General features: G+C 38.5%; 2 protein-coding genes and 1 non-coding gene across 15 annotated transcripts; 2 read left to right on the top strand and 1 right to left on the bottom strand.

The window, feature by feature from the left end:
- The first annotated feature begins 15703 nt into the window (after positions 1-15703).
- LOC133834715 (uncharacterized) lies at positions 15704-18533 on the top strand. 11 transcript variants are annotated; one of them, XR_009893419.1, is made up of 6 exons: positions 15705-15912; positions 15997-16115; positions 16601-16674; positions 16816-16898; positions 17692-17848; positions 18162-18533. XR_009893419.1 is itself a non-coding variant. In XM_062264420.1 (4 exons), the coding sequence occupies exons 1-4, from the start codon at positions 15897-15899 to the stop codon at positions 18280-18282; spliced, it is 432 nt and encodes a 143-aa protein (XP_062120404.1). In that variant the 5' UTR covers positions 15715-15896; the 3' UTR covers positions 18283-18533. The 11 variants fall into 11 exon arrangements, 1 of the variants encoding a protein (XP_062120404.1); XR_009893418.1 differs by having other exon boundaries at positions 15706-15912; positions 16601-16661; XR_009893415.1 differs by having other exon boundaries at positions 15704-15912; positions 16601-16898.
- An 8203-nt stretch (positions 18534-26736) lies between these two features.
- LOC133781110 (small nucleolar RNA R71) lies at positions 26737-26843 on the bottom strand. Its single transcript, XR_009869906.1, has one exon. It is a non-coding gene; the product is annotated as a small nucleolar RNA R71 (small nucleolar RNA).
- Positions 26844-43934: 17091 nt separating this feature from the next.
- On the top strand, positions 43935-48676 carry LOC133834714 (uncharacterized). 3 transcript variants are annotated; one of them, XM_062264419.1, is made up of 11 exons: positions 43938-44417; positions 44524-44610; positions 44787-44924; positions 45720-45808; positions 46036-46124; positions 46207-46310; positions 46450-46549; positions 46865-46940; positions 47042-47156; positions 47245-47776; positions 47918-48676. In XM_062264419.1, the coding sequence occupies exons 1-11, from the start codon at positions 44126-44128 to the stop codon at positions 48408-48410; spliced, it is 2115 nt and encodes a 704-aa protein (XP_062120403.1). In that variant the 5' UTR covers positions 43938-44125; the 3' UTR covers positions 48411-48676. The 3 variants fall into 3 exon arrangements, with proteins under 3 accessions (XP_062120400.1, XP_062120403.1, XP_062120402.1); XM_062264416.1 differs by having other exon boundaries at positions 43935-44417; positions 44787-45808; XM_062264418.1 differs by having other exon boundaries at positions 44279-44417; positions 44512-44610; positions 44787-45808.
- The last annotated feature ends 23413 nt before the right edge of the window (positions 48677-72089 follow it).

The following is a 72089-nucleotide window of genomic DNA, read 5'->3' as shown; positions in this document are numbered from 1 at the left end:
AGAAGCCAAAGGTTTGAATGGACGGCGGAATGTGAAGAGGCCTTCCAGAAGTTGAAGGAACATCTGGCCCAAGCGCCAATCTTGTCAAAGCCAGTGGATGGGGAGTCGTTATACCTATATCTGGTCGTGACAAGCACGCCATCAGCGCCGCACTAGTGCAGGAAGAGAGAAAGGTCCACGTCCCAGTCTATTACGTGAGCAAAAGGTTGTTGGGCGCGGAGTGAAGATACTCGTTAATCGAGAAATTAACATTATGCTTACTGATTGCACCCCAGAAGCTGAGACCTTACTTTCAGGCCCATGTCATAAAGGTATTGACGAACCATCCCCTGCAGCAAGTATTACAGAAACCTGAATCATCGGGAAGACTCCTGAAATGGGCCATGGAGCTTAGTCAGTTCAACATTGCATATGTCCCCAAGATTTCCATCAAGGGGCAAGCCCTGGCCGACTTCATCGTGGAGTGTACCAGGATCACTGAAGATGAAGAACCCATTGACCCTGTCACGTCTCTGTGGAAGGTCTTCATGGACGGAGCCTCAAATGAAAATGGGACCATCTTAATATCCCCCCAAGGACATCAGTTGTAGAGCACCCTACGCTTCCAGTTTAAAGCGTCGAACAACAAGGCCGAGCACGAAGCCATGTTAGCCGGATTACGTCTAGCCCAGGAGGTAGGGGCAGTAAGTATAGAAATCTACAGTGACTCCCAATTGGTGGTCAGGCAGATTTTGGGGGAATACCAAACAAAGGGGGAAAGGATGGCCGCCTACATGACACGAGCCCGAGAATTACTCCAATCCTTCAAGAAATATCTCATCCGCCAAATCCCTAGGGAAAAAAATGTGTTTACAGACACATTGGCAAAGTTGGCCACGGATGTTGAAGCAGAACTCTCAGGGCTTGTCCCGATCAACCATCTTCCTACACCTAGTAATCAGGCCCCCACAATCAATACCATAGATTACTCCACGTCCAGGATAGGCCCTCTCATCCATTACTTAACCATGGGGGGGGGGGGGGGGGGGGGGGGGGGGGTTGCCCGCGTACAAGGTGGCTGCCAGGAAACTTCAGTACCAGGCTCCCAGATATGTCATAATCGATGGCAAACTCTATCGCAGGGGGTTATCCATGCCATATCTCTGATGCGTGTCCAGGATAGAAATGAGTGCAATCGTGCACGAAGGTTTTTGCGGAGATCACACAGCCAGACTCAGTTTGTCCAAGAAAATCCTAAGACAAGGATATTTCTGGCTAACGATGAAGAAGGATTGTGTTGATTACGTCCGCAAGTGTGAACAATACCAAAGGTATGCGAAGATCCCAAGAGCCCCTCCAACGGAAATAACCCTGATGACCAATCCCTAGCCCTTTGTAGTATGGGGAATCGATTTGGTAGGATCACTCTCGACCAGGAAAGGTGGTGTAAAGTATGCCATCGTGGCTGTTGACTATTACACCAAGTGGGTCGAGGCTGAACCAATGAACACCATCACCTCCAAAAAGGCCCTGGACTTCGTCATCAATAACATTGTGTGCCGATAAGGCCTCCCTCACAAAATTGTGTTCGACAACGGGAAGCAATTTGACAGTGTCCACTTCACTGAGTTTTGTGAAAGACATGGCATCATCAAAAGCTTCTCCGCGGTCGCCAGCCCTCAAGAAAACGGGCAAACAGAGGCCGTGAACAAGATTTTGAAGGGGACATTAAAGAAAAAGCTTCAAGCCTGGAAGAGCAAGTGGCTGGAAGAACTGCCCCGCGTCCTATGGGTGTACTGGACCACAGAAAGAACGTCTATCGGACACACTCCCTACTCAATGGTATACGGATGTGAAGCGGTCATCCTAGTGGAAACGGCAATCCCGTCTCACAGATGAGACACGTATGATCCCGTCCAGAACCACGCCTTACTCCAAGAATTCTTAGATCTCATTAAAGAGATCCGTGAAGAATCTCAGGTATTGCTGAAGATGTATCAGGGAAAGATTGCCAGGCACTTTAACTCTAAAGTTAAAAGTCAAAAATTTGAAACCGGTGATCTAGTCCTTAGAAGAGTCTTCCCTGCAACCCAAGATCCGGGAATAGGGGTTCTAGGACCAAACTGGGAAGGACCCTACGAAATCCATAATGAAGTATGTCTTGGAATGTATCGCTTAAGGCGACTAGACGGAATAGAGTTCCCAAGGGCCTAGAATGCAGAACACCTCCACCGGTACTATCAGTAGTCGGGAGGGCCTGATTCTGTTATTAATTTTTCTTGTAAACAATGTACGCCCCAGGGTGATTTCTTATTTAATAAAAATGGTGTGTATAAAACATCATAAATAAATATTGTAAAGAAATCAAAGTTTGCGCCTGTCTTCGTTCTTTTTCTGACAAGTGACCCAAGACTACAGTCTTCAATCACTTGGGGGGTATGACCATGTATACGAAAAAGTCCAGGAATAAAAACAAAACAGGATGCAAAACACAAAGTTTAGTCCTGACCTGGACCGTATAGACTGTGGGTAGAAAAACCCTACAAAACCTAATAGGACGCAAGGCTCAAGCCCAGTCCTAACCCGGGCACACATGGTCCGGGGGGTACAAAACCCAATAGGATGCAAGGCCCATGCCCAGTCCTAATCTGGACATACATGGTCCGGGGGGTGCAAAACCCAACAGGATGCAAAGCTCAACCCCAGTCCTAACCCGGACATACATGGTCCAGGGGTATAAAACCCAATAGGATGTACGACTCAGGTCCAGTCCTAACTCAGACATACACGGTCCAGGAGTACAAAAATACCTAAAAACAGTTGACCCAACATGGTCTCAAGTAACTGAATCCCTGTTCATGTCTCCTCTATTATGGCCCAGAACCATTGGAACGTGAGTCTTAGGTCTAAGTTGTTTAAAATTAGACTTATAAATGGCCCAGGTCATTGGAACCTGACCCCTAGGTTCGAAATAAGCTAATCGACTAATATTTGATGGTCCAGACCGTTGGAACCTGAACATCAGAATCAGGACAAATAAATCTGACAATAGTTAATAACTCCCTAGCGGTCCAGGCCGTTGGAACCTAAACGTCAGGATTAAAGTGAGTTAACTAATTAAGTTGTATCCAAAAGAAATCTCTAACTGTCTAGGTCGTTGGTGCCCGAACTATAAGATCGGAATAAAAAAGCTAAAGTCATATTGATAAGGGAAAATGTTGTGCAAGAAATAAAATCAATATATAAAAAAAAAAACAAGAAAAATTTTCTTGGACGCATCCGCATCCACAAAAGTGATACAAATATAAACAAAAATAAGCCCTAATTACAACTTAAAGGCCTAAGCCTAGGCTTCGCCTTGATCCGGAACATCCAGGACCACCTCGTCTTGCTCGTTCCCAGCCAAAAGCTCTGCATCAACTTTCCCCTTAGCCTCAAATTGAGCTCTCTTCGCGGTCGGATCAGGATAAACACGGAGGTTCAAGTCCTTGTCCTGGAGCCAGGCCATGTAAATGGCCTCGTCGAAAGTGGCCTCCAGCAAAACATCGGCATGCTCCTTCTCTTGGCGAACCTCCTCGTTTCGCTTTACCTCCAGTTGAAGAAGGTTGTCCAGGGCCTGAACCCGGGACTCGAGTGTTGCAACCTTCTCCTGGTCCTGGCGAGATTGGGCCTCAGCTGCTTCCAAGAGGGCCTTGGCTGATGCCTCTGAGCCTTGAACACAAACAAGTTCCGCCTCCAGGCTATCCACCAACTTCTTATGGTCAACGTCCTTCTTGGACAAAGCTTCCTCGTGCTGAACTTGAATCCGAACAGCCTCCTCGTGGTCAGCCCTGATCCAAGCAACTTCCTTGGCCAGGACCTCCTTAGCGACTTCCCACTGGTTCATGGCCCCCTCTAGCTCCATCTGGGTCGTCTCCAGCTTCATCGCCATCTTGGCCACCAGATCCATGTTCCAATGAGCCAACAGGGCATCCTAGAACAAACCAAAGTTAGAAAATATATAAGTAATAAGTATGGTAAAGTAAAATCTCACACGGACCTGTGAATTACCACGGTGGCCTGGTGACGAATGGCCTAGGAGATGAACAGGACATCTTGGCTGGCCAAGGAAGCGTACCGCTTCAACTAGAGGGTAGACATGTTATTTCCCACCTAGGCCAGCAAATCTGCAGCCAACGGAGCCGTGTCCTGGCCCAACTTAGGCCGAAACCCGGTCTCGGCTACCAGTCTGTCCACAATAGGTTGAGGAGCATTGAAAACCTCTGGGAGGTTGGAAAATTCTACCTTCTGCCGGATGGTTAGGGCCCAGTATGCCTCATCTCGTTAGTCTTAGCCTTCATCCCAAGCTCAGGACAGCATCTTCGTTCTCTCTCCTAGAGGACCAGATCCCCTTCCTCAGGGAGAGTTGGATTGACAAGGAGCCTGGGAACATCTGGGAGTTGTTGCGTGATGATCAGGCTCTCCCCTGAGGAGTGCTCCTCAGCCAAGGCAAGATCCTTGGTCCTGGCCCTCTTGGCCCGCTTCGGGGATCCTTCGACGGTGGAGCCTACTGCCATTTTCTCTGCCCTTCCACCCTCAGATGGCTCCTGATCCAAGTTAATAACTTGAAGATGAGCAACTTGGGGCGGGATCATTTCGGCGAGCATTATCGGGGATGAACTCACAATAGGAGCCCTCTCAAAAACATCCGAGACTTGCCTAGAACCCCCGAGCACCAGCTTCATGACCTTTTTCGCGGCCGGGCCCTTGGCGGTTTTCTTCATCGATGCCTTGGCCGCAGCCGCCCTGGCCTCGATCATCTCTTTCATCTTGGCCATGGGGTTAGACATTTCCGAATCACCTGAAATAAATGGAGAAATTAATCAGACATTTCCATATGAAGGGGGGCGGGAGTCAAAAATTAAAGCAAATAGCAATGTCTAAAGTCCTCCAGGATGAACCCTTATCTAAAGAATGAGCATGGCTCAACTCCCCTAGGGCGAAGGAATGAATGTGATCTCTCATGTCATCCAGGTCCAGAAAATTACCGTACCCGGATGAGTACATGAGGGTTAGCGTATCCAGGACAATGGGGCATGGAAGTCCCACTTCTCTGACGGCCCCAATCAAGTTGTCTCGGTTCATTTGCCTATCCCTAACTAAGTCCTCAAAGTGAGGAGCATAAGTTAAAAGCAAAGGTGAATTACCTTGCCCCGAGATGTTGGCTCCAGGATCCCCAGCATTAGGATGAGCCCCCTCGATAAGGGCGTCCAGCTCTTCAGACGCAGCCCTCTCCGCTTGGTGGGCCTGCTCTTCCTTCCTTTTATCTACGTCTACCCTGGTCGCGGCCTCCATAGCCTCGATATGCACAAGGGCCAACTCCTCCCTCAAGGTGGGATCCCTCTCACATTACAGCCCCTCTATTGTCTGGTTGGCGGCAAGCATCCCAACCAGCCGGAGATTGTCTGTGGTCACATAGCCCCCCACATCTAGCTCCTCGGTGGTAAGGGTTGCGTAGAACTTCTTCTGGTCTAGGATCAATTTGGTGAGGAGAGTCTGGGCGTACGGTCCTATTTCCCAAGAATGTGAGTAGGAGACAGACAAAACAAAAGGAAAACCAAAAGAATCAAGGGGGAAGAAAACTTACCCACGCGCTAAAAGTCTGGCACCAACGTTGGGTTCTTCTCCAGGAGGAACCCGGATGTCATGAACCAGTAGTGTCTGACATCCGGGGGATGCTTCCAGGTGTTGTAGGGAGCCGGATAGTTACCGCGTGGCTTCAATCTATAGAAGTCATCCCAGGTCTTGTCTTTGACATTAAGCTGCGGCTCCAACTTATAAAAATACAACACCTCCGCGGGGGTGGGCACCGAGATCTCCTTAGACGCACAAAAGATGCGCCACCCCGCAAGCAGCTTGTAGGCCTGGGGCAGGAGTTGGAACGGCGCCATTCCCACGAATTTTAGGAATCGCGCGAAGTAGTTATGAAGCGGGATCCCGCACTTATATGGCCTACACTCCAGGCCCCAAACTCGCCCACGCTGGTGTGGGCCTTCTCTTCCTTCCTGGCCAGCCGGTTGTAGAAGTTGATTCTACACCCAAATGCTTCTCCAAGGCATCCAGCATATGGTAGTTCCGGAACTCATTTGTCTCCCCTTCCATCTCCCATGTATTGCCCGTGGGAGGCTGGCGCCCTTCCAAGACGATGGGGCCCGATTTCACGAAGTCTTCCGGGTGAAGAGTGACGTCGTGGCTCATGATCAGGGATCTGAAGACAACAAAAGAAACAAAAAACCAAGCAGTCAGCACCAAAACCCAAGAAAATTGGTTAAGGCACGGGGGTTTTCTCCTAAAACTGCTTGGAAAAGTCCCCTCTGGACCCAAATCCGGGATCAATGGAGATTCCAAGAGCCTTGGTTGGGAACTAGGAGTGAAAGGTTTTTCTCTAATGTTCCCAAATCAATCTCAGGAAGTCCGAAGTGATCGGGATGACTCTACCGGAGATATTACCTAGACAGTCTATACTACAGACCTACACCATTCTATTTAGAACCACCCTACACGGTTATTCAGACTCTGACAATCCTATGGTCGTAGAAGCAATACTTAAAAAAAAAAAGAAATAAATAGAGGCAAAAGACTAGAGAACTTACTGTGAGGTACTGGGTTTGAAAGTCGTAGAGTCTCCGACAACAGGACCGGCAAGATCTCAGCCTTGAATCGACGGAGGTGATGCAGGAGGTCGTGTACTGGTTGGACCGGGACCAGATCATCTGATGTGTAACGCCCTACATCCTTAGAGCCGTTACTAAGTGAGTTTAAAATTGTGCTTTCAACTCGTTAATCGAGGTTTTAGGTCAAACCGTGTAACTAAGCCACAATTAAAAAGAAAACATTGAAGAAAGTAGTTTTTCATAGCTAATCATAAAAGTTTTCACCTGGGATCCCAAAACATAGTTTAGAAAATATTTACAACACAAAACTGAACAGAGTTGACTAAACAACAAAATCTAAGTTCATTTACAAGCATCTCCCAAAATCCCCTAGCTGTGGTAGCCAGGCTGGCCGGACATGTACACGCCGCCTCACGCCAACTGCGCTCATGGTTGGTTGATCTTCTCTTTACCCTTACCTGCACCACAGAGCATCTGTGAGCCGAAGCCCAGCAAGAAAACCCATAACAGATAACATATGCAATACACGAATCAAACATATAAACAGGCCACCAATAGCTAAACACATCCGGCCTAGCCGTCCCAGGCGTTTACCAAGCCCTGGGTTCGCGGACCACGCCGTAAGGATATCCCAAGTATCCTGTTAGGGACTCGCCCTGGCAACTCGCACCCCACGTGCTCAACGCCGCTCCCGGCCTCTTGTCGTTCCCGGCCTCACGCCGTTCCCGGTCTTCACCGTTCCCGGCCTCACGCCGTTCCCGGTCTTCACCGTTCCCGGCTCTTGCCGATCACACACATAATATCAAACACGATATAGCAACAAGCACAGAATTCAAGCATAAACAGATAAAGAGCCATGCTCTGCAATTCTAGTATATAGGGCTCGGCCCTGCACACAAGCTCTATGAAAACAGGGGTTTCCTTACCTGAGTTCCGAGCTTCCTGAGCACCGATGCCCCGAGCACAGTCCGTTAATGTGAGCCTCGCCGGAAACCTAGACACAATACATTAACAATATCGTCCATCAAATTCTAACCCAATAAATAACCTCAAACCATAACCCTAACCTCCGAGACCTTGAATTCCATCAATCCGGATGATAAAATTCATCCCGAGCCTTACCCTTTGAGTTCCCAAGTCTAAAATATCATTAAAATCCTCACTGACACTAAGGGTCGCGGCCCCTCCCACTAGAGCCGCGGCTAGCCTCAAAACAGAGGCTAGCTCTCTACTGACCACCATGCGGGCCGCAGCGCGCCCTGCAAGCGCCGCGGCGTGCTTAAATTCCCTCAGCCTCCCATGGCTGCGCGCGCATGCGGGCCGCGCGCAATACAGCGAACCCAGATTTTCCCATCAGTTTTTCATCCTTTCTTCAAGCCAATTCCCACCAAAGCTAAGCCAATAATCCCATATAATAATACCTTCATTTTAGCTCAATATTAACACCAAAATCCAACAGAATTCTACTCCAAAATACAACTAGAACACCCAAAAACAGCCTAAATTCTATCCACATGCAAAGCTTAAAACTTGGCTGAAACTTGAACATAACTTCCATGGAAAACTTACCTCTTGCTGAATTCAAACCCCTGATGTTGAACCTTAATCCACAAGCTTTAAGCTTCTGAGTTAACACAACTGAATCCCCTTGCTTATGCTAGCTTGCACCAAGAATTTCCTATGAGTTTCCTCCTGAGTTTTACCTTAGAGAGTGTAAGAGAAAGGAAAGAAAAAGCTAACTTCAGTTCTAGGAAAGTATGGGTCGGTTTCTCAAGGTTTCTAAACAGTTCCTTTTTTTTTTTTTTTATATAACTTAAGTCTAAAGGTTACCTCAAGGCTCGGGGTGCCAAAACGTCCCCGAGGGCAAAAATGGTAAATTCCCCAAGTATTCCCGCCTAGGTATTCTATCCTCAAATATATCTCCAAATATTTATTTCTATGTCCCGATAATCTCATAACTCAACTAATACCCGAATTACCCCTCGACTCGCCCCAAGTCCAAATCTCAAACCCGTTGTGACTCTCTGGCTAACCGCTCCCCAGGACTGTCTCGGATCGTGCTGTACAGACATATCACACATATACAACATATATTTCATTTATCACATTTATGCCCCCAATATCCAGACGGGGCCCACATGCACATTTAACTCAATTAAACATGCATCATAATCATATATACACATAAATTCACATATAAGCATATTAAACCACTTATTGCCCTCCAGGCACACTAATCAAGGCCCTAAGCCTGATTAGCAAATTCGGGTCGTTACATGATGGTTGTGCAGAAAAAGGCTGGGTCGGAAATAAGCAAGAACGAAGATGAAGCAGTCGTCAGAGAAGTTTGTCGCCAAACTCGAACATAAAAGGCTCTCATTTAGCTCTAATTATTAGAATGTGTAAAGTTATGAATGAAATTATGGGGGTATTTATAGGGCCAAAAACACACTTCTTGATCCGACGGTTCAAAATGATTGTCCTCATCTAACGGTCCCGGATTACGCAGAGGCTTTAATTAGCCCCATCAAGTATCAGATCGTGGATTTGCCACTTCGTGATCCACATCCACTCGATCCAACGATCCACATTAGAAAATTTTCAAAAAATCCTCATCCAATTATCCCAGATGGTGCAGAGATATTAAATAGCCCACTCAAGCACCCTATCAGCATCTCTCGTACAGACGAGATGCCTCAGAAATCACGCTGACACCCGTCTGACAACACGACAATCAACAGATTCTCTCCAGGTCTGTGAGGTGTGAGTGACACAGACGCACCAATTACTGAGGGACACGTATGTAAAATGTGGGTAATTTGAAAGGACGGGGATCACCCAAGTGGCCCCTAAGTAAATGAACCCGCCTTCTAGGAAACAAACTGGGCTATTGGGATTTGATTAAGGACATTGATGCAAGCCTCTTCCATGAAAGGTTAACCGAGTGGTCCCCATGAAAATGAACCCGTCTTCTGGGAAACAAACTGGGATGTCAGGATGTGATCCAGGAGAATGAAGCAAGTCTCCACTGTGCAAGCACAGACGAAGACTTAGGGGGTAAATGTTATCCCTGTTTTGCCCCCGAACGCGTGGCACGACATAATGGGTTTGTGGACTCTCTCGAAGAGATCAAAGACCCAGCCTAAGCCCAATGGATAGGGAAGAAGAAAGTTCTAGTGGTCCAATTGTCACTAACACCAACATTGTATGATGGGCACCACCATAACGAGGGAATCAAGACCAAGATGTAGACCCAACTCAGCTTCCCAGTTCCAACCTAATGGCATCATCCGGGATGCGAGTAAGGGTGGCAGGCTCAACAGTCTGAGAATGGACTGGGACGTTAGTAAATAAACCCAAGCTCTGGTAAACGAACCATGGCCCTGGTAAACAGACCGGGACCTTAGTAAATGAACCCTGTAACGACCCAAAATCGCTAATAAGGCTTAAGGACCTTGATTAGCGTGCCAGGAGGGCATGATGGGATTTATGTGTGACTTTGATGAGTTAAATGCATGATTATGATTTAAAGCATGTTATATGACTAATTGACTAATTGAGATGCATGACTATGCGTATTAGTATGCATGTAGGCCCTGATTGTGTTAGAAGGGCATAATTGTAATTTTGGCCATGTTGGGCATAACTGTATTGATATGTGATGATTGTTGAGACCACATTGTGATGTGGATGTATCTGTGATTTGTGACTCGAGACGATCCCAGTGAGCAGACTAGCGGAAAGTCGAGGCGGAGATTTATACCCGGCTCGGGGCGAGCCTGGGGGGGGTATAAATAGGAAGTTAATGTGTAACGACCCAAAATCACTAATAAGGTTTAAGGGCCTTGATTGGTGTGCCAGGAGGGCATGTCGGGATTTATGTGTGATTTTATTAGTTAAATGCATGGTTATGATTTAAAGCATGTTATTTGACTATTTATTTATCTAAGATGCATGACTATGTGTATTAGTATGCATGTAGGCCCTGATTGTGTTTGAAGGGCATAATTGTAATTTTGGCCATGATTGGGCACAACTGTATTGATATGTGATAAATGTATTCTGTGAATTGTACCACGTGAGTGTGGTGTTATTATTGTGATACACGTGCCGAGACGGTCCGAGAGAGAGAGAGCAAATTAACTTAAGAGTCACAACGGGAAGTTGTACCCGGCTCGGGAGGAGCCTAAGGGTACTTCGGGAATCTTATAAGTTGAGTTGAAAATGAGTGGTTAGTTATTGGTAATTGAGTAACCTGGGTAACCGTTTGTAACTGCTGAGGGTAACAAGTTTTAAGATAGAAAGTGATAGAATTGAAATAGAAGTGTAAAGACTTAAGTGCCCTTGAGGTTTAGTTAGGAAAGGATAGGCAAGGAGGGGTAAAATGGTCATTTGGCTGGGAATTTGATATATGGCAGCTGGGTATTAAGGGGTACACGGTTTGGGGCTTGGTCATTTGATGCTTTGATAAATTGAAGAGAAGAAAAAGGAGAAGGAAAAGCTAGGGCATGAAGAAGAAGAAGATGAGTGGAGGAGCTGAAATTGGAGACTTAGGGGATGAAGGATGCTTAGGGTTGGATTCTCTACTTAAGGTAAGGAATTTATGCATAATTAAGTTTGATTTATGTTTTGATTTGTGAAATTTGAAGCATGGTTTAAGCTTTTCAAGCTTTGGTTTATGGGTTTAGATTTCTTAAGTTGAGATCAAATGGGTGGATTTTGAGTATGATTGTGTTATTGAGTTGGGTTATGATGTTTTGGGGTTGAGATATGTGTTTGGGATGGTTTAAGGTGAGGTTCAGAGAGTAAAATGGTGTTTTTTTTCTAGGTTCGAAGGGTCAGGCCGCGGCATGGTTCTTGGTGAGCCGCGGCCCTTCGAAGAAGTTACATGCTGAAGAAGAAGGGCGGGCCCTTCGAAGAAGTTACATGCTGAAGAAGAAGGGCGGGCCGCGGCATGGCCCAAGCAATGCCGCGGCCCTTACCTATTTTTGAGCCTTTGGGGGTTCTGTTTGGGGGCCATGCCGTGGCATGGGTGGCCTATGCTGCGACGCTTAAGGGATTTTGGGATTTTGAGATTTTAGGCTTGGGAATTTAACCTAGGGTGCTCGGGGTTGAGTCTTTTACCATATTTGGTGAAGTTCAACGTTCCAAGTACTAGAACTTGGCTTGGAAGCTCATTTAAGGTTGTTAACGGTGTCTTTCTTCATGGTTGTGACTAGGTGTTAAGCTAGGGCTCGAGGATCGGATCGCACTCAAGGTGTATCGCCCGTAACTATCTCATTTTAAAGCTAAAGGTAAGAAAACTATAACACCCGTAGGATAGGGCATGGGCCCATAGTATGATTGCGGGGCGCGGCCCTATTTTGCATGTTGCATGATGAGATGATTGCAGGGCACGACCCTATATTGCATCACATGTTAGGATGCAGACTTAAATGAATTAATATTCGTTTGAATGTTGTTGTGTTATACTATATGTGTGATTATAATATTATGAACGGCAAGGGCCGAGAGCGGCGTAGGCCGGGTGCGGCAGCGGGGCCGGAAGTAACACTTAGCACATGGGATGCTATAGTCAGGGCAGGGCCCGGTGAATACATGTGTTATCCTTACGGTGAGAACCGATACCCCAGGCTTCGGTAAGGCTTCTGGGGCGGCATGGCCGTGTTTGCTTAGTCTAATGGTAGACTTGTTTATCTGTGGACTATCTGATATGATTAACTGTATATTTGCATATGTTATGTTCTGCATGAGTTTTCTTGCTGGGCTTCGGCTCACGGGTGCTTCGTGGTGCAGGTAAGGGCAAAGACTGAGTCAACCAACCATGAGTACGGAGAGCGTGAAGCGACGCGTACATGTTTGGCCTGCCCGACTGCTTTGGTTGGGGGTTTATTCGAAAATGGCTGTAATAATCTATGATTTTAGTACTGATCAACTATAAACTTATTTCAAGATGTAAATAGTTTTCAAACCTTATTTTGGGATCCCAAATGTCTATTACTAGAAATTTTTATTGAAACAACGCATTTTCAAAGGTTACAACCTTAACTTTTAATTAGTCACACTTTCGTTTCAAAACCTCGGTTAGCGAGATCATTGCACACTGTTTTGTCTTAAAACTCACTTAGTAACGGCTCTAAGGAAGTAGGGCGTTACATAATGAGTATATTGGGGTTTATTTTGATATCAAGGAATATTATTTGGTGACTTTTCACGTATTGGGAAGCAAGCGGGAAATATTAGAGACACTTGAGGATTAGCGGGAATTGGGTAAAATGACTAAAATGGCCCTACTTGGACAAAAAGGGATTAGAACTAATAGGGAGGGCATTTTGGTCAATTGGCTTTTAAAGATAGATTATTTGAGGCTTTATATAGTAAGTGGGATTGTTAGAGAGTGTGAGAAATCTGAAGGAAAGGAAAGAAAAAGGAAGAAAAGAAAAGAGAGAAAAACATAGGGTTTTTCCAAAGGGGCAGTTTGAGGATTCTAGCACCGTCTCTCATCAAATTTCTTGGGGCAAAGCTCAGTGGAGAGCTAGGATAGGTTGAGCATCAAGGATCTTAAGGTTATACTTGAAGATGTGGTAAGGATTAGCAAGAACACATCAACTTTTGAGGTAAGTTTTTAGAGATTTCAGTTTTAAGGGTTTGGCTGGTTTGAGCTATGTTTTGAGCTGAGTTGATGGGAACTTTAGGGAATTTCTGGGCAAGCTTTGAGGAAGAGCAAGCTAAGGAGGTCTAGGAAATGAATCAAGGTCGAAATTGCATCAACGGTATGATTTCTAAGCCTTTAACTTTGTTGTTTGACTGAATTTCTGAGTTTAGGGTTGATCATGGTGAATTTTGAGATTTTGGTTGAATGTGCTTGGGTTTTGAGGATTTGGGATACTTGGGATGAGTGGAGAGTGTTTATAAGCTTGATTTTGAGTTTGGTAAAGATTTGGGGAAGTTTGGGTTGAGATTGGCTCAAAGAAATCGCAGAAATGGAATTTGGGTTTTGCCTGCCTGCAACTAGCGCTACAGCGCTAGTCTTTGGGCGCTGTAGCGCTAGGCCTTAATTCTGGGGTGGTGCTGATTCTTCTTGTAGCGCTATAGCGCTCTCTTTTGAGCGCTGTAGCGCTACCCTGCGCCCAGAATGGGGTTTTTGGGCTATTTGTGAGGGATTTTGACCTAGGGTTCGGGGTTTGATTCCACCACCTTGTTTTGTGGATCTAGGACTTCCCGGGGGGCTCGAGATTGGTCCCGAGGCTAGGTTTTCGGACTTGGGGTTCAGTGTTGACTTTGACCTATGGCTGTGTTTAGGTGTGCGCTAAGGCTCGAGTGGGATCGTGCTCAAGGAGTCAAGTGTTGAAAGCTATCAATCGACAGGTAAGAAAACTATAGCACCCGTAGGATAGGGCATGGGCCCATAGTGTGATTGCGGGGCACGACCCTATATTGCATTACATGTTAGGGTGCAGACTTGATTGAATTGATATATGTTCAAATGTTATTTGAGTTAGACTATCTGTGATTATAGTTGAATGATACGGCGAGGAGCCGAGAACGGCGAAAGGCCGAGAACGGCAATGGGGTCGGAAGTACCACATAGCACGTGGAGTGCTTGTAGTCAGGGTGGGACCCCATGGATACATGTGATATCCTTACGGTGAGGACCGAGACCCCAGGCTTTGGTAAGGCTTCTGGGGCGGCATGGCCGGGTTGCTTAAGTCTAATGGTTGACCTATTTATCTGTGGACTATCTGATATGATTACCTGTATAATTTGCATATGTTATGAACTGCATGGGTTTTCTTGCTGGGCTTCGGCTCGCGGGTGCTCTGTGTTGCAGGTAAGGGCAAAGACTGAGTCAACCAGCCATGAGTACGGAGAGCGTGAAGCGACGCGTACATGTTTGGCCTGCCCGACTGCTTTGGTTGGGGGTTTATTCGAGAAATGGCTGTAATAATCTATGATTTTTATAACTAATCAACTGTAAACTTATTTCAAGATGTAAATAGTTTTCAAACCTTATTTTGGAATCCCAAATGTTTAATACTAGAAGTTTTTAATGAAACAACGCATTTTCAAAGATTACAGCCTTAACTTTTGATTAGTCACACTTTCGTTTTAAAAACCTCGGTTAGCGAGTTCATTGCACACTGTTTTGTCTTAAAACTCACTTGGTAACGGCTCTAAGGAAGTAGGGCGTTAGAAACCCGGACCTGGGATCCGGGTGGGCAGGATTGAACTTCCCTGACACTGACACATTCCCTAGAAACACGAAGTTTGGTCTCCTCAGGATCCTATCCCCAGGATCTCCTTAGAAGCCCACGCAGACCAGTCTGAGGCTACGTACCGCTGTCAGTTGTAAAGTCTGAGGCTACGTACCGTTGTCAGTTGTAAAGCTTGTTATGTCCAAGTCGGCCCAATGGACCCTGGTTAATGTGTATTATTTAGCAAAGTCCTTTGTATTAAGCCTCCATTAGCGAGTAAACCATGATTATATCCCTATTAGGCCCGGATTAGTCCGACCCAATCTCATTGCATCAAAATGCCTATAAATAGGACTAGTTGTGCACTGTAGAAGGGATCCCTAAATTTTCTCTTGTAAGTAATTACTCTGCTCAGACTTGTAAAAAACTCCATTGTAAAAGCTTTCTAAGCTCTAATACAATAGACTCATGGACTACTCATGGACTAAGGCTCATTAACGCTCCAACTACGTAAAAATTCTATTTGTTTATCTTCAATCATTTCTTTTTAGCTCTTTTATTTCTCATAATTCTAGTTTCCAAAAAACTCGGTAAACACTACCTAAAAGGGAATATTGATGGACGAATCTTTGTTTTTTACACCAATGTATTTATTTATTTATATTCCTTTAAGACTAACGGTTAGTTTATCAAAATATTAAATATTAATTATAGATAGATAGAAAGATAGATATAGGACATTGATGTAGTCCTTTTAGATTACTTTTAGATTACTTTTTAATCTAACTAGAGCTTGAGTAAGTTAATATTATTTATTTTTATAATATATAAATATGTAGGGGTAAAATGCAAGTAAACCAGTTAAGTGTAACCACATACTGTAGTATTGATTTGAAATGATGGTTTCGCAACTTTTTGCCCAACAGTGATAATAAATAACGTTCAATTCACTTCTTCTTCTCCTCGAGGTACTTTGGTTCTCTTTCATTTAGGTTTATATATAGGCAGCACTTCCATTGTTGCAGAAGGTTTTCTCTCTTCTAAACTCAATCTCTCTTTCTCTGTCCATATGCTCCTTGTAAATGGTAAAATCTCTCTATCTCTCTCTCTCTCTCTCTCTTTATCCATCTATATCTCTCTCCTTTTGATTATTTCCCTTTCCAAAATAGATGGTACAATGACCAAGCTTCAGAATTTGGATGCTTATGCCAAAATCAATGAAGATTTCTACCGTCGTACCCTCTCCAGTGGCGTAATCACAATCGCCTCCTCCATTGTCATGCTCTTGGTATTTCTCGCCGAGCTCGGTGCATATTCTTTTCTTTCGTTTTTAATATTTGGGGTTGGGGATCTTGTACTTTTTGGGGTTAATTTTTGTTTGAGATTAGTTAAAGAAGTCATTGAGAATTCATATGTTGCTATAGTTTAGTTTTCTTTAACAGTCAATTTTCTTTCAGAGCTACTTTCATTGGCAAGCAAGGATTGTAATTGCAACATTTATCAATACATAACTTTTACTATTTTAGTTGGGGTTATAATTATTTAGAAATCATGATGTAGTTATATGTTATCCTTATAACCTGATTATTCTGATCCCGTCTTTGTTGATTTCTGTATTGTTTCTTTTCTGATGAGTTGCATTGTTGGGTTTACTATTGAGAAACATGATAATTGATATCCAAATTGGCATATGAAGTTCACAATTTATTCTTTGATCACCATTTTCTCCAAATAAATCTTCGTGGAGCTTAACCTCTTTGACTATTATGACAGAATGCCACAGAAAAGCCAAAAGATTTTTGTTCATGTGCTTTCAGAAATTGCTGCCCATGAGGTTGAGGAAATGTGTATGGCTACAATTATATGAGTAGTTATAACTATTGTTATCTCACACAAATTATTATCGTTGCAAGTTGAATTTTTTTATTAATTATTTCCCTGGTATTGCATAAATAAATTGATTTTGTGTACATGATATCCGATAATAGGATTCGAACATTTACTAAGGGATTTTGATCTTGTTATTGATCAGAAGCTTTCTTTAAGTCATGAGATACTTTACCATTTGCAGGTACTTTTTTCTACTATTTTTGTAACTCCCTCATGACATGTCCTGTTTTACATATTCTTTTTCTTGAAGCATTGCTTCTTCTGCATTTACCATATTTTTTAGCATAAGAGGTTTATTAGGTAGAAATAAATATGTGCAAATTTCAGGACATGTTCAATCTATTACCTAATCTCAATGTTACCATAGTCAAGCCATTTGCATATATTTTACTTTGAAAACTAATGTACTACATTTGTTGTATTATGTGTATGCCTAATTATATGTGAGTCTATTGAAAGTTCTCGGTCTATACAAAAGGGGTTGCTAGTAGTTGCAGTCTTGGATTTGGTACAGTGTTGAATAGATTTTCCTTTTTCCTTTGAAACAAACAATTAAGCTTTTTTATTCTCTGTTGAAGTATAAAATGTCTGCATTTTTGTTAAATATAAGTATAATAACTTGACTCTCAAAATGAGGAAATCTGTTTGCCAAAATTTGTTTGTGGGTAAAATTACAAACATGCTTAATCATATATCTTGCCTGAAAAAGCTGTCATAGGAGCTTAAGCAACGTTTGCAGATTTAGGCCATTTTTATTTGTACAATCCATGCATGTTTGCTTTGAACAATTACATTATATTTGCCTTTGATGCATAAGTTTTTTTCCTGGTGGTGTTTCTCCTCATCTTCTTTTGGCTTAACATGGGTCAAGCAACATATTTGATGAGAAATGAGTCTTTCAAAAACTATTTACCCATTTCCAAAGTTCAACCTGTCTGATGTATAGTTGATTAACTATTATTTTTGTTATCCAGCACTTCAACATTGTCAGCAAGAGGGGAAACTAAGGCTTCTATATCAACATCTTCATAAGATATCTCATCAAGAAGCTCCTGGAAAGCTTATACAAATGGAGAGCTTCCTGATAAGATTGATATGGATTTCTCTCAAGTGTAGTTTGGGGGTTGCAAGGTTGATTGATATCTTTCATTCAAGTGCATAATTTGTGATCTCTTTACTAGCATCAACTGCCACTAAGATAACTTTTTCAATTTCTTAATTTCATTTCTACCTAGTTCTCCAATTTACTAGTTATTGTCATAGCTGAGGTTTGTTAATGGCATTAACTTGAAAATGTTTGTATATATACATGTGTATTCTCATGTATGGATATGTACAAGTTTTCATATAGGTCTCATAGGTTTCAAGCTATCTTTATATGACTTTTATCTTTTCTGTTTTGCATTTTAGGTTCTCAACTTTTTTTTTCTTTTGGAATATGCAGGATTGAACAAATGAGACTAAACACGTTGAGAGGTCTAGCTCGATGTGTTTGGAAGCTTAACACTTTGGGGTTGCTTCTTACACAGCATCAGATTGAGTTTCATCCTTACCTCTACTCATGAGGTTAAGTATTCGGCTAGTGGCCTTTCTCTATGGATACCAATCAATTTTCTTATGTTGTGTTCAAATAGGTTTCAAGAGCCAATGATATCAATGTTATGTGAAATTGTACTCAAGGCTCTATTGCATTAGAGGATGTCGATCCTGCATTAGCATTTAGTTGATTGGATTTTACGTTTTGTAAATCTCTTTTGTACTCACGGTTTTTGCTACTGTAGTGGCTTTTAAAATAAAATTTTGTTTCCATGTTCAATGATACAAAGTGTAAAATGTTTGAGTTGTGCTAAGAAAATCAAGGATTCTTTAGTGTGTTATGATTATCCAAAACTAACACAAGAATGAAAATATGTGAATGAGTTGGGGCCTATTTATTTGATGTCTTTCTCATTGTGCCTTAACATCATTACCAAGTAACTAGTTATCATGAACTTAACAAAGACAAAAGGCTCTTTAAAATACTAAGAACCTGCAAATATTTTAAATAAGTGTCATAAGTAACAAGATGTAACAAATAAACTATAATTGAAATACGCATTGTTGAACATTAAATTTGTTTAGATTTATATTAAACGACATGAAGTTCAATTTAGCACTCAAACTTAACCTTTGGCATTTCTTTTCGTAAGTTGCCACTAATATTGATCAATATTTCATACAATTAAGCTGTCAAATTTAAAGAATGTCTTACTTAGCTTTAAAGACAGTAAGTATAAGTATATATACCACTTGGACATGTTGACCAAAAAGATAAAATACAAAGACATGCACAGAAAGATAGAAGAAATAGAGAACCTAGCAACTCTTTTCAAGTATGGGATAACATCAACTGCCTTTGCAGCAATTAAGACAATAGAGTTCGAAGAAGTAACAAAAAACCTAAGGAAGGAAATATATGTTATAAATGAAAGTTGTCAACAAGATAATAATCTCATTTGTAAAGGTAATGTTACCTTTTACCAAGGACCATGTTACGGTCTACAACACCATCAACAATAACACCAAATTATGGAGGTTCATATGAAGTATCTGAGTTTCCCAAACCCATTCAAGCAGCCAACTCCAATCAAAAGTCAGACCAGAGAAACCTACCCCAAAAAATAGTAATAAGTACAAGAAAAAAGATAAGAAGAGTGATACCATCGCTGTGCTTTTGAAGATGGAGAACTAGGAAGTGAGAGAGAGAGAGAGGGGCATTTATCTTTAGAATTTTGGGATACAGGAGAAAACGCAAGAATGGGTACTAGGGGTTGCAATAGAAGAATGGAGATAAAGAAAGAGAATTGACAGAATATAAATATGGCCTAGAAGTGAGAATATAAATAAATAAAAACAAAGCAATTAGTAAAAGAAAACCTAAGATATGATAAATTCAATTGAGAAAATTGAAATTCCCATTCAAATTAAGAGAGATTAAGACCGATAGAGTTGTAATTTCGTTAGAAGTATGAATGTGTTATTCCTCAGGCCTCTCATTGGATATTCATTTATAGGATCCATCCAAAAGCACCAAAACAAACAATCAAATTTTTCCAAAAAAAAAAAATACCTAGTCTTTTCTGCTTATAATCTCAAAATTAGTTCAAAAGAAATCTAAATGCCTCACCTCAGCTGCTCCAAGAAAGACCCACACGTGAAATATGCCGGAGATGGAGGAACTCAACTGTTCAGATGGAGATGGGAGAGTTGAGGAGAAGAAATGGGAGGAGTATTGTGTAACGCCCTGCTAATTAGGGTTCATTACCAGGTGTGTTTTGAAATCAGTGCTGGACTTGCTAACAAGTCATTAGGACTAAACATGTGATTAAGCCATTAAGGTTTGGGTATTAAAAACTTTTGATCATCTCATAAACATTTCCAATAAGTTAAAAATAAGTTCTTTACATGGGATCCCAAAAACGTTAGTTTAAAAGCTTATTACAAAACTCAGATTACACAATAAGCCGTCCTAAGCGGCAAAAGCTAGGTTTAACCCTAGTTCCTCTGAACATCTCCTAGAGCCCATCATATTCTCAATTAATAAGTTGATCCCCACTTATCATCCTAATAATACCCCAGTTTATAAACTAAGCTTTACAGTCATAACAGACAGTCACATGTTTCATATAGCATACTTATCAAATAGTCACACAATGCATTATAATACATTCACTCAACAGTCATAAGCATAATCATAATTATGCACGTTACAACGTACCTAATCAGACATTCGCAACATAATTATAATCATGTTCATCACTTTAACTAAGCTCCAATCATGCATTTTTATAACAGGTGCATTTTTCTTACCTTTGGTCCGAATGCGGGTTACTAGCGACGACCCTCTGAGTACGATCCCCGATTCAAGCCCTTAACGAAAACCTAGTCACAACCGCGATAAGGAAGTTCCCATCAATAACAAGTAAATAACAACTTCCAGACCAACTCTTAGCCTCCGGGACATCAAATTCCACTTAACAAGGAAGTAGAATCAATCTCGAGCCCAAATGGTTAGGTTCCCAATCTAAAAATCTCATTTAAGCCAAAATTCCCCTTAAGAGCTGCGACCCGCCTCTAATTCCAGAGGCTCAGCCTCCCTGGAAACTAACGCGCGCTGTGGCGCGCCCCTTAGGCGCCGCGGCCCGCCCCTGCCTCTGAGCCCTGCTGGCTCGAAATTCCTCTCGCAGGCCGCGGCTCACCACCACGAACCCAGAAATTTCTGGGTTTTTCTTCAACCGAACTCAGCCAAAACTTAACCAAATCCGACCCACACCTCCAATTCAATTCCCACAACATATATACTCATTCTCACCAATAAAACTCTGCTAATTATCTTAGTAAAACTCATCAAACTTACCAAACCCATCCTCTCAATTATCAAGCATGCATAAACATCTTTTCTCTAATTATTCAGCAAAGCTAAACAAACAATTTCAGTTCAGAACTCTTACCTTAACTGTGATGAAATTCTCTGATTTTCCCCAAGCCTAACACCTTGATTTCCCAAGCTTTCCTCTTCAATTATCCAAGAACTACTCAAGCTTCCATGGAGCACCTAGAGAAAACGAGGGAGAGAGAAAGAGAGCTGCTGAATTTCTTTTTCCTTTAGTTTCCTTAGTATTCTCAGCAATTCCAGCTCACCCAAACACTACACTTAGCCCAAAGATGTCCATTTTGCCCCTTGCCCTTATCCTATTCATCAAGTGTTTACAAGGGCAATTTTGTCCTTTGCTTTAAATCCCGCTATCCACAATTTTGCATCCTATAATTCCCGCTACTTCCGATATTCTCACGTGGTTACCAATAAATTCCCATTACCACTAATTCCCGGTAATGTACTAAATTACTAGAATACCCCTAAGCTCACCTCGAACCAGGTATTAAGACCCTGTTGTGACTTTTCCGCTAACTTGCTCATTGGGACCGCCTCTCGTCGAGTAACCCAAATATATCCACATAATAATGTGGTCTCAATCACACAAGCACATATTCGCATTTATACCCCAAACGGGTCAAATTACTAATATACCATTCTTATAAAAAACGGGCCCACATACACATATTTAATATCCCTAACATACAAGCATGATTATATTATAATATAATTCACATAATAACTCAATTATTGCCTCCCGCCCCCTAATCCAGACACTAAGTCATATTAGGAAATTTGGGATGTTACATATTGTTTTAGATCGTTTGAAGGAGTATTATTTCTCTTTTTCTCTAATTATTTTATTTGGGCAAGGGAAGTGAAAAATAGGTGGGCATCTGAAATATCTTCCTGCCTATTAACTATATGATTTTTTTTTAAGTAATTGTATGGAAAAATTAAAATATAATTTTTAGTTTGTGACATAATTTTTTTTCAAACAAATAAATTTTACAAACTATTTATATACAATACTGTAATTTATTAGAAATTTTTTGTTTATTACCGAAACAATATAATAAATTATAAATACTTATTCTATTTGTGGAAACAAATTTATTACATTTTTTCAACAATTCTTAAAATTTATGCATTTTAAAAATATATATTTATAATATTCTAAACAAATAATTTTATAAAAAATAATAATTATAAATGATGTTGTTTCCTCAAAGGTAGGGCTCCCAAGTAAATAAATGGGATGTTAGGAGATGTTAGTGCAATTAGTGACGCTAGTAACCTAATTAGTGAATGGATACCAATTAATTCTCAAATTGTGAGAGACCAACTTGGAATTTATGATTTGTGAGTGCAAATGACGTGGTTTCCTCATTGCCAGCCTTATACTCCGAGAAGTACATGAGGCCATTTACGTGGACCACGCTAGGGGGCAGAGCCTTGCCAAGAAAATCTTAAGACAAGAGTACTTCTAGCCCACTATGAATAGTGACGCGGTGGACTATGTCAAGAAGTGCGATAAGTGCCAACGCTACGCCAACATACCCCGATCTCCTCCTAATGAGCTCATCCAGATGACAAGTCCTTGACCCTTTGCAGTCGGGGGGATTGACCTTATCGGGCCCTTGTCCACCAGAAAGGGGGGAGTGAAGTACATTATTGTGGTGGTCGACTACTTCAAGAAGTGGGACGAAGCCGAACCTCTCACTACAATCATTTCCAAGAAGGCGCTAGACTTCGTCATTAAGAACATCGTTTGCCTCTACGGGCTCCTGAGAAAGAGAGGTGGAAGTTGTCAACAAGACACTTAAAGCCACCCTAAAGCAGATGCATGGATTTGTGGGCCCTCTACCTAGTGGAGCGTCACGACTCTTTTAGGGGTGCGTTGCGGCTCAAATAGGGAAAATTGAGGAAAATGAGTTTTGGGTTGTGGGAACCCAAACCTAAAGGCTCGGGAATGGTTCAACTACATGGTTTAGTAGAATTCAAGGTCTCGAAGGCTAGGACTTGGTCTTGAATCCTTTATTGGTTCGTTTCTTAATAGTTATTCCTTGATATGGTTGTGACTAGGGTGAACCGTTAGGCTCGGGAAGAATGGATTGTACTCGGGGTCATCATACCTATTCACTCGGGACCTGAGATAAGAAAACTGAACATGGATTGTGGTTAGGGCTCGAGCCTAAGTCATCGAACATGGTTATAGCCATGCTTAGAATATTTTATTAAACATGTTGATTGCGTTGTGCATACTTGTGTTAAGTAATGACTGATTGATTAGTGCTCAAAAATGCATATTCATTGGTTTTAAAGTGTACAATAAATTAAGTTTTAATTAATATTTTCATGAATTTATTGTAATATATTTTATAATTGAAATTATTAATTTTAAATTTAATTTGTGTTTAATTTTCAGGAAATAAATTTCACTTGGACATTAATAAAAAGAGGGAACAAAGAAATAGTTAAAACTGAAAAAGAAAATGAAGGAAATGACATTTTTGAAGAAATTTGGCCCAATCCGAAGCCCTCAAGCCCAGGCCCAACCTCCTCCTTATTTTCTCCCAACACCAAGTGGCGCATCCGCAGCTTGCCACGCGTCCAGGCTCCACCTAGTGACCCGTGAAGGCCCAGCCGAGCTCAGCCTTCCTCAGCATCCCCGAAGGCCTAGCCCACGAGCTTCCAGCCCAAGCCTGCCACGCCTGGTACTCCCCTCAGCCTTCCTCGGCATCCCCGAAGGCCCAGCCCGCGAGCCCATCAGCGTTCCACCCAGTGCCCAGCCCCTTGACCCGCGAGCTCATCAGCGCCCCACCTGGCGACCCGACCCGGTTCGTCCCCCTCTTCCCCAGCCAGCGCCTACGTGGCGCGCTCCCATTAGCTGGGAATGGGTCAAACCCACCAGCTGCCTTAGTGCCACCAAGCCCACTCCCCTATGCATTTTGGGCCTTGCACATTTCCTTTTTTACCTTTAAAGCTCATGTTTTTGTGGTATTTTAGAAAAAGAAAAAATGACCATTCACAAAAATAGCTAGGTTAATATTAATAATAAGATTTGATTTTTTTTTAAATCATATTTTATTATTAATATTTCAGATTTATTGTGTAACCCCCATTTGTTGTTTAATTTCCTTTTAGCCATTTTCTCCCTCTATAAATAGAGAGGGACTCTTTCTTTCACATGGGTAGGCAATTTTTAGAGTAAAGAAACTATAGCAAAATTCTACTCACTTTCTTCTCATATTTTCTTCTTAGAATTTTATGAGAATCATGAACATAATGGCCTAATCTTCCTAGGAAGGTTAGGGATGATTCCATATGCTAGTGATGTTATTTTTCTACTTTGATTTACTATGTTCTTAATGTAATGTATTTGAGTTATTTATGTCCTTTCATCCTCATCTCTATTTACTTGCACTAATAGTATATTGGATTAGTCATGCTCTTTCTATATGCTTCTAATTAGTAAAAGTAATATTGATACATAACTTTATATCCAATCTTCTATTGCATTATTGCCCTTGGGTATTTTGTCATTTTTAGATTTTTCATAAGATTAACATTGTGCTTTTAAAGTAAAGAACTTTATAACTCAAATGGACTTTTGTTTGAAAATAATATGGACTTTAATGTTAGATTTTCCAAGTAAATGTTGGGATGTGAACTATTTACTTGTGCATTTTTGTAAATCAAGTAACTAAGTAACTAAACAAGCATATGGATGATTCTTGAAACCTTTCTATTTCTCAAACTCTTGATTACCCTTACTTTTATTTCACTTATCTCATTTTATCATTTCATCAAAAAGACAATATCAAAATCTCAAATCTCTTTTCATTTCCATTTTTGATTTATTTCATATTACTAACTTTTTGTGTTATTTTTTGCTAATCCTTTGGTTTTAGGTTACCTCCTTGTGGATCGACCGCCCAATCTATACTACAACCACCGCTTAGTGGTTGTCACGATTTGGGCGTTAAATAAATTTTGGCGCCGTTGCCGGGGAAGTAGTTTTCAAAGGTTTAGTGAAATTTTTACAAAAATGTTAGTAACTTTATTTGTATTGTTGTTAGTATAAATATTGTGTTAGTATAGTTTTTTTTTATTTACTAATTTTTAGTTAATTGGATTATTATTATAACAAAAATAAAAAGAAAGAAAAACTAAAAGTCATAAAAAAAATTAGTGATTTATATATATATATTCTTTCTTTCTTTTCTTTTTTTCTCAGTAAAGCAAAGTAATAAAAAAACGTAAAAATATATATATATATATTTTTTTATTTTCTTTTCTTTTGGTTACAAAAAAAATCATATAAATATATATATATATAATTTTTATTCCATTTCTCTTTCTTAATTTATTTTTATTTTTTTAGTTTAATACATATTTGAAAAAAAATGATTAAGTTTGTTATTTTATCTTCACTTTAATTCTCTTTTCTTTATTTTATTTTTGTGTTTTTTTTTTATTTTATTGCTTAGTTTAGGGTTTTTTTTTTTTTTTCCTTTGCCTTAGTTTTTCTAAGAATTTAGGTTTTCAAAAAAAAAAACAGCATAAAATTATTCATAAAATTTCAATCATAAAACGCTAGTATTAGGAACAATTGTGTAATATTACAAATGGTAGAAACCAATATTGTTCTGTCTAGAAAGATTGGTTGTCAAATAAGGTTTGTGATAACATTACCTTCCACACTTACTTGGGAACCTCAGGGAGTTCTGTCTAGGCAAGTGTGTGTCTAAAACGGTACCTTGGCAACCTTCCCAATCAGCCTGGGAACATTTCAAGCATATACATTTGCACTATTACATTGTTGAACTTATTACTATAAGAAAACCAAGCTTGCTCTGTCAAAATAAGCAATTTCACTCTGCTTAAAGGTTGTTTGGTCGAAAAGGTTTAACTTGTGATCCACCATACTTACTCAGCAACATCGGGGAGTTCTAGTAAGGCGTTGGAGATCACCCAAAAACCTCCAAATCTACCTAGGAACAAGTTAAACTCAAAAGAAAAAAAAATCAATTTAAAAAAAAAACTCAAAAAAAATCAAAAAATAAAAACATGAAATAAATCTAATTCTAATTTTCGAGAGTGGATGAATCATCACGAAACTTCGAGTGACACTTCTTCCAATTCATCTACCACTCCTTCCAGATGTCCTTCCACCAATCATGTTTCTCCACAAACTTTAGCTGATAATAATTCATTCGCAATGGCTCACAATGATGAAATACAACCAAGAACTCTCAATGACTACCTCCATCCTACTCGCACTTCCACGCCTTCATGCATTATCTTCCCTCCTAATATGCCCGCATTAGACTTTAAACCTGGCATGATTCAACTCTTGCCCACATTTCATGGAATGGAAAACGAAAGCCCATACGTGCATATTAGAGAATTCGATGAGGTAGTAGCTACGCTCTCTAACCGAGCCAAAAATGTCGATTATGTGCGACTGAAGTTCTTCCCTTTCTCCTTGAAGGACAAAGTCAAAAGCTGGTTATACTCTTTGAGACCTACGTCTATTGGAACATGAAAGGAGATGACCAAATCCTTCTTTCTGAAACACTTCCCTAGCCATAAGACCAACAGTCTAAAACGACAGATTTCCACATTTTCCCAAAAGGACAATGAAACGTTCTATTAAGTCTGGGAAAGATTCAAAGATCTGTTGAATCAGTGCCCGCACCATGGCTATGAGAACTGGTGTTTGGCCAGTTACTTCTATGAAGGCATCACGAGTCGTGAGCGCTAGTTTGTAGAAATGCTATGCAATAGTGAATTCCTCGAAAAAAGAGCCAGACAATGCTCTTGAATATCTCGAAGAAACTGCGAAAAAGTCTCACACCTGGACTGGTCCAAGTGCTACTGATAGCACCAACCGACATAAACCATTTGGGATCTATCAACTTCAAGAATATGATTGTGTTAAAGCCCAACTCGAAGCTTTGAAAAAGCAGTTTGAGGTCTTAATGACGAAAAATGGCCAAAAACCACACATGATCACTCAAGCGGAACCGCAAATACCTTGCTTTGTTTGTGGAGGGACGGAGCATTTAGCTGAGGATTGCTTAGCTTTGAATGAAATGATGGGGGTTTATGAGGAGCAATGAAATGCCTTAGGGGCATATAACAAGCCATTCTCTCATACGTACAACCCTGGTTGGAGACCACCCAAATTTCAGTTGGAGAGATTCCAACCAAGCTCAATCGTTTGGAGGCCAATGGAAAAATGAGCAACAATTTCAACCATCAAAGGTGTATTCTGCACCTCAATACAATGCTCATCCACAACGAAATTCTCTCAAGAATACTCTTTGTGCATTCATAGAGGAACAATCCAAACTAAATCGCCAAATGATGGAAGAAATCAAGGAAATGAAATGTCAATTCTCAAAATTGACTGAATCCTTGGCCATTCCGAAAAAAGGCAAACTTCCTTCCCAACCGAAATTTAATGTGCAAGGCCAACACATGGCCCAATCTTCAAATTCTAATGATCAAAATGTCAAGGAAGTAAATGCCATCGTGACTAGAAGCGGTAAGACTTTGCAAGACCCACCCATAAAATCCAACTCTCCCAGTACTCCAAAAGTTACTCCCAAAAATCCACCACCCAACACCTCCCCACTCAATGCCACTCCAAAAGTACTATTTCCCCAAGCTTTGAAACCCTTTGGGAAACTTCCTGATAATTGAGCTGAAATCCTTGAGCACTTGACATAAGTGAAGATTAATCTTCCTTTGCTTCACATCATAAAACAAGTGTCGGGTTATGTCAAAATCATCAAGGATCTATGCACTGCAAAAAGGAAGCACCATGTCAATAAGACTACTTTCTTGATTGAGCAATTGAGTGCGGTGATTGAACAAAAGGTGCTGTCGAAATACAAAGATCTCGGTTGTCCCACCATTTCTTGCCAAATTGGGACCCATGAAGTCAGCCAAGCCTTACTTGATCTTAGCGCGAGTGTAAATCTCATGCCTTACTCTGTATACTCGCAACTCGTTCTTGGAGAAATGAATCCAACATCTATTGTGCAACAGCTTGCTGACCATTCCACCAAAAAGCCTAGGGGTATTGTTGAGGATGTGTTAGTTCAAATTGAAAAAATTCTATTACCCCGTGAATTTTCTTATTCTTGACACCCAATCTGTGGTAAACATGGAGTCTAAAATTCTTATTATCCTAGAAAGACCATTCCTTGCCACTGCAAATGCTTTGATCAATTGTCGGAATGGTCTAATGAAGATATCGTTTGGAAACATGACTCTTGAAGTCAATATCTTCCACATCGGGAAACAACCCTGAGAAGATGATGAATGCTATCAAACATTCATGATTGACTCTTTAATTCCCGAGGAGGTTCAATTGCAAAGCAACTTTGATAATCTTGATGAACTCCTCCTTCTGTTTGATAACGAAAGTCCCAGTTCTATTGAGTCTACTCTTGCAATATCAGATCGCATAGACTCACGCAATAGAAGGACTTAGTTTTGGCAACCTCGCTTTGAAGAGCTACCTCGTGAGAGGTCACAGCCAAAAACTTCAGTCGAAGAGGTTCCAATTGTTCAACTAACCCAACTTCCCGAGGGTTTGAAACATGTCTTCTTGGGAGACGGTGAAACATTTCCAGTTATCATCTCGTCCAACCTTCAAAATTCTCAAGAATTGCAGTTACTCGAGCTACTGCGAACGCATAAATCTGCGATAGGTTGGACGCTTGCTGATATCAAAGGTATTAGCCCTTTAATTTGTTCCCATCGAACTAATGCATTGAGAAAGGACTTGTGCTCAATTGGGAGAAATGCCACTTCATGGTATCTTCTGGCATAGTCTTAGGCCACATTATTTCTGAAAGAGGAATTGAGGTTGATCAATCCAAAGTCGACCTTATCTCCAACCTGCCTACTCTTAAGACTGTCAAAGACGTTAGGTCATTCCTTGGTCGTGCTGGTTTCTACAGGAGATTCGTACAAAAATTTTCAATTGATTGCTCGTCCACTAAGCAACCTCCTAGCCAAAGATGCCAGTTTTGAATGGACACCTAAGTGTGAGGAATCATTCCAAACGCTTGTCAATTCACTCACTTCCACTCCCATCATTCAGTCACCTAATTGGAGTCTTCCTTTCGAGATCATGTGTGACGCCAGCAACTTTGCTGTGGGAGCTGTGCTAGGACAACAAAAAGAGGGGAAACCCTTTGTTGTATATTATGAAAGTCGAACTCTCAATAGTGCTCAAATGAACTATTCCACTACTGAAAAATAGTTGCTTGTTGTTGTCTCTGCCCTTGACGAATTCCGATCTTATTTGATTGGATCACCTATTACGATCTTCACAGATCACTCCACCCTTAAGTATCTCCTTTCCAAAAAGGATGCTAAGGTGCGATTAATACAGTGGATCCTTCTCTTGCAAGAATTTTATATAACGATCAAAGACAAGAAAGGTGTTGAGAATGTCGTCGCGAACCACTTATCCCGACTTGAATTCAGCGATCCCGCTGATGGTCCACCTATTCATGATGATTTCCTCGATGAACAATTGCTTTCTATTGCTAAGTTATCGTGGTATGCTCACATTGTGAACTACTTAGTAACAGGTGAACTCCCATCTGAATAGAGTTCACAAGACAAACACAAATTTCTGGTCGAGGTGCGCAATTTCTTTTAGGATGACCCATACTTATTCAAGTATTGCCCCGACCAAATCATGCGAAGATGCATCCACGACGATGAGGTGTCTAGTGTGCTGAATTTTTGCCACAATGATGCTTGTGGTGGTCACTTTTTTGTGAAGAAAACCGCTGCAAAAATCTTACAATGCGGTCTTTACTGGCCCACTCTGTTCAAAGACACCAATGATTTCTGTCGTTCTTGCGTAAGGTGCCAAAAGTTAGGTTCCTTATCCCGTCGGCACATGATGCCCTCGAACCCAATTCTTGTTATCGAAATATTTGATTGTTGGGGGATAGACTTTATGGGACCATTTCCACCTTCTTTTGGCTACCTTTACATTCTTGTTGTTGTGGATTATGTTTCCAAATGGGTCTAGGTTGTACCATGTCGAACCAATGATAACGCTACAGTTGTCAAATTCTTGAAAGAAAATGTGTTATCAAGGTTTGGTACTCCTCGCGCTATCATCAGTGATCAAGGCACTCATTTTTGCAACAGATCCTTTGAGGCTCTTATGCGCAAGTACGATGTACTTCATAAAGTTGCAAATTCCTATCATCCATAGACTAATGGTCAAGCTGAGTTAGCCAATAGGGAGATAAAACACATTCTGGAAAAGACGGTAAATCTCGACCGCAAAGATTGGTCTACATGTCTTCTAGGCGCTCTTTGGGCATACCGCACTGCTTTCAAATCCCCTCTTGGGATGTCTCCCTATCGGCTTGTCTTTGGAAAAGCCTATCATTTACCTATTGAGCTCGAGCATAAAGTGTATTGGGCTATCAAAGCCCTAAACTTTGATTTGAATGCCGCAGGTATCAATCGCAAACTTCAATTGTCTGAAATTGAGGAGTTGAGAAAAGATGCATATGACAATTCCAGGATTTATAAAGCGAAATTGAAAATCACTCACGATAAACAAATCCTATGAAAATACTTTGAGCTAAATCAGAAAGTGCATCTGTATGATTCTCGCTTGCACTTGCACCCCGGTAAACTGCGATCGCGATGGACTGGTCCATTTGTAGTGAAGCAAGTATTTCCCAATGGTTCCATCGAGGTCGAGGACCCAACCGATGGGAGAATTTTTTGAGTCAATGGCCAAAGACTTAAGCATTACATTGAGAGTGTGAGTCACGTTGCAGAGGTCCTTCTTAAGGACCCAATTTATACACTTTGAAGTTCTGAATGATTTGTTGTTGTTCTTTTTATTTTTCATTATCTTTATTTTTCTGTCTTTCTTTTATTTTTGGTATGTTTTTCATTTTTGTATTTTGTTTTGGGGTATTGTTACTAGGCTATTTTCGCTCTCGCCTCATGGACATGGTCATCATCCAGGTGTTCTCTTTCCTTACCTTTTTCATTGATTATTCATTTTGACATTGAGGATACTGTCTAATGTTTGGTTGGGGGTGGTGAGCATGCATTAAATTTCATTTGGAAAATCTTATTGTTGTGTCTTTAGCATTCATTTGGAAAACATTATTGTCTAGTTGAATTTGTAAGTCAAATTTTCTCAAAATTATCCAAGCATGAGTATAACTTGTTAGTTTGAGTCAGTTCTTACTATGTTTAGCTATTAAGAAGTGATTTTCAGAGTTCTTTTGTGCACTTTCCAAACATGTGATAAATTGGTTGTTAACACAAATAGTTGAGAGAAATTTTAAGTTTAAAGTTTTTCATTTCTTGGTGAGTTGTGAGAGTTGAGAAAACAACGTTTTGAACTTATATTGATCATTTAAGTTGGTAAAGTCACATATTTGGAATTTAAAACATGACATTTACTAGAGGGATGTTTTTTCATATAAGAATGAATATTTGTAATAAATTTTAAAAGTGTGTTCCATTTAGTGTATTTTTTTATTTTTGTGTTGTCTCTTGTAAAAAAAATGAATGAGAAAAAAAAAGTAAATAAAAAAAAGGGAAAATAATGATGAAAAAAAAAGAAAACAAAAATAAATAAATAAGAGAACAAGAGCAACATTTTCCTCTATTATTGTGTAGTTGTTGAAAAAAAAATTCTATTACTAGTATTTTGTATAATTGTATTAAAAAAAACAATATTATTATCATTATAGTTCATTTTCCTATTTATCATTTCTAGTTAGTTCTCATTTTGTTTCTTTTGAGCTTTCTCATGTAGATCCCAAAGGTTGTTTGTCATTTGAATTTCAATAAGTTGATATGCCTATCTTGTGATCAATATTTGTTCAAATTGCTTGTCCTAAAAAGTTTATATTTTCTCATTTGAGCGTAAGCGGTTACATTTCCAACTCCAAGAGTGTAATTCTTCCCATACAAATACTTTCAAATGCCCGTGAGGAGTTTGGAGTTGAGACATTTATACTTTTGAGATTTTTCGATACTATGTGTGTTATGACTTGCGATAAAAAGAATATGGTTTGGTGCACACACACAACTCTAGAATCGCAACTGAAGTGGCTTAGATAGTAATTTCTGACTTCTTGCTGATACTTTGTAAATGCTTGGATGATTTTGCTTGGTTTGACTTGATTATTCAACTTGATAATTTTATTTTTTGCTTGAATTGCTAAGGACTACTAATAAGTTAGTTGGGGGTTGTGATTAGTGCTCAAAAATGCAAATTCATTGGTTTTAAAGTGTAAAATAAATTAAGTTTTAATTAATATTTTCATGAATTTATTGTGATATATTTTATAATTGAAATTATTAATTTTAAATTTAATTTGTTTAATTTTCGAGAAATAAATTGCATTTGGACAAAAAGAGAGAACAAAGAAATAATTAAAACTGAAAAAGAAAATGAAGGAAATGACATTTTTGAAGAAATTTGGCCCAATCCGAAGCCCCCAAGCCCAGGCCCAGCCTCCTCTGTCTTTTCTCCCAGCACCAGGTGGTGCATCCGCAGCTTGTCATGTGTCCAGGCTCCACCCAGTGACCCGTGAAGGCCCAGCCGAGCTCAACCTTCCTCACCATCCTCGAAGGCCCAACCCACGAGCTTCCAGCTAGGGGTGTTCATAAAACCGCCCACACCGCACCACACCGCACCGCAATTTGCGGTTTAGAACCCTTCGCGGTGCGGTTGCGGTTTTTATTTTTGCCAAACCACGCGGTGTGGTGCAGTTTGCGGTTTTAAATTTTATAAATGCGGTTCAAACCACACCACACCGCACCGCATCATTATATATATATATATATATATATTTTTTTTATTATTATTTTACTACATTTAAGGTTAATACATTAATATTTATATAGTATAATATAATATACACAATATCTAGAAAAAAATATAATGTTTCATAGGATGCTAACACATATTCTACTTCAATCTAAAGATATTCCTCTTTAATTAAAATAATATTTACTTTTATATTACATTTTTTCTTTGTTATTAGTTTGTTATATTTTTATTGTTTTGCTTAAAATTTATTAGCTTGTTTTTACATTTAATTATTTTGTTAAACACTCTATGGTTATGAGATTTATTATGAATCTTTCTTAATTATAATATTTAATTGTTAAATTATTTGGCGATAGGTATAAACCGCCCACACCGCACCGCACCACATCGCATTTTTGTGGTGTAGTTTATGCGATTTGAGGTCTATGCGGTGCGGGTTGCGGTTTGAAAAATTGTTCAAACCGCATATGCGGTGCGGTCCAAAAAATTAGAGAAAAACTGTACCACCCGCACCACGAACACCCCTACTTCCAGCCCAAGCCTGCCATGCCTGGTACTCCCCTCAGTCTTCCTCAGCATCCTTGAAGGCCCAGCCTGCGAGCCCATCAGCGCTCCACCCAGTGACCTGGTCCCTTGACCCGCGAGCCCATCAGCGCCCCACCTGGCTACCCGACTCGGTTCGTCCCCCTCTTCCCCAGCCAGCACCTACGTGGCGCGCTCCCATTGGCTGGGAATGGGTCAAACCCACCAGCTACCTTAGTGCCACCAAGCCCACCCCCATATGCATTTTAGGCCTTGCACCTTTCCTTTTTGAGCTTTAAAGCTCATGTTTTTGTGGTATTTTAGAAAAATAAAAAATGACCATTCACAAAAATAGCTAGGTTAATATTAATAATAAGATTTGATTTTTTTTAAATCATATTTTATTATTAATATTTCAGATTTATTGTGTAACTCCCATTTGTTGTTTAATTTTCTTTTAGCCATTTTCTCCCTCTATAAATAGAGAGGGACTCTTTCTTTCACATGGGTAGGCAATTTTTAGAGTAAAGAAACTATAGCAAAATTTCTACTTACTTTCTTCTCATATTTTCTTCTTATAATTTTATGAGAATCATGAGCATAATGGCCTAATCTTCCTAGGAAGGTTAGGGATGATTCCATATGCTAGTGATGTTATTTTGCTACTTTGATTTACTATGTTCTTAATGTAATGTATTTGAGTTATTTATGTTCTTTCATCCTCATCTCTATTTTGTTATCTTTATTTCCTTCACTAATAGTATATAGGATTAGTCATGCTCTTTCTATGTGCTTCTAATTAGTAAAAGTAATATTGATACATAATTTTATGTCCAATCTTCTATTGCATTATTGCCCTTGGGTATTTTGTCATTTTTAGATTTTTCATAAGATTAACATTGTGCTTTTAAAGTAAAGAACTTTATAACTCAAATGGACTTTTGTTAGAAAATAATATGGACTTTAATATTAGATTTTCCAATTAAATGTTGGGATGTGAACTATTTACTTGTGCATTTTTGTAAATCAAGTAACCAAGTAACTAAACAAGTATATGGATGATTCTTGAAACCTTTCTATTTCTCAAACTCTTGATTACCCTTACTTTTATTTCACTTATCTCATTTTATCATTTCATCAAAAAGACAATACCAAAATCTCATATCTCTTTTCATTTCTATTTTTTATTTATTTCATGTTACTAACTTTTTGTGTTATTTTCTGCTAATCCTTTGGTTTTAGGTTACCTCCTTGTGGATCAACCGTCCGATCTATACTACAACCACTGCTTAGTGGTTGTCACGATTTGGGCGTTAAACACTGATTATCTGTTATATCTAATCAAGAAGCTCGACTTATAAGTCAAGAGTTTATCTGTTATATCTTATTGAAAAGCTCGGCTTATAAGTCGAGGGTTTATCTGTCATATCTGATTGAAAAGCTCGACTTATAAGTCGAGGGTTTATCTATTATATCTGATGAAAAGCTCGGCTTATAAGTCGAGCGTTTATCTATTATATATGATTGAAAATATTGGCTTATAAGTCGAGGGTTATCTGTTATATATTATTGAAAAGCTCGGCTTATAAGTTGAGGGTTATCTGTTATATATGATTGAAAGCTCGACTTATAAGTTGAGGGCGGCAATAGTGTGCTGAACACATGCCGATGTGGTTAAACTAACCCAAAAGCGTGATATACGCTTGAACGACCCATATGGCCACCAGGAAAATAAAGTGCAAGATGCGCTGGGCTAGCTCTAAGGATGGTTAGAAGGGAACAGGGTAATGGGGCCCCAATGTGACTCTATAGTCACTTATGTGGAATATAGAAGCTTGGCTTATAAACTGTGGACAACATTAGCGTGCAGAACGCATGCCGAGATGGCAGGGCCAATATAGAAGCTCAGCTTATAAGTCGTGGAACTAGGGTTGGACCTGGATTTTGCCGCTTAGGTTGACCTTTGTATTCATTTTGGATCTGTAACAGTTTTAAACTCTTTTGGGATCGCATGTATGAAACTTAAACCCTTTTTAGTAAAATGATTACTGTTTGACCAAAAATTTTAGTACCTAAACCTTGTGTTAGTTTCCACTACACATTTTAAGTCCAAATGAATTTTGTAGTGAGTTAAGCACTATTTGAATGACACAATGTAACGTTCTTGGATTAGGAGGGCATTACAATTACCAAAATTATTCTCAAATTGTGAAAGATTATCTTGGAGGTTTTGATTTTAGTACAAATGATTTGGTTTCCTCATTAGTGGGGCACCCAAGTGACTATTAGTAACACTGAACACACTAAATTTATCTAAATATCACAACTAGAAACCTGATTAGTGGATTGTTACTAAATTAGTTCTTGAGTTAGTGCAATTAGTAACACTAGACATAGTCAAATGTTTCAAATCTAACACTTAGTAACCTAATTAGTAAATGGTTACAAAATTAGTTTTAAAATTGTGAAAATTAGGTTGTGAGTACAAAATGATTTGGCATCTTCATTGGTAAGGCTTTCGATTGACTAAGTTGGATATTGGGGGATGCTAACACAATTAGAGACACTAGACCTAGTTTAATGATTCAAACTCATACCTAGTAACCTAATTAGTATATTGTTACCAAATTGTGAAAGATTAGGTGGGATGTTGCTAATTATGAGTACAAACGACGTGGATTCTTTTTTAGTATGGATGCCGAGTGGCTATGTAGGACATTAGAGAATGTTAGTACAGTTAATGACAATACACTAAGTCAAATGTTTCAAATCTTATACCTAGTAAACTAATCAATGGATGGTTACAAGATTATTTATCAAATTCAAAGAAATTAGCTTGGATGTTGTAAATTATTATAGTACAAATGATGTTGTTTCCTCTTTAGTAGGGATGTCAAGTTGTTGAGTTGGATATTAGAGGATGTTAGTATAATTAGTAATACTAAACATAGCCAAATGTTCCAAATTTTGTCTATCGTAACCTAATCATTACCAAATTAGTTTTCAAATTGCAAGAAATTAGCTTGGAGATTACGACTTATGAGTACAAATGATTTCGTATTCTCATTGGATGGGATTTTGATTGACTAAGTATGATATTAAGGTATATTAATACAATTAGAGACACTAGATATAGTCAAATGTTTCACACTAGTATCCTAATCAGTGAATTGTTACCAAATTATTTCTCAAATTATGAGATATTGGCTTGGATGCTATGAATTATGAGTACAAATGATGTGGTTTCCTCATTGTAGTACTTTTGATTGACTAAGTGGGATATTAAGCGATGTTAGTATAATTACTGACACTAGACATAGTCAAATGTTTAAAATATCATACATAGTAACCCAATTAGTAGAAAGTTACCAAATAAGTGTTCTAGGACTCGCTACAAGTGCTTATGGTCAAAGTGGTCAAAGCTTTATAGAGCGAGTCCGACCTTGCACCTTGGCTTCCATTTGAGGTCACCTAACGTAATTGGGGGGTATTTCGGACCATAAGAATGACTCTGGAGGTGCTCGAGCTATTCTAAATATAGCATAGTTCATAGTTCTAGGACTCGCTACAAGTGCTTATGGTCAAAGCGGTCAAAGCTCTATAGAGCGAGTCCAACCTTGCATCTTGGCTTCCATTTGAGGCCACCTAACGTAATTGGGGGGTATTTCAGACCATAAGAATGACTCTAGAGGTGCCTGAGCTATTCCAAACGTAGTGGAGGTCATAGTGTTCTAGGAATCGCTACGAGTGCTTATGGTCAAAGCAGTCAAAGCACTATAGAGAAGGTCCGACCTTGCACCTTGGCTTCAATTTAAGGTCACCTAACGCAATTGGGGGGTATTTCAAACCATAGGAACGGCTCCGGAGGTGCCCGAGCTATTTCAAACGTAGCGGAGGTCATAGTGTTCTAGGATTCGCTACAAGTGCTTATGGTCAAAGCTCTATAGAGTGAGTCCGACCTTACACCTTGGCTTCCATTTGAGGTCACCTAACATAGTTGGGCGGTGCCCGAGTTATTCCAAACGTAGCAAATGTCATCATACAATCAATATATGATTTCTTTTTTTAAAAAAACAAATAAAAAAAAGCTTCTCTATAAATTTCAAAGTTTCTATAAATCATGTTTCCTCAAAATATCTAAATCATATTGTCACTATCAACTTAGTAACAAGCCCATGTTCAATCATATTTCTTACTTTTCATAATATGTACGTATATATAATTACAATTTTTACTCATAATTTTTTTAATCTTAAAATCATATGATAATAGTATCATGTACTACACATCATTGATCCAAAAAAATTTTTATGTTTATATCTTAAAAACTCATATATTAATTATTAATAAATTAGTACTTTTGCCATATATATCATTGCTATATTTTTATCATATATATTTTATTTATTGTTTATTCACACTAATATTATTTGTTTGCTTTAATCTTGAACATTGAATATTAGTTGACTTAATATATATGAAACATATTAGCCATATGCACCACGTTGAGTTTTTTTTTATGTTGAGTTCATCATATGACTATTTTGTAATACACAATCAAGGTACTATAATCAATTGCATGGATGTACACATTTATCAAAGAGTTGATCTATGTCAAATGTCAATCAAGACTACATAAGCAAGACATATATTAAACGTGTATAGTCATCCTTAAAAAAAACCAAATATTTTGGTGTTTTGTTATAGGCTGTCAACGACCCAGGCTGCAGCCAAGAGTATCAGTGGCCGCGGCCACTGGCCTCTATCCCCCCAGGCCACGGCCAGGGATAATCAATGGCCACGGCCACAATGCATTTCAGCTTCCCAATATTTTATTTTTTCCAAAAACGTCACAATCTCTTTCCACATGATTTTGTAACCTCCATACACCTAATGAGAGTTAAAAACATGTCTTCAACAACCGTATTTCATAATAGTTTTATGAAATTCAAACACAAATGTGTAACTCTCAATCTACAGGTTATTGGGTAATATTTGGGAGTTGCAAATTTGTAACTGATTTTGTAAATCCAAAATATGTTACATATGGGCACACACATGTGTTCAATTTTGTAACTCTCAATAATATGTTTCAAGGTATGGCAAATCACATTTTTCTGACAAATCACATTTTGTCACAATATTTAATCTAACATTATATTATTTAAAATAATATAACATTCTTTAGCACAGTCATTGAGTTTTTATGCATCACACAACAACACAACATTTCAAATGGCAAAGAATGAGCTCACAAAATTGATGACGATATTTAAAGAGGATTACGAGCAGGGACAAAGTATTGAAACATGTACCGAAAAAACAACTAGAACACATCATAATAATCCAAATATTGTACAAGATCATATTAGGGTGAGGATGAAAGGCACAGGTACCCCCAAACAATTCTAAAAGAAGACCAAATGATGGCGTACAAGGCGGTCGGCAATGCGCACTTTGCGGAGGTCGGGATCATAATAGGCTAACGTGTCACTTGAGGTCTGAAATGACCTCTACAACTCGGACAAGAACATCATCTTACACAAGGAATGACACAAAATTTCTAGCTCTATCGACACAAGACTCCTTCCAATCTAGTTAGTATGCCTTGCATCAACCATTTGTCACCACTTTAGTTCATTTTCCTATTTCAAGATTCTGGATTTTGTTTATATGCTCTTGACTGTTATTTTCATGGACCATTATTCAATATTTTGAAACTTTTTTCTCAACAGCTACATGCAACCATCTGTGACCACTTTAGTTGCTTTTGTATTTGGAAGTTTCTAGAATTAGTTTATATTCTCTTGACTGTTATTTTCACAGGCCATTATTAAGTTTTTTGAAATCTTTTTCTCAACAGATACGTAACACCCTTTTCAATATTTGTAATAGAGAAATAGTTTGAGTTAATTGTTTACAACAATCAAATTAAGGATGCCACAAATTAGTTAATTATAATATCATCTATGCATATAACATGATCGGACTAAATTGTCCACCTATTAACAAATATTAAAGTGGTACAAAATTTATAATGTAAAATAATAAGTCATAATATTAAAGTGGTATAGTATTTACAATGTAAAATACTAAGTCATTCACGTGGAACTCTACTACAAACAATATTACTTGAGTAATAATCAAGTTTACTCTGGATATAACTCATTAATTAATTTACTTATATTGTTGTGTGTAAATATAAGTAAATTACCTGCTGAAGGTCCATATTCACCCAATAAAGTATTTCATTTGCTTTTGAATATTCAAATTACAATTTTATCCCTACACATATAACATGAATTGACTAAATTGCCCACCTATTATCTAATATAATAGTTTGACGCCAACACAACCGGTAATAAAAGTTGGCTATAGCAGGTAAGTTTCACATGCAAGTACAATTGAGTTGACAATTTGTACCTACTGTCAGGAAAATAAACCATTAGTTTAATATATCACACACACACATATATATATATATTAATTTATCATATTATTTTATTAATGTATGCTACGGGACCTATCTAAAAAAGTGGTGGATGCTTGGCTAAAATTATTTATTTGGTGTTTGGGAAGGACTGTGACTAAAATTACTCCTTCAAATTTTGGGTTATTCATCAAATACACCTATCCAATTGTATTGTGATAACTAGTCAGCTCGTGATATGGCACATAACCCAATTCATCATGATCAAACAAAACATGTTGAGATTGATCATTTTTTCATCAAATAGAAATTATAGGAGAAAAGTTTAGAGCTACTAGAAATCCGATCAAAAAAACAACTAGCAGATATTTTCACCAAAGCATTGTCAATTCGTATTTTTAAAAAATTTGTGGACAAGTTGGGCATGATGGACACCTATGCACCAATTTAAGGGAGAGTGTTGAAATATCTTCTAAATTAATTAAAGATTTATGTAAATCAATTTAATAGTTTTATATAAATCAATTAGTGATTTACACAAATTATTTAGAATTGATTTGTAATCAATTAGGATTCTATTTTTAGCTTCTAATACTCTATATATTGTAACTTTTTCTCTTAATGAAATACAAGAAAAACCATTATTTACATTAACTAGCCAAGCCAACACACAAAAGATGGAACCAATTGTACAAATAAGCTTGCGAAATTTTACAAAACTAGAGTAAAGACTCACATGCTATACAATGTAAGAGTATAATTGTAACACCCTCGCTTATATTAGTTAAAACCATATCTTAGGTGTTACGTTTTAAAACTATATCATAATTACTTTCAACGGAAGTCTAGATTTTTTTTAAAACTTATTTCACATTATTTACATTAAACATAAAGTGTGTCTTAAACATATTATACATAAGTATTAAAGAACCCAATTTGTTTTCAAAACATAACTTCACACTTTATTACAAACATACACACTGATAAACTGAAATAACCCACAAAATGTCGATATGTTCATATGTACAAATCAGGGTCAGGACCATGTTTTAGTTCTCCTTTGCCATTCACTCATTTCTTTCTCTACCTGCAACACAAGACAACTGTGAGCCTAAAATTCAGTAAGCAAAGTAATGCATGCAATGCTAATGATTATCCAATGTCAATGAACATACACAACTTCTTTTTAAATTTTGGGCCCCTTAATATTGTGCACACTGTTTAATTAGGCCAATGTCTGCAGGGCTTGTTACACATATAAATAAAATCCCATGGGTTCCCCTCCGGCTAGCCATCACCACAGTAGGGCACATTAAAAACCTTATTCTATCGTTGCCCCGTTGGGCTCAAGAGTTAAGGCGGCCACACATTGTGGTGTCAATACATATAACAATAACTCATATGGAGGAGAAATAAAAACGGGAACATGACAAACAATATAATTGGTTCACTAAAACCTAGCCCAAATTATTGGACTGCCATTATGAGCATAACTATAAGCCTCCGTTTATACTTATTTACATTCTCATTTTCATTTTCAAAACAGTGGCACTGAACTTAAACTTCTTATTACAACTTACTTTTATGTTACATAAAACTTGCTAAGGCATCACATAATTAATCATCATAATATCATGCATGGTCTTATATCATACAATAATTCACCATATCACTATTATGCCATGCATACAAATTTATGATGAAGTGTCAATGTATGTTAATACCACTTACTCACAACATATTCATATAATGCATACTTTCACATAACATGTAATTCTTGTGTTACAGTTGAGTACTTTACTTACCTTCTGTCCAAAATATATTTCACCGTGTAACAATTGGTGTCTTAGGTGTTGATGTGCTTATCCTGACAATGGCATGAATTTCACATCATAATGATGGCAATAAGGCATTGAACTATCATTTAAAAATATCCATAGAACATCATATCCAAATCATGCCTAAATTGCCTTAAACCACTTAGATCGAGTGTTAGATTTATCTTAGACACTTGGAGAAATTTTGACAGAGCTTCCCTTAATTTTAATTATCCCCAAATATCAAAATCAATCAGCAATTATCATCAATTAACCTGCCATAACCACATATCCTAAATACCAACATAATTCATCACAAAGTTATCACATACCGATTTTGATAAAATTCCAATTTCCAAGATCATCACCCAAATTAAATGAGTCTCTATGTCTATTCAAACATGTATAAACATATATACCCTCTTATAAACTCAATCAAATAACCAAAAATTAGTTTGTACTCCAAGATCCACAAAAACCTTATAAGACACAAACTTTCACTTACCGAGCAATTTTTCGACGAAAACAATCTCTTCTAGCTTTTCTAAACATCAAACCACTTGGAAACCACCAAGAAATATCTTAAAAATGATAAAACACCATAGATAAGCTCTCAGAAAAATTCAAAAACGTTGTTTAACTTCCAAGTACAAGAACTTACCATAAAAAGGTCGGAACTAAGCTTAATCCACTTCTTTGGCTTTGATTTCACTTGGATCTCCTTAGAATCTCTTCAAGCCAGCCAAAAAATATTTTTGGTTTTCTTTTCTCTCTGTTTTTCAGAGTCTTTGGTTGTGGAAAAGTGATAAAGTTGACGACAATCCTTTATTTTCAATGATTTGGCCTTATTGTATTAAAATTTGACACTTTCACCTTATTATTTCTCTTTTTGACTTATGAAAACCTTATCACTTCAATAATTTCGACGTAATCATCTACTAGGCCTATTCTCCTTATGTGTGAAACACTCACACCAAACCTTAGGTCCATATGAGTTCATACTCAATAGTTATGCTTACCCGATTGAGTGTAGCGCACTTATGCTAAGCTCGTTTTGACTTTGCGTCAACACCACTGATTATGTATACCTCCCATCAAGACTTGATCTAATGGTTCTAAAACCATTTTTACTTCATCAAAGAGACCTTAATCATACCTCAATTATGTGTGGTAAATCCACTAATACTCAATTTTACATTGCAATACTAATAATCGACATTGTACTATTTTTCACCGCTTAACATATTTTGCCTTCTATATCTCACTTTTCTCACTTGATTTCATGCCTTGTCCATATTTTTCATCATTTCTTATATCTTGAGTGCGTCAAACACCCATAAAAGACAACTCAAATGCCACAAGGTTAATAATATTGAACATACACATAGACATCATATACACAATTTTTATACTTATATATGAAAACACTTATAAGAATATGCATATGCTCAAATTATACATACAGTATGATATGTAATGTAATGCAATCATGTGATTGTTGGCTATATTATATCAAAATAATGTGGGTGCTACAATAATCTCATATAACTTTAACAATTTTGTACTTTGTAAGTTAAGATTTTTTTTAGTAATTTTTTTAAATATTTAAGTGCTTGTACGACAACAACTTAAATATTTTAGTCGATAATATTCCATTTAATTACTATAACATCAACAATTATAGGAAAATTTAACGTCACATCAGTACAAAATTGTTGAAGTTAGATGTTTTTTCCCTAAAATAATATTTTAGATGTTTTTTCCGTAAAATAATATTCTAAGTATTTAAGTGCTTGAGTGATAACAACTTAAATATTTTAACAACTAAATTCCCTTAATAATTAATTTAATTTTAGTTTCAAAAAAAAAAAATAATAAAACAAAAGTAAGAAAATCAAATATCTTCATCAAAATTAAGAAAAAACAATTTCTCAAAAAATAAAATTAAAAAAAAACAAAATCTAATATCGAGAAATAAAAATGATATTTTTATAAAAAAAAAGAAACTTTTAGAAACTAGCTAAAAAGGAATATTGATTTATGAATCTTTGTTTGTACACCAATGTATTTATTTATTTATTTTCCTTTATGGCAAACAGTGAGTTCATTTAAATATTAAATATTAATTATATGTATATATATACGGGTCCAAATCCAAATGACTCCAGCATGATCGTGTATATAATTTTTGTGGAGAGAAGATAGGCATTTTATACATAACTTTGTCTGTCTGATCATCAATCAAATTCACATACCAACTAGTAACTACCCCCAAAACCCTAGAATTTCTCCTCTCCGTTCCTTCAATTTTGTTGTATATAACCAACTCAATTAGCTTCCTCTCTTTTCTCATTATCCTTTCATGCCGGCTATGACTGCCACGTGCTCTCCCAGCTCGCTCCAGCTACGCTTCGCTCTCAATCCCGGCAACTCCAGGAGACCCCCTCCTACTGTCCTTCTTCTACGGACCCATGTATGGAACCAGAGTCCTTTGCCTTGCCTGCTTTGGGATAGGAGTGGGACTCGACTTGAACGACGTTGTTATGGGATTTCGTCGATCAGGTCGGATTCTAGCGTTGATGGCTTTTCGGGATGGTCTGGTACTGACGCTGGAGAACAATCACTTGACTCGGATAAGAAGAAATGGTTTGGAGGTAATGGTAGCGTTGATGTCTTTATTATGTAATTCGTTGCTTTTATGAATTGGGTTTTTTGTGGAATGTGAAGTGATTAACATTTTGAAAGTAGTGTGAATTTCAGGGGCAGTGGGAGCAGGATTAGCGGGAGTCGTTCTTGTTGCTGGGCTTACTTTTTCAGCATTATCTTTGGGAAAACGAAGCATTTCCAGTGAGTAATCCAATCCTTTTCTTTCCCTCTTGATATGATCAAGCTTCTCTAACTGGGTGCGGAGGAAGTAAAAGTAATTCATTGGATGCTCTCTCATTGAGGTTGTTTGTGGTTATTTTGCAAATTTTCAAGAGACCATTTGTTTAATGGAATGAGATATATGTTGCTGTACACAGGGGAAAAACACATGGAGCCCTTGACAACGGAGCAGGAACTGTCATTGTTGGCTGATGAAAAACTTGGTAACAGTTTGGCAGATGAAATTGAAGACGACACTACGAAGCAAGACGCAAGTAGTCCAGAGGGTGGGACAGGTACTTATAAGGATTTTCCTTCATCTTCTGAACTTGTTGATGTTCCCAGTGAAAATAGAGTTGGTGATGATTCTGTTATCAGGGATTTGTCTGTAGATGATGTAAAAAACACATCTGATGGTATTGATACCATCAACAATTCTTCCATTCAAGAAGATTCTCAACATGAATCAACTTCTAATGATAAGTCAGTTGATGCTGACACTGTCCCAACTTCTAATGATAAGTCAGTTGATGCTGACACTGTCCCAACTTCATATAATCTGTATGAATCTGAAATTGGCGATGATTCATCTACCGTTTCTGGTTTTAATGAGTTGGACAGTAACGCTGCTGTAGGTATAGCACAATCAATTTCTGATATCAAAGAGAACCTGGTCAATGTCGAATCAAACAACTTTCTCGTTTCCGATGATGTTCCATCAAACTTTAGCCTGGATAAGGATACAATTCCTAGTTCAAGCAATGATCAAACTTTCGATCATAGTTCAGTTGGCCATGTACCATTTGAACCCGTGGCTCCTAATGTGCCATTTGGTTCTCAATCAAACACAATTTTGGAACAGCATGCTGCTTCCAAATCCAACATAGCTACCTTAGCCTCATCTTCAACCAATGAAAATTTTGAGTTGAGTGATATCTCTCAGGTTTCAGTTGAGGAAAATAGTTTAATCTTGGGAATGCATAGCGTAAATGAAGGTCATAATGAAATTAATGGAAGCACATCAGAATCACCAAAACCTACGACTTCCTTCTCTTCTGCTGGCATACCTGCTCCATCTGTGGTTTTCTCAGCTCTACAGGTGCTTCCTGGAAAGGTGTTGGTTCCTGCAGTTGTTGATCAGGTTCAAGGGCAGGCACTAGCAGCATTGCAAGTGTTAAAGGTACTTTATCCCCTCATTTCTGCAGTCACTTTTGTTATTCGGGTATTGTTAGTCCTCTTGAGTATTAGAAGTTGAATACGCAGCTTCTGTTTCTTGCTAAAAGCTGCACCATATAACGTCTAAGCATGAACTGATAATTTCTGATAAAGCTTTTATGTGGTACTTGAGATTTATGTATGACCTGAAGTTAAAATCATATTTTAAGAAAGTATATTACTTCTTTTCAGGTCATTGAGGCTGATGTTCAACCTAGTGATTTGTGTACACGTCGTGAATATGCTCGTTGGTTAGTGTCTGCTAGTAATGCTCTCTCAAGGTACATATCAATCATATTTCTGTACTTGGTATGATAGAACTCTTTCCCGTTTAGAACTGACTATGTGAGATGGTATATGCAGGAACACAATTTCTAAAGTATATCCTGCAATGTACATAGAAAATGTAACTGAACTTGCATTTGATGATATTACCCCTCAAGACCCTGATTTTGCATCCATCCAAGGTGTGTAGAAGATTTTAAATGTTTAGTTACCATGGTTGAAAAGCTATCATGTTAGTGTGATGAATTTTGTTGTTTCGTTGAAATTTCTGTTGGATTCCTTTGTTTCATATAATTTTATTAAGTGTTTTTGATCTTTCAGGTTTGGCAGAAGCTGGACTTATATCAAGCAAGCTTTCTAGAGGTGATATGCTTTCTTCTGTAGATGAAGACCAGAGTCCATACTTCTTCTCTCCTGAAAGGTGTTCACAATTGTTTTGTTCAAACACTTGTGCTAGTTGGATGATTTGTTCTTATTATAAATTTTGTCTGCTCTTTGAGAAAAGCTCATATTACTGCTATTCACATTCTTGCCAAAAGGACATCAACTAAATTATGATATTTGCACTTCTACCCTAGTTTTGTAACATTCTCTTTTTTCTTTTTCCTTGCATTATCTATAAATTGCTCCAAGATAAAGTTATCTGCATGTATAACTTTTTTGCTGCTAAGATTCGTCAGAGTTAATGGTTTTCTTTCTTTCTGACATCTTATTTCCTGCGTTGAAAATACTTCAGCCCTTTATCTCGTCAAGATCTTGTAAGTTGGAAGATGGCCCTAGAGAAAAGACATCTGCCAGAAGCTGACAGAAAGGTCGATAATTTTGATGTCTGAATTCAGTTCTGTATATTACCTGCTTTTATTTTATATTTGATTCCTACAGTTTGTGTTTTAACAATCATGCACTTATACAGGCACTCTATCAAGTTTCTGGATTTATAGACACTGATAAAATACATCCAGATGCATGTCCTGCCCTTGTTGCTGACCTGTCTGCTGGAGAACAGGGGATTATTGCTCTCTCATTTGGTTAGTCATAACCTCTTCTAATTTCATTACAAGCTCTTTGCAGATATGATAGCTAACTTCTCTTTGGTTTGTTTTCCTCTTGGGATAGGCTACACAAGACTTTTCCAGCCAGATAAGCCAGTGACAAAGGCCCAGGCTGCTATTGCTCTAGCTACTGGTGAAGCTTCTGACACAGTCAGTGAGGAGCTTGCTCGTATCGAAGCAGAATCTATGGCAGAAAATGCTGTATCTGCTCATACAGCTTTAGTAGCTGAAGTTGAGAAGGATATTAATGCAAGTTTTGAGAAAGAGCTTTTGCTAGAGAGGGAAAAGATAGATGCAGTGGAGAAAATGGCAGAAGAAGCAACACGTGAATTGGAAAGGTTAAGAGCTGAGAGAGAGAAAGACAATATTACTCTTTTGAAGGAGCGTGCAGCTATTGAATCAGAAATGGAAGTGTTGTCAAGATTAAGACATGAGGTGGAGGAACAGTTGCAGAGCCTTATGAGTAACAAAGTAGAAATATCATATGAGAAGGAAAGAATTACCAAACTGAGGAAAAACGCAGAAGTTGAAAGCGAGGAAATTGTACGCTTACAACATGATCTAGAGGTTGAGAGAAAAGCTTTGTCCATGGCCAGGTATTGAAGCAACAAATCCTAATTGCTGCTAGCATTTATTTGATGGCTTCAAATTAGAAAACAAGTGAATTAGACTACTAACAAAATATACAAGTTCATTGTGCAAGACTTTCATGAATGCTCTTTTTTCTCATGTTACAGGGCTTGGGCTGAAGATGAGGCAAGAAGAGCAAGAGAACAAGCTAAAGTACTTGAGGAGGCTAGAGATCGATGGGAGAAACGTGGCATCAAGGTCGTTGTTGACAATGACCTCCGTGAAGAGTCCATTGCTGGAGCTACCTGGGTTGATGCCAGCAAGCAATTCTCGGTTGATGAAACTGTTGGCAGGGCCGAAAACTTGATGAACAAGCTCAAGGCAATGGCAGTAGGCGTAAGAGAGAAATCCAGAGATACACTTGATAGAATCATACAAACAATAGCCTTGTTGGTATCAAATTTGAAGGAATGGGCCTGCAAAGCTGGAAGAAGGGCTGAAGATCTAAGGGATGGTGCCATTTCTATGGCTAATGGATCAGCACAAAAGTTGCAGCAGAGCACCTCCGAGTTTGGCTTGGTCATTAAAGATGGTGCAAAGCGAGTTGCGGGAGATTGTAGGGAAGGGGTGGAGAAACTCACCCAAAAGTTCAAGACATGATTTTAATAATTTAGATTTAGTTGTATCTTTTCCATTCTTGCTTCCCCTTTAATAATTTAAAAATGAGGTGACGATGAGCTATACTAACAAGTTAAGGTATGATATTGCTCTCTGTATTTCCTTTTTTTTATTTACCCATTTACCTATGTAAGGTGGCATTGCCCCCAACAGAATACTGAGATCTGTATTTAAAGCAGTTCCAAAGAACTGATATTGGGAGAGCGCAATGCATTTTTGAAAGTCATTCATATATGGCAAATTATTCAGTCCCACATGTACTTTTGAGGTTTCACACTCCTCAGCATAGTTATGAGTTATGACTATACGATTGAATTACCACCTGTAGCTGACTTGTTCAATGGCTGTGATTTTGACAATAAGTGGTAGGGGTAATTAGATTAGGTAAAACTGGTTAACGGATGTGGTCTTTGTTTTATTGTACCATTTTTTTTTAAAAATAATTTGCTGATTTGTTAAAGTAATTGTTATTGAGTCTGCGATCGACACAATAGGAGAAGGAAGCTGGTTACAGACTTATCTTCATCTTCTCTGTGGTATTTGTAATCCACATAAAAGAATCAAGAAGTCTTAACTATACGATAGTTAATGTTAATATAGTTAAGGTGGTTAAGTTAGTTAATAGTCTCGGGTTAGTTTAGTCTTTTGCTCTCTATTTAAACCGTTGGTTAGAACTCTTTAGAGAACAGAGTATTATGAGTTAGTGAGATTGATTCATACTGAATCATAGCTAAGGAGATTAAAGTCTGAACAAGAATCACTTTTCTTGTTCTCAAGTGATTTGAGAGGCAAAAGTTTTCCCGAGAGTATTTTTTGTATTTGTTCATGATCATGGTGTTTTGATCATTGAGAGATTGAGCTGCTGTAATCAAGAGTTGTATACACATTGTATCAAGATCAATAAAGGGGAGAAACTGGAAGTAGGAACTACCATTTGGCCGAACCAGTATAAAACTGTTTGTGTTTCTTGCTTTATTTTCTTTTCTGTTTTGCTGAGAGAATTGCTGTAGCAATACTTTATCATTCGACTGTTTGATTGGCTTTACTGTGTTCTTGTGCATCAGTTTTATTATTGCTAACATTTAGCATTAGTTTGTAGTTGTGCTTGCTGTTTAATTGTGTTAGCAGGGATTACCACAGTGGTATCAGAGACAGGTTCGCACAAGAACCGATTCTTTGAACAAATTCAAAGATCAAGAAAGAGATGGCATCTTCCTCAACCAGATTTGATCTGGAGAAATTTGATGGCAAAGGGGACTTTAGTCTCTGGAAGGAGAAGATGATGGTGATTCTCATCTATCAAAAACTTGATATAGCTCTGGAAGAAGCCACTGAGAAGTCAGAGCCAGAAGCTGCTAAGAAGAAAGAATCTGACACAATCATCAAACAAGCTCGATCAGCAATAGTGATGAATCTTGCTGATAATGTACTTAGGCAGGTCATTGGAGAAAAGACTGCATTGGGACTTTGGAACAAACTCGATCAACTATACATGGCAAAGTCTACAGCCACAAAGATCTTCTTGAAAGGGAAGTTTTATGGTTTTAAAATGAATGCAACAGTTTCATTAGAACAAAATTTAGATGACTTAAACAAAATTGTTCTAGCTTTAACTAACATGGGTGAAACCATAAAAGAAGAAGATCAAGCTGTGATTATTTTAAATGCATTGCCTGAACTGTTTAAAGAAATGAAAACAGTGATAATGTATAGCAGGGATACTCTGACTTTGGAAGATGTTATGGGCACATTGAGGTCTCGAGATGCTGAAATGAATTGGCAAAAAGCTGCTAAACAAGAATCAAAGTCAGATGAAGTTCTAGTTGCTCGAGGAAGACCATTCAGAAGAGGAAATTCAAGAAATCGATGGAATTCAAACTCAAGATCAAGATCGAGGCCAAGAGAAACAAGAAAGTGTCACCATTGTGGTAAAGTGGGACATCTGATCAAATATTGCTGGGAATTAAAGAATAAGAAGAAGAAGGGAAAAGAAGAAGAGGAAAAGAACAATGGATCTAATGCAGTAACTGAGGATCCATACAGCTTAGATGGTGATGTGTTCACCATAATGGATCACACATCAGATTCGAATTTTTCAAGTGGAAAGGCTTATACCAGTTCAAATACAAGAGATGATGAAGAATGGATTTTGGACAGTGGCTGCACATACCACATGAGTCCAAATCGAAAATGGTTTATGAATTATTCAAAAGTTGATGAAGGGAATGTAATTATGGGAAATGACCATAAATGCAAGATTGCTGGCATTGGATCAATCACAATCAGAAACTCAGATGGCACTATAAAGACTCTAGAGAATGTCAGGCATATTCCAGATTTGAAGAGAAATCTAATATCTCTAGGGACACTTGATGATGAGGGTTATGAGTACAAATCTGGCAAAGGCACCATAAGGATTACTAAAGGTTCTTTATTGGTTATGAAAGGGATTAAGAGACATGGTCTCTATTTCTTAAATGGTGAAACTGTGCTACCTGCACAGGCTGCAACAGTCAGCAAAATAATTGCCGATTCGAAGTTATGGCATGCTAGAATGGGTCATATAAGTGAGCAAGGCTTGGTGGAATTATCCAAGCAAGGCTTACTCAAGAATTATACACATTCTAATCTCCCTTTCTGTGAAACTTGTGTGCAGGGAAAGCAAACCAGAATCAAGTTTACTCAAAGCAGTTTTTGAGCAAAACAAGTTCTGGAATACATCCATGCAGATTTGTGGGGAGCCAGTAGAGTTAAAACTCCAGGAGGTAACCAGTATTTCTTATCAATCATTGATGATTACAGTAGAAAGGTTTGGGTTTTCCTATTAAAGTTTAAAAATGAATGCTTAGATAAATTCAAGAATTGGAAAATATATGTTGAAACTCAAACAGGCTGTAAGATAAAAACTCTAAGAACTGACAATGGCTTAGAGTTTATTAATGATGAATTCAATGATATTTGTATGAAAAATGGCATTCAAAGGCATAGAACTGTTATAAAAACCCCTCAGCAAAATGGTGTTGCTGAGACGATGAATATGACACTTTTAAACAAAGTTAGGTGCTTGCTTATTGAATCTAATATGCCTAAGAAATTCTGGGGTGAAGCTCTTTATACTGCATGCTACTTAATAAATCGAAGTCCAAGTAGAGTAATTGGTCTTAAGACTCCTGAAGAACTTTGGAATGGTAAACCACCCTCAATGTCACATCTAAGAACATTTGGTTCAGCCTCTTATGCTCATAATGTTGAAGATAAACTAGGAAAGAGATCAATTAAATGTGTGCTTATGGGATACCAAGTTGGTGTCAAAGGATATAGGCTGCTTTCACTTGAAACTAACAAAATCATAATTAGTAGAGATGTTATCTTTAATGAGCATGATTTTCCTTTTAAAAGAAATGAGAAGGGTATGGTTTCTGATTTTGCAGGTAAAAACTCACCAAGAAAAAATGAAGTCAGTATTGAGATCGATTCTACACAACCATATCAAGATGGTCAAGACTGTGAACCTGAAAGTGGTACTGAGATGCAGGAGGAAGACCTCAGTGATTATCAATTAGCAAGGGATCGAGTCAGAAGGGAAATTAAGGCTCCTGTCAGATATGAAGAAGCTGATATTATTGCATATGCTTTAAATATCAGTTCTGGATCTCCAAATGAACCAAAGACATATAAGGAAGCTGTTGATAGTAAAGACTCACTCAACTGGATTAATGCAATGAAGGAGGAGATTGCATCATTGAAGCAAAACAATACCTGGGTTCTTGTCCCAAAACCAGAGAGGCAAAAGATAATTGGCTGCAAGTGGATTTATAGAATCAAAGAAGGAATTGCTAACAATGAACCAAGGATTTTTAAAGCCAGACTTGTGGCAAAAGGATTTTCTCAAATTGAGGGAATCGATTATTCTGAAATATTTTCATCAGTTGTCAAGATGAAGACAATTAGAATGATGTTGGCATTGGCAATTCAACATGACTGGGAAGTGGAACAAATGGATGTTAAGACAGCATTTTTAAATGGTCAACTTGAAGAAACAATATACATGACTCAACCTGAGGGGTTCAAAACTGAATCAAGAAGCACAGAGCTAGTTTGTTTACTTAAAAGGTCTCTGTATGGTCTTAGACAATCTCCTAGACAATGGTACAAGAAATTCGACTCAGTTGTCACCAAAGTTGGTTACTCAAGGTCAGACTATGATACATGCTTGTACTTTGCAAATTTAGACTCGAATTCAGCAGTGTTCTTACTCATCTATGTAGATGATATGCTGATAATGAGTAAGGACATGGATCAGATAAATCGATTGAAGAGCATACTAAGAAATGAGTTTGAAATGAAGGATCTTGGAGCTGCTAGAAGAATACTGGGCATAGACATTATCAGAAATAGAATCAAAAGGAGTCTGCTGCTAAGTCAAGAAAAATACTTAAAAAGAGTGATTCAGAAGTTTAAAATGGAAGACTCTAAAGGAGTAAACATTCCACTAGCAGGACACTTCACATTTTCTACTGATCAAGCCCCTAAAACTGATAATGAAAGGAAGAACATGGAAAAGATTCCATATGCAGAAGCTATAGGTAGTGTAATGTACTCTATGATTAGTACAAGACCTGACATAGCTTATGTTGTCAGTGTTTTGAGCAGGTACATGGCAAATCCTGGAGAAGAACATTGGAAGGGTGTTAAATGGTTATTAAGGTACTTGAAGGAAACAAGTAACCTTGGTTTGAAATTTGACAAAACAGGCTCGAAGACTCATCTAGAAGGGTATGTTGATGCTGATTATGCTTCAAACCGAGACACTAGGAAATCAATTACAAGTTACTGCTTTCAGTTAAATGGTTGTTGCATTAGTTGGAAGGTTCAACTGCAACAAGTTGTTGCACTCTCTACTACTGAAGCAGAATTCATGGCAACAACCGAGATTTTCAAAGAAGCAGTGTGGCTCAAAGGAATACTGAATGAAATAAAGATGCTTTCAGGGAAAGTTATAGTCTATTCAGATAGTCAGTCTTCAATACACCTAAGCAGAAATCCAGTGTATCATGAAAGATCAAAACACATTGATATAAGACTTTTTTGGATTCGAAACAAGATTGAAGAAGGTGAAGTTAATCTTGAGAAAATTCCCAGTGAAGATAACCCTGCTGATGCTGGTACTAAGGTATTAACTGTCAGCAAGTTCCAACATTGTTTGAACTTGCTGAACATGGGAACTGTTTGAAGATTTCGATTACTCTCCCCTAGCTCAGTCAGACATTTCTCTTTATGTGGATTAAGGAGGAATTTGTGGTATTTTTAATCCACATAAAATAATCAAGAAGTCTTAACTATACGATAGTTAATGTTAATATAGTTAAGGTGGTTAAGTTAGTTAATAGTCTCGGGTTAGTTTAGTCTTTTGCTCTCTATTTAAACCGTTGGTTAGAACTCTTTAGAGAACAGAGTATTATGAGTTAGTGAGATTGATTCATACTGAATCATAGCTAAGGAGATTAAAGTCTGAACAAGAATCACTTTTCTTGTTCTCAAGTGATTTGAGAGGCAAAAGTTTTCCCGAGAGTATTTTTTGTATTTGTTCATGATCATGGTGTTTTGATCATTGAGAGATTGAGCTGCTGTAATCAAGAGTTGTATACACATTGTATCAAGATCAATAAAGGGGAGAAACTGGAAGTAGGAACTACCATTTGGCCGAACCAGTATAAAACTGTTTGTGTTTCTTGCTTTATTTTCTTTTCTGTTTTGCTGAGAGAATTGCTGTAGCAATACTTTATCATTCGACTGTTTGATTGGCTTTACTGTGTTCTTGTGCATCAGTTTTATTATTGCTAACATTTAGCATTAGTTTGTAGTTGTGCTTGCTGTTTAATTGTGTTAGCAGGGATTACCACATTCTCCATTCCATTTCATCTTCTTCATTTGATTTTCAGATCTCAATCCTCTATTTCATCTATTTCTCCTCCATTTTGGGATATAGTTGAGATTTCATCCAAGGTAATTTTTTATAAATCTTCTCACTGTATTTGGAAATCTGTTAATGTGTAATAATTTCACTGTTTACTCCGATTAAAAATATTTTGTTTGCCCATGTTAAGATTTATATACAGTTTTTGAATTTTGCAAAATAAAAAAGACAAATTACTTTCGTTTTTTTTAAAATGAACAAATAAGAATATCATTACATAATATAACGCATTGTTGGATTATATTTGTAAACAAAATATTATTCCATATTTTTCTAATTTGAATTTTAGTTACTAAATTTGTTTTATTTTAATGGCAGTCTTGGTTCCCACCATGTGTTTGTAATAATGTTCTAACTACAATACTTACATTGAATATTCATATACTCGACAGAATAAAGTCAAAGAAAGTCTTGGTTTAACATTAATTCTTAAAATGGGGAAACACAGTATTTTCCTTGGTCCTTATTGAATTCATATTTATTAATTATATCTAATTACATCCTTGTTAATTGATTAATTAGTGCTCAAAATATCATTTTATTAGTCTTAAAATTTTAAATTAATATCTTCATGGATTTATTGTAATATATTTTATATTTGAAAATATTAATTTTAATTTAATTTGTGTTTAATTTTCAAGAAATAAAATATATTTTGACAAAAAAAAAAGAAGAAAGAAAGAATTCGAATTGAAGAAATCATGAAAAAAAATGACATTTTTGAAATGGCCCAAATAAGCCTAGGCTATGCCCAGGCCCAAAGCCTTCAGCTGCCAGCACCTGACAGAGCCAAGTTAAGCCACACAGCCAGTCGCGCCTGACGCTGCCTGCAACTCTGCCTGACGTGCCTGCCAACCTACCATGCCTCCCTACTAAGCCAATCAAAAGGTGCCACGTCACCTTGCTGTCTCCCACTCCACCAGCAGCATTTTTCTGATAGCCAATTAACGCAAGTCACGTGTCCCACTTGCTCCATTTTGCATCAACCACTTTTTAATACACGAAAATACAAACTTTGAGCAAATTTTCTCTATAAATAGGGATTCAAAACTAGTGTAACATCATCATATTTGAGAGTGGAAAAAATACACTTTGTTATTTTGTTTATTTTTTTTATTTCTAGCTCAGTTTTGCTTGTTTTAGGTGACAAAAATGAATGAACTATTTTAGAAATATTGGTGAGGTTAGAGTGTAGTTGCTATACTTCTCATTCTCAATAGTGATATTGATTTTTCTTATGCTTCATTTCCATATGTCATTAATTATTTTGTTTCTCTTCTTCTAATTTCTTTTATAAAATTATTTAGCTTCTTTTACATAAGTTCAGTCATGCTTTTCTTATGTAACTTAGATTGTTAATTTATTTTAGTATATTTGTTATATGGTATGTCTTTTACTGCATTCTTCCAGTGGTATTTTATCTCTCTTGGATATATAATATGGTATGCTATGAAATTAGGAGTTAGATTCAATTTAATCTAGATTAATTAATTTGTGCTTTTAACATATACATCTTCTCGTTGCAATTAATGGTGTAGAATTGCAACTATGTTTTGAATTAATATCAATATTATAATAGGTTTTACAGCAATGCATCTCTACCTTGCCATGCTCTTTATCTGATCGCTTTCTCCAATCTATCATTTTAATTTCACAAAATCCATTTTTTTAATTCTACTTTATTTTTATCTTTTATTTATTAATCAAATCTTTAGTTGTGTTTGCTTCTCTGTGGATATGACATAGCCCGATTACTTCTGCGACTGGTTAGGAGTTTATTGAGAGATATCATTAATGTTAAGGTGAAGTACTGCTATGTAATTGGAGATAATATGTTCATGGAGATAATGTGGCTTCAAGCATGTTGTGGTGTCTTTGTTCTCATTGACAATCATTTTGATTATATAGAAATATTATTGTGCTTCTAGATATATTTCTTTTTTTTTATGCTTCTGTATGCAAGTTCATTATATTTATTGATATGATTACACACAAAGTTATTATATTTTCTTATTCTCATTATTCATTGAGAGTGAAACTAAGCTTGATATGGTCACATGTGGTAGATTGCTTCAACATTTGGGTTAAAGTTTTAGCTTAAAAATGTTGGAAAATTAATTATTTTAGCTAGCTCTTTCTTTTCAATGCAGCAAAAAAATCAGTTGCAATGTGTATAAGTTATTATCATGGTGAATTCGAGCCATTTTTTCATTACATTTTGATATGATCACGAGTATGTAGTATAGTTTTTGTTTACCCTAAAAGATACTACTTGCTGACGTGGCAAGTTAGTGTGCACGTAGCTTGCACGTGACTATTTAGTGATTACATCTAGGTCGACCAGCAATCAGGATGTGTTACTCGATGGATTTAATAATGATACTTAATCATACAGTAGAAGATGTGTTGAATATGAGACCAGGTCTGGTCGTGGTAACGAAGCCATATTTCAAATACGATTATAAGCCAGATATTTCTAAGATATTTATATAAAGATTATGTTTTTTGTTATTTCGTAAATATGCTTAAATCAACATTTATGTAAAGCCCATTGGCCCATAGGTAGATTCTCGAGCCTATATATAGGACTTAAGGGACTCTTTGAAAGGGGGGACGTAATAATTGGTATTTGGGGAGAATCAGTGTTATTGATAGAAAGACCTTTGTATTTTTTTTGGAGCTTGTGAAACTTAGTAAACCCTAGTTTGCTGATCGCAGATTTCATAATACATAAATAACAACACTAAGTGGAAGTAGGTTATTACCAATATCTGGGGCCGAACCCCTATAAATCCTGGTTTGTTTAGTTATTTGCATTTAGCTTACAAATATTTATCATTTTTGGTGACTCCGTGTCGTTGGCTAAATCGTCAGTCAACATTTGGTGCTTTCATTGAGAGCTGAACTCAAGACCTTCAAGAAAATCAAATGGAAAAAAAAAACCAGGAAAGCGAGACAAACTTCTGGGAATATGCCAAATCAACCTCCTCCACAAGATGTAGCAGAAGATGAGCCACAGGTGGAGTTGGAAGAGGAGGAGATGGATGCTGAAACCTTGTGAACGACTTTGATTGTATTGCAAGAGGAATTAGCTAGTCGACCGCCGACAGAGGGATGCCACTGCGGCCTTGGAAGCGGCCATTCAATTGGCATGAGGATAGCTTGCACCTGCCTCCCAACCAGATCAGCCACCCAGCACTCATCCTCAACAAAATCCATATTCAGAACATCCCCAATATCACCATAATCCACCACAACCAAGGAATCCTCAAAGACCAGAGCAACCACCCTCTTGAGCTGGTCAAGATAACACCCAACAACAAAGGCATAATAGGGCCGAGCAGCATCCCAGAAGCCATAGACGCCAGGAAACTGGAGAGCAAAACCCTCCTAGCAGGGGACAATGTCCCTCGGGAGGCAGAAGACAGGTGGATTCAGGCTCTGCGGTCAGAGGTCCCCCACGAAATAGTAATGTCAGGGGACCTACCGACCAACACATGCCTCCTCCTGTTTATCGGGACATACCAACAGGGAGAGAGGGAAACAGTGCGAACAGCAGGTCGCACACTCACAGGTCACAATTTAGAGATGACCATGATTATAACGAGGTGGACTCTGGCAGGAGGAACGCTGGTCGACAGCAGGAAGAGAGAGGTGAACGACAAAATCCTCTGTCGATGGAGAACCGACCGATAAGCCAAAACGCTGGGGGACAGCCTAAACAGCCCAATGTCTTTAACCGACTGGGTGCAAGCGAGCAAAGGCGAATGGATGAAGACCTGAGAGATATACTCAATAATTGAAGGGAAAGACATGATGAGCATTTCCCCCCAGCTCCAGTTGCTCCATCAATACCAGATGTTGTGCAAGCCCAAATAAATGCCTTAAATCAGGTCGTGCAACAATTGGTTGGGAACAGAGCATCCCGTATAGAATTTGATTGGAGGAAGGGCACCTCATTTGTTCATAGAATTACTATGGCAGAGACTCCAAGAAAATTCAAGATGCCAATTTTACCCAAATTCACAGGAGGGGAAGATCCTGTATCTCACGTTAACAAGTTTGAGATACAGATGGACATCCAAAAGGTGTCAGATGATGCTTGGTGCAGGATTTTTCCTGCAACTTTATCTGAATCTGCTCAGAAATAGTATTTCAAGTTCCCTCCGGCCAGTATAGTTTCCTGGGAAATGTTCGTAAATGAGTTTTACGAACAGTTCTATGCTGGTCGAATACACCCAACAGAGGCCAATCAGCTAGTCGAGATTCGACAGAATGAGGGAGAAACCCTAAAAGGGTATATCCAGTGATTCATGCGAGCAGCTGCTCGAGCCAATACTATTGGAGATGAGGGAAAGATGATGGCGCTCACGGTTGGAGTAGGACGCCATTCTCCCCTCTAGAGTAGTTTGCAAAAGAATGGAGTTAAGAGCACTCAAGAATTTCTGGATCAATCAGACAAGTATATCAAGCTCGAGGAGGCTATCGCTAATGAAGGGAAGTCTCCTATGGACGACCAGGGCAAGAAGGAAGACCCCACCAAAGCCGCCAATGGGTCTGGTAAACCCAACGCCAACAGTAAAAATAATGGAAAAAATGGGGGAAAATGGTGAACAACGAGCCGACAACGTCTGATAGCAAGCGCCCCAAACAGAATAGATACGAACCAAGGTTCGCCAATTACACTGCCCTAGTCGATAGCCGAGCTAAAGTATATAAAGCAAGTCATACCACTGTTCCCTTTAGGCGGCCAGCGCCGATTAGAAAAGATATCTCCAAAAGGGACACAACCAAGTTTTGTCGTTTTCACAACGACTATGGCCATGACACCAACGAGTGTAACTAGCTCAAGGATGAGATCGAGTTCCTTATACGAAAAGGACATATAAGGAGGTATGTACGAGTAGGTGGAGGTTCTCATCAGAAGGCTCATGAAGGTAACGAGCAGGCGCCTGTACGCCAACGTTTGCCTCCTTTACAGCCAGCTCTGGTCGCTGGTACATTGTTGACTATCTGCGGAGGACCACACATAGCAGGTGAGAGTGGTAAGGTAAGGGAGAGATATGCTAGAACCCTACGTCATGATCAAGACATCGAAATGCTGAATGTCGAGGAGCGAACTCCCAAAAAAGCTCGAATAGAGGAAAAGTTGATAACTTTCTTTGAGCTGGACGCTCAGCATGTTCGGTTTCCCCACTCAGATCCTCTAGTCGTAGATGTTCAGATCGCCAACATGATGGTAAAACATGTGTTGGTAGATACAGGAAGCTCGGTCAATATTGTGTATAAATCTTCACTAGAAAGAATGAAATTATCAGTGCAAGATTTAGAGCCATGCAACCAAACCATCTATGGTTTTTCTGGTGAAGGGCTCGCACCAACAGGGTCGATTAGACTCCCAGTCACAGCAAGAGCTGCACCTGCGAACAAGACATTATTCGCTACTTTTATAGTAGTTGATTGTCCTTCTGCATATAATTTCGTGATTGGAAGACCTATACTCGTCGGTCTGCGAGCCGTAACTTCATCTGGCATTTGGCCATAAAGTTTCCGACTAACGCAGGAGTTGGGTGCATGTTGGGAAACCAGCGAGAAGCCAGAGAATGTTACAATTCCTTGATCACAAAAGCAAGAAGAGGCAGATCGGGGGATAGAGTTGAAAAAAGGTTGTTGGTAGCAAATGAAACACATGCCCAATCAGGTGAACAAATCACCAAATAGGGTGTTGCCCAAAGTGAGGATAGGGACTTAGATCCTCGCTTTGGGGATTTTGAAGAAAACATTGGACCCATGGAGGACCTTGAAGAGGTCCAGTTAGAAGAGAAAGAACCGACTAGGGTTGTGAAAGTCGATAAAAACTTAGAGACAACAACGAAAAACAAGTTGGTAGAGTTTTTGAAAAAAACACCAGGAGGTCTTTGCCTGGTCACACAAAGATATGATTGGGATAGATCAAAAGCTCAACAAATATGGATCTAAAGCTTTAAAAGAAGAAGTCGAGAAGCTGAAGGAAAATGGATTCATCAGGGTAGTGTTTTATCCATCTTGGGTCTCTAATCCCGTACTAATTCCCAAGCCAAATGGTAAATGGAGGACGTGCGTGGATTTCACAGACCTTAATAAAGCCTGCCCAAAGGATTGTTTCCCACTTCTAAGAATCGACCAGCTGGTCGATGCTACATCAGGACATGAAATTTTATCATTCATGGATGTGTATTCTGGTTATAATCAAATTAGTATGCATCCACCTGATGAAGATCACACTAGCTTTCGAACAGATGCAGGACTTTACTGCTATAAAGTAATGACCTTCGGTTTGAAAAATGTTTGTGCGACTTACCAGCGACTAGTTAACCATATGTTCAAAGAGTTGATCGGCAATAACATGGAAGTCTATGTCAACGATATGCTAGTCAAGTTGAGAAAAGTCGAAGAACACATCAAGGACCTACAAGAATGCTTCAACATCTTGAACAAATATCAGATGAAGCTGAACCCTCTTAAGTGTTCCTTTGGTGTTGGATCAGGGAAATTTTTGGGATTCATAGTAAATTCACGAGGAATCGAAGCTAATCTTGAAAAAATTCAAGCACTGATCGAGATGTAGTCTCCTGCCAAAGTTAAAGATGTTCAAAGCCTAACCAGAAGAATTATGGCCCTAAGTAGATTCATATCTAAGTCAACAGATGAGTGTGTTCCATTTTTTAATTTACTCAGAGGCAACAAAAAGTTTGAATGGACAGAGGAGTGCGAACATGCATTTCAGGCGCTAAAATCCCACATGTTGCAACCACCGATTGTCCAAGCCGATCGAAGGAGAAACTTTGTACATCTACTTAGCAATAACAGGGTACGCTACTAGTGTTGTTTTAATCAGAGAGGAAGAAAACATTCAAAAAGCAGTATACTACGTAAGCAAAAGGTTAGTGGGAGCAGAACTACGATATCTGCCCATAGAGAAATTAGCTTATTGCTTGATTCTGCATCTAGAAAGCTGCAACCCTACTTTCAGGCTCACCCCATCATTGTACTCACCGACTAACCACTACGACAAGTATTACAAAAACCAGAAGCCACCGGTCGGTTATTAAAATGGGCAGTCAAATTAGGGCAGTTCGAAATTTCCTATGCGCCACGAGCAGCTATAAAAGGACAAGCCCTAGCGAATTTCGTTGCAGAATTCACTGGACTCCCTGTCAGCGAACCAATGGTAGAGACCGATGGTCAAAATCAATCCCCTACCTGGAAATTGTTCGTACACGGATCTTCCAACGAGCACAACGCATGGGCAGGGTTGATTTTAATCACATCCGAGGGACATCGGTTTCACTGTGCGATTAGATTCAGCTTTGCGGCTTCCAACAATGAAGCCGAGTACGAGGCTCTGCTCGCAGGATTAAGACTAGCCAAGGATATGGATATAAAGTCACTAGACGTATATAGTGACTCTCAGTAAGTAGTTAATCAAATTATGGGAGAATATCAGGCTAGGGGTCTCAAGATGGTGGCTTATTTGAACAAAGCAAAGGACTTACTGGCACAGTTTGAGAAGTTTACTCTCCAGCAAGTACCTCGCGATCAGAATTCAAATGCTGATGCCTTAGCCAAGTTAGCAAGCGCTAAAGATGCTGATGCCTTGAGCATAGTACCAGTCGAACATTTGTTGGCACCGAGCATTCAAGTGAAAGAATCCTCGCTAATGATACAAACATCAGACACATGGATGACGCCCATCATCAAATACCTCAAACAAGGAGTATTACCAGCCAAAAAGAAACAAGGCGAGGACGCTTCAAAGATAATCAACTCGGTTTATTTTGATTGATGGAATCTTGTATAGACGAGGATACTCAATGCCTTTACTACGGTGTGTCTCTAGGGAAAAAGCTTAGAGCTTGATGCAAGAAGTGCATGAAGGTTTCTGTGGAGATCACGCTGGGGGGCAAAGTTTGTCAAAAAAGATCCTACGACAAGGATATTTCTAGCCTACCATGATCGAGGATTCTATGGAAATTATTAAAAAGTGTGACAAGTGCCTAAGATTCTCCAAGATACCATGAGCAAACCCAAATGAGCTCAAAAAGATACAAAGCCCATGGACGTTCGCAGTTTGGGGGATTGATCTGATCGGATCTTTGCCTATAGGGAAAGGGAATGTCAAGTATGCAGTAGTTGTTGTTGACTACTTTACTAAGTAGGCCGAAGCTGAGCCACTCGCAACAATCACGACCAAGAAAGTATTGGATTTCGTCGTCAAAAATATTATATGTTGGTATGGGTTACCATGGAAAATTGTCTCAGATAATGGCACACAATTTGACAGCGATCTTTTCACTAACTTCTATGAACAACATGGTATTACAAAGAGCTTCTCATCAGTTTCTCATCCACAAGCTAATGAACAGGTTGAAGCCATTAACAAAACTCTAAAGGACACACTGAAGAAAAGGCTCGAAGAAGCAAAGGGGGCGTGGCCAAAAAAGTTTCCAGAAGTACTCTGGTCGTATAGAACATTTCACCGAACGGCAACAGGCCATATGCCATTTTCCCTAGCCTATGGATATGAAGCCATGTTGCCTGTTGAGTTAGATCCCCCATCACAAAGAAGGCTAACATACGACTAGAGCACGAATAACTAGTTATTAATGGAGTCTTTGGACATGGTTAACGAAAGGCGAGAGCAGGCTCAACTTCGAGTTGTAGCTTACCAACAAAAGGTCGCTCGATATTTCAACTCTAAAGTACGCGAAAGAAAGTTTGACGTGAGAGATTCATTACTTAGAAGAGTTTTTCTCAACACTCGCGACCAACATGCTGGAGTACTTGGACCAAACTGGGAAGGCTCTTATCAAATTGAAGAAATCCTTCAACCAGGCACATATAAACTTGCTCGCTTAAATGGAGATCTTGTTCCTTGCTATTGGAATGGAGAACACCTACGCAAATATTATCAATAAACAATTCTTTTTAAAGAGTTGGCTTGTATTAATTTTACTTTTTACAAGTTTGTGAACAAGGGCTGCTCAGTTAATGACTGGTCGCTTATAAATGTAAGATCAATTTTGATCACTCGTACAGACACAATTTTGTCCATTCTATTACGAGAAATAAAAGGAATTGTGTGCAGCTAGTTATTCTTGCCAATTATTGTATTTATTACAAGTATTTGCTCATTTACGTGTGTGTTTTGCTATATTATCATTAATTGTTTATGAAGTACGCGAGCAGTAATGTTCAAATAGGACTTGGTCATGGCAAGTGACCGAGAACCTTAAGCTCCTCGATCACTTGGGGGCATATAAGATACTAAGCAAGCAAAGCATATCAATAGGCATATGTAAACACACGAGCAACATAAGGGAAAGTATATTACAACACTTAGAGTATTTTCGAAATTTTAGTTAATTTTGTGAAATATTAACAAAGTGTTATGCTAAGTTCGGTCGTACGAGCAGATGTTATAATAACAATGAGTATATTATAATATCACAATGAAATGTCTTTACACTGCGAGCACTTGCTGCTCAGATGTAATTAAAATAATTAAAAGGAAAAAACTGCCTTAGGCAGCAAAATTGTCTTAACATTACGAACTATTGTTCGTATGTTCTAGTTACATAAACAAAATTATTATTGTGCAGTTGGAGGTGGGTCTTGCTGAGACTGCTGGTCGACTGATGTTCTAGCATCTTCTTTAGCACCTTCGATGCCTGTCACCAGAGAGATTTCAGGAGAGTCTGAGGCATTCTGGGCATTCCTTTCCTCTTATTGGCGAGCAATGCACTTCGCGAGTTTGACCTGCCTCATTTGCTCGGGAAGATAGTCGAAATTCACCTTTGGGTTGTTCTTCCAGAACAGATAGAAGCAGTTAAAGGTAGCTCCTCTAAACCTCTCCAGGTTTTGGGAATTGGTTTCCTCGAGCAACTTGACCTGTTTCTCCAGTCTAGTAGCCTCCTTCATATTAGCCACTAGATCTTCTTGAAGCTTGGCTGCTTCTTTGAAGTTGTTCTCCGAAGCTTCCTTGAACTTCTCCTTGGTAGCAATGGTTTTGGCCAGTTCTTCTTGGGTCCTCTTTAGCTCCTCGGATAAACTAGCAACTTTGCCTTCAGCTGCCTTAATCTCCTCAGCGTGTATGGCCTCGATCTCCTCAGCACGACGCCATCCATTGCTCATGGTCAGGATACCCTGCGAACAAGGAAAAAATGAAGTTGTCAGAGACAATTAGAGGAAATGTTGTTCGACTAAAACATAATACATAAGAAACTTATGCTGAGGACTTCAGTAATCCCACGACTAAGAACCTGGCTGTGCTTCAATGGGGCAAGATTGGCAAAGGCTTCTTGGCTGCGACGGTGCTTGGACAATTTTTGCAGCTTTTCGTAAGTGGAATTAAAGGCATTGTTCAGTAGATTAGCGGCCAAAGATCTTCCTGCCTGCTTGGAGGGAGGGGTAATGCGAGGAGGAGGAGGCATTGTAGTTCTGGATGGAGCAGGAGCCGGAGGGTCTTCTGGTCGAGTCCTTTTTTTGGAAGGCTCACCACTACTCTCCCTGAGGTGTTTTCTGCTCGAAGGAGCGTCTATAGAGGCGTACATATCAAAAGCATCGTCAGATGGCATGACTGCAAACAAAAACAAACGAGCAGATGTGTTAAGAAATAGTTTGGAGCAATAATGGAAAAATGTAAAGAGAAATTCTAAGTAGTATACCCGAACTATTATTACTGCTCATTATATTATCTAAAGAACTACTGGTACACTCATTATCTACCTCGAAGAAGTCCAAGCTAAAATTACTGGTTGTAAATTTAAAGTTGACATCCCTGTCAAATAAATGACAAGGGATGGGAAGTTATTTAGAAGAGAGAAGTCTATACCGTTCTCATATGAGGATTTGAGTATAGGACCGATCTATTTTGGTAGTTTTTGTTTTCCCCTCCCATGATGGACATGAGTATTGGCAGTTCGAGGGTTGGTGGTTGGCTCTCAAATGGTCATTCCTATTCATCATCGTCTCTGAGGTTGTGACACATCCTGCTGCTGCTCGGGGATTTCTTGTCCTTCGGTGTCCTCTCCAGTGGCACTCCCTGCAATGGATTCCCTCACTTCTTGATGAGGTTCCATAAGGCCGACCAGCCTTAAATTGCTTTCCGTGACCAACTCCTTGACGTTTTTTTTATATTGGTTGTAACGCCCTACTTCCTTAGAGTCGTTACTAAGTGAGTTTAAAACGTGCAGTTAACTCACTAATGGAGGTTTTAAGACAAAAGTGTAGTTAAACCTTAAACAAAGTCTTATACTTTGAAAATAATTCCATCCATTGAAAAATATAAAGCGTTTAACATTTGGGATCCCAAAATACTGTTTAGAAATATTTACAACTCAAAAATATAACTTATGTCGGCTAAACGACAAAATCTAGGTTTAATACAATCATCTCCCTAAAACACCTCTGGCCGTGGCAGCCAGGCAGGCCAAACATGTACGCGCCGCTTCACGCTCTCCGTACTCATGGTTGGTCGACTTTCCCTTTGCCCTTACCTGCACCATAGAGCACCCGTGAGCCGAAGCCCAGCAAGAAAACTCTCACAAGCAGATAGCGTACACATATTTAACATTTAGCATATAATCAAGTCACCAACAAGCTAAACATATACGGCCATGCCGTCCCAGGCACTTTATCAGGCCCTGGGTTCGCGATCTACACTGTGAGGATATCCCAGGTATCCTTTAGGGTCTTGCCCTGGAAACTCGCACTCTGCGTGCTAAACGCTGCTCCCGGCCCCTTGCCGTACTCGGCTTTGCCGTTCTCGGCCTTTTCCGTTCCCGACCCTCGCCGTTCCCGGCTCTTGCTATTCATTCACATATATGCACTCATAGCATAATTAAACAAATACTTAAACACGTATAAACACACTTAATGGGGCTACGCCCTGCAACACAATCAAATAGGGTCGTGCCCTACAACACAAGCTATAGGGCCTTGCCTTGCTCTACGGGTACCGCAGTTTTCTTACCTGTGTCCCGAGCTTTCCAAGCACCGATTCCCCGAGCACAGTCCCCTAGTCCGAGCCTCGTTGAAACCCTAGTCACAACGTATCAACAACATCCACCCATCAAGTTCTAATAAATTAAATAACTTTGGGTCATAATTCTAGTCTTCGGGACCTTGAATTTTATCAGTCCGGGTGATAAAATCCATCCCGATCCTTAACTTTTGGATTCCTGAGCCTAAAACCTCTTTAAAGCCCAAAAATGCACTAAGTGCCATGGCCCCATGAGCCCATGCCGTGACCCACCTCAACCAGAGACCTCCAACCCCAAAACAGGGTAGGCGCGCCACAGCCCAAGCTAGGGCATGCAGCGGCCCGCCCCTCTTCCTGGCCTCCAATCTGTTCTAGAGGGTCGCGGCTCAGCAAGAACAATGCCGCGGCCCGACCCTTTGAACCCAGAAAAATCCTCTATTTTTACCTTCAAAACCAAGCCAATTTACCCCAAAATCAATCCAACAATTCAAACTAATCATCACAGAAGTTCTACCACAATCTCAGCAACAAAACCTAACAAGAGTTAACCCCAAATCCCATCTAAAACTCTAGAATGATCCTTCACCTATCCCACATGCAAACCTCTGAAATACCAGCAGGAAACCAATATAATTCACCAAGTTAAGAGCTTACCTTTGCTTGATTAAGTCTCTGAATTAATCTCCTAAGCTCCAAGCTTCAATCCCCTAAAATCCCAGTTTTAAATCCTTAATCTTTGGCTAGATTTTACCAAAATGCACCAAACTTCCAAGAGAGAACACTCCAAGAGAGAGAGGAAAAAGAGTCGGTTTCCCTTAGTTTTTGAGTGCTTCTTTACTTTGTTTTATTTAACTTAAGGTTATCTCAAAGGCTCGAGGTGCCAAAAACGTCTCCGAGGGAAAAATGGTAAATTTCCCCAATATTCCCTCCTAAACATTCTGACTTCAAATATATCTCCAAATATTTATTTCCATAACCCGATAAAATGTCCAATACCCGAAATACCCCTCGACTCGCCCCGAGTCAGGTTTTCGACCCCGTTGTGACTTTCTATCTAACCGCTCCCCATGACTGTCTCGGATCGTGCAACACAGATATATCACAAATATATCATAATAATCACATTTATGCCCTCAACGGGCTAAAATTACAAACATGCCCCTATTAACTAAACGGGGCCCACATGCATATTCAATTCACCTAAACATGCATTTCTAATCACATATTCATCAAATTCATACATTAACACATTAAATCACTTATTGCCCTCCAGGTCCGCTAATCAAGGCCCTAAGCCTTATTAGCAAATTTGGGTCGCTACATTGGTCATGCTAGCCAAGGATGCGACTCTTATCTCCATCTCTGAAGTGGGGTCTGGTCGATACCATGGACCTAGATGCAACACAAGACGACTAAGGACAATAAAAGACAAAAAAAAAAAAACTAGAAGACTCGATTAGAGGCTAGAAAGTTTACCTCCTCGTGTGAAGGCCAGGTTATCAGTGACCAGGTCAGTAGTAAGGAAGTACTCTTGGAAGTACTTTCCTACGTTGGACTTGTGAGTAACATCGCTCAGGAACGTGCGAGCAGATTCTTGGTGGCAAAAGTGGAAAAACCTCATATTGTTTTGATTGGGGATGGATTTGAGATCGAACAGATAGATGATCTCATGCGGAGTTGGAACAGGCTATATTTTGTGGTTATATAGGATATAGAGTGTTGAAAGTACTCTATATCCGTTGGGTTTTATTTGGAAAGGGGCGACCTCAAAATAATTGGCCACCCCTTGGAAAAAGTCATGCAAGGGAAAGATTGCCCCTACCTCTATATAATACCTCGACCAGGCGCTGCAAGCGCCTCTGGGCACGTTTTCCCTTTGGTCGGGTGTGGGTTTATGTAGGGTAATCCCAGGAAGCCCGTACTTCTTGATAACTTTACAAAATAGAGTTATTTTACCACTTTTTATGTGCTAATTGTTGCTTAATTCTTGAGTTTTTAATTGATTTATTAAGTTTTAAAGTAATTTTGAATTTATTAGGTTTATTTTAATTTGATAGATTTTTGTGTATTTTTATAGTTATATTATTGTAAAATATTATAGTTTAATTATTTAAAATTAATATTGTTAAGTTAGGAGTAAAAAGATGCAATTTTGAGCTTAAATGTTTAAGTAAATTAAGTTTTAATTAATATTTTCATGTAACTTTTGGTTGTATATTTTATTATTGAAAATATTTAATTTATGATTGTTTTGTAGGGAATTTGTTGTATTTTATTTTCTCTTGAAAAGCAAGAAAAATGAAGGAGCTATGGCAATTTTCAAGAAAGAAATGAAGAAAATGGCAATTTTGAGAACAGTGCTCCACAAGCCCAGAAGCTTCAGGCCCAAGCCTAGCCGTGGCCCACCTGCCCTCATCACCAGCCATCAACGTCCAGCCTTCAACAAACATCCTGAAGCTCTCCCAGCCGAGTGATGCATCTCCAAGCCAACAGCCAAGCTTCCCCAACATCACATGCTGCCTCCTAACTGCCTGAAGCTCCAGCAAGGCCAGCCGTGGCCCAATTCGGCCCAGCACTTCCCAGCTTCAGCCAAATGCCTTCCTTCAGCCCCATGGCCCATCACGCACAAGGCCCAAACGGCCCAAGTCAACCACCCTGCCACAGCCACAAAAAGACCAAAAAATCAAGTTTTTATTCCCAATGTTTTTTTTCCTTTCACTCAAATATCAATTCATTCTTCCCTATTTTTTTTTACCTAAGTAAACATTCCTAATTCATTTTTTTACCCTAGCTTTTCACTAATCTTTTACCCAACCAAACATTTCATCTTTCCAATACTCTTACACTTACCCTATTTATCCTACCACTTCCCAACACAATTAAATTAATCAATTTATTTATTTTAATTTGATTAATTTAATCTCCATATTTTGCCTATAAATAGAGTCTTTTAAGACCATTTGGGAGGCTCTTCTTCATCTTTTCAACCTCTTCCACACTTCATATTTTTCTCTCTTCTTTTCACTATTTTCTCTACCATTTTCATCTTTTGAAGAGCATGTCAAGTATGTTATTTTTTAATTTTTATTTCAATCTAGTTATGAGCTTCTAATCTTTTTCAAAGGTTATTAAGATGATGATGAAGCAAAATGTAACTAGATAGTATTTTTTTGTTGCATGTTGATTTCCCATTTGTATAACATTGTTTATGGATTTTTCTATCAAAGATATGCATTTTTCATCTAGTGTTGATTGTTAAAGCATATTACACTTAGTTCTTCATTATGCAAAAATATGATATTCTTTGATTAAATGTTTTTCATTAATTTGTTCACATCTAATTCTTAGAGCATAAGTATCATATTTTGCCTAAACATAATCTCTTTGATTTTTTGTAGTTTCATTAGGTTGTAACACAACTAATGCTTAGAAATTATATCTTATATAAGTGAAGAAAAATCCTACCTTTTTGAAAGTAACTTGTGCTTGAATAGAAAATGTATTTTGAAAAAAATATAGTGTGATTTATTTCAACTATATCTAAACTTGGGAATCAATATACTTACAAATACTATTGAACTTACATTTTGTAGATTCTAATATCTTAATAATCTTATTTTACATATCTCATTTGAAAACCATTTTTCTATTTAATCTTAAATCTTTTTATTACTTATCTTTTATTTTTCTAAAAAAAAAATCTCATCAAATATTTGGAACTAGGTTAGAATATTCTTGCTTTGTTTGAAATAGTTTATTTTGATGTTAGTCAACTCCCATGGGTTCAACCTCGTACTTACATGAATATTATATTCCGAAACGATTCGTGCACTTGCGAGTTTAAATATTAAAACACCCTCTTTTGGGATCAACACTTCTTGGGGTATTTTGCCACCATCCTGGTCAATATGACACTAGGAGAGGCGATATACCAGTCTACTTTTGCTCGGGGGTCATCGCGAGGAAAGGCTTTGGGCTGAATGTCGGGTGGTGAAAAATTTAGAGGTTGAGGGTCGTTTGAAGGACCCTCGGTATTGGTTGCAGGTCAGTTAGAAGGTGAAACGATTGTTTTCTTTTTCCTACGAGCAGTGTATTTGACACGACCCTTGTTTGGTTGGTTGGGAGGAGGACTGGTCGTAGGGTTTGATTGTGAAGATGAAGGCTCAGGAAAGGGCAAAGAAGGTTGTTCTTGGTCCTTGAACAATAAAGCGAGAAGATCATCATCTATTGATCTCTCACCTCCCCAGAGATCATGCATGAATATTTGAGAAGAGTAAAGGAGAAGTGAGAACCTACGACCAATAGATAGAAGAAAGAGAAAAGCAAGGATAACGTTGCTCGTGTATAAAACTTAAGCTTTTATATGACCAACAACATCCTAATAAAAACACAAGAAATGTGCGAACAGCTTGAAAAAACATATCAAAAAGTGAAAATGAAAAGTTTTTTTTAGAAAAACTTTTCAACTCTGAGAACAGGCGGGAAAAATCCAGTTTTTCCGAAAGACTCAAAATCGAATTTTTACTTCGATTTTGGACCCAAAATTCGTATTCCTATACCCCACATTGTTTTTTTATGCATTTTCTAGTATTTTATATTGCCTAAAATCCCTATTCTAGCATACTTTTTCTATGTATGTTAGCCTAAACCCGATTACCCAAAAAAAATTCTCAAGAATAGCTAAAACACAGATACAAAAATTCGTGAATCATGACCAGAGTACATAAAAAATTCTATATAAATGAGAGGGTGGATTCGAAAACTTACTTGAAGTATGAGCTGAAGGAGAAATCACAAAGATTTTACTCGGAGTTAGTCGAATACGTCTCGGCATGCACTGAAGTTTATGAGTTTTCTTGAAGGTTTTTTCTGAGTTCTTGAGGAGAGAGAATGTTTTGGTAAAAAATGAAAAGGCTGAAAGGGATTATATTTATACTGCTTGAGACGTTAGTAAAGAGTAATGATGAGAGTGGAATTTTTATGTATGGGGAATTGCAATAACCACCAAAATATTTCTAGAAAACTGTAAGGGTCATAATTGCTTGCTTTTTCGAAGAGGCACTGACAAATGTGACAGGTCAGACGGGTAGCTGGTCGAGTAAGTTTATTAAATGTTGATTGCATTAAAATAAACTTGGGGGGGGGGGGGGCAAATGTTTACCCTAAAAGATACTACTTGCTGACATGGCAAGATTAGTGTGCACGTGAATATTTAGTGATTACATCTAGGTCGACCAATGATTAGGATGTGTTACTCGATGGATTTAATAACGATACTTAATCGTACGACATAAGATGTGTTGAATATGTGACCAAGTCTGGTCGTGGTAATGAAGCCATATTTCAAATACGGTTATAAGTAAGATATTTCTAAGATATTTGACTCGATTTTTATGTAAAGATTATGTTTTTTGTTATTTCGTAAATATGCTTAAATCAACATTTATGAAAGCCCATCGGCTCATAGGTAGATTCTTGAGCCTATATAGGACTTAAGGGACTCTTTGAAAGGGGGAACACAATAGTTGGTATTTGGGGAGAATCAGTGTTATTGATAGAAAGACCTTTGTATTATTTTTTGGAGCTTGTGAAACTCAGTAAACCCTAGTTTGTTGGTCGTAGGTTTCATAATACGTAAATAACAACACTAAGTGGAAGTAGG

The sequence above is a fragment of the Humulus lupulus genome, chromosome 5 (assembly GCF_963169125.1).
Source record: "Humulus lupulus chromosome 5, drHumLupu1.1, whole genome shotgun sequence".
NCBI classification, from domain to species: domain Eukaryota; kingdom Viridiplantae; phylum Streptophyta; class Magnoliopsida; order Rosales; family Cannabaceae; genus Humulus; species Humulus lupulus.
Note: the sequence above shows the minus strand (reverse complement) of the source record. Positions and strands in the feature narration are given on the sequence as shown.

Bases quoted from the DNA above. Each gene is read 5' to 3' on its own strand.
- LOC133834714 (XM_062264416.1), top strand. From the start codon at position 44,126: ATGCCGGCTATGACTGCCACGTGCTCTCCCAGCTCGCTCCAGCTACGC. The intron at 45,809-46,035 runs GTACTTTATCCC...ACTTCTTTTCAG, and splicing joins CAGCATTGCAAGTGTTAAAG to GTCATTGAGGCTGATGTTCA. The intron at 47,777-47,917 runs GTATTGAAGCAA...CTCATGTTACAG, and splicing joins AAAGCTTTGTCCATGGCCAG to GGCTTGGGCTGAAGATGAGG.
- LOC133834715 (XM_062264420.1), top strand. The intron at 16,135-17,691 runs GTGCATATTCTT...TTTGTTATCCAG, and splicing joins GGTATTTCTCGCCGAGCTCG to CACTTCAACATTGTCAGCAA. The intron at 17,849-18,161 runs GTTGATTGATAT...TGGAATATGCAG, and splicing joins TGTAGTTTGGGGGTTGCAAG to GATTGAACAAATGAGACTAA.